At 38.9% G+C, this 72,089-nt stretch overlaps 1 protein-coding gene and 2 long non-coding RNA genes across 3 annotated transcripts; 2 read left to right on the forward strand and 1 right to left on the reverse strand.

Moving 5' to 3' along the window:
* The first annotated feature begins 18,427 nt into the window (after nt 1–18,427).
* Nucleotides 18,428–20,299, forward strand: LOC104093718 (peroxidase 22.3-like). The gene is made up of 3 exons (XM_009599512.4): nt 18,428–18,717; nt 18,850–19,044; nt 19,559–20,299. Exons 1-3 carry the CDS (start codon nt 18,508–18,510, stop codon nt 20,105–20,107), a joined length of 954 nt encoding a protein of 317 aa, XP_009597807.1. The 5' UTR covers nt 18,428–18,507; the 3' UTR covers nt 20,108–20,299.
* An 8,833-nt stretch (nt 20,300–29,132) lies between these two features.
* LOC138900645 (uncharacterized) lies at nt 29,133–32,584 on the forward strand. The gene is made up of 2 exons (XR_011411761.1): nt 29,133–29,650; nt 32,395–32,584. It is a non-coding gene; the product is annotated as an uncharacterized lncRNA (long non-coding RNA).
* Nucleotides 32,585–33,671: 1,087 nt separating this feature from the next.
* Nucleotides 33,672–34,312, reverse strand: LOC117276161 (uncharacterized). The gene is made up of 2 exons (XR_004506385.2): nt 34,237–34,312; nt 33,672–33,885 (listed from the first exon to the last, which is right to left on the reverse strand). It is a non-coding gene; the product is annotated as an uncharacterized lncRNA (long non-coding RNA).
* Nucleotides 34,313–72,089: the final 37,777 nt, after the last annotated feature.

A 72,089-nucleotide genomic window follows, 5' to 3' on the forward strand; every position in this document is an offset into this window, starting at 1 on the left:
AAAAATATTAGAAGGTGACTCTGAGGCCTGTGAACGTGACGATAAGTTTACCTTGAGTCTCCACAACTCGACCACCCAGCTAATAATCAACAACAACCGAGGCACCTGGATCTGCACAAAAAGTGCAGAAGTGTAGTATGAGTAAACCACAACGGTAACTAGTAAGTATCAAGACTAACCTCGGTGGAGTAGTGATGAGGGGAAATCAAGACACCTACCGGACTAAACAACCTGAACAAGTGTGAAGGTGATCTAAAAGAGGAAAAAATATTAATATAGAGCTAGGCAGCATAAGGAACACAGATTAATACTTGCAATGATACACTAATAACAACAATATTTAATAGGAAGCGGTGATGTGATAATGATGTAGAGTGAACTGAACACAGTCTAAGTTAGTGAAACCAAATAAAGTGAAACCAGCAACAACTCAATAAGAACAACCGCTCTCACACCAGATTTGTTCAAGCATTCTACGAGGTACCGAACCTCATAATCACAACTCGCGGGTCCCAATTCTTGAACCCTAATCACTTGGCACCTTGTGCCCACATTTCAATCCATAACCGCACAGACGACTCATGTGCCAAAAGGACAACTCTCACACATAAGGCAAGTAGACAAGAGTACATGTAATGGTCAATAACGTCCGGACTCATCTCCTTAAATTGATATGAGTGATTCATCTATGTGTATGCTTGTGCAAGTGTTCTACCACAATTCAAGTCCGCAATTAAGAATGAAGATAAGGAATGGCACATAAGAAACGATCATCACGAAATATACATTGTAAATAAGACAATAATGAAGCGGACGTAACGACAAACACAACAAGGTTAGCTACATAGAAATGAGAAAATAGAGCAACACGGAGGAAAACCATTAGCATTATGCTAAGGAAAACAACAACCAAAGACAAGTGCACAAAAAAGGGGAAATGACAACAGATCCCTCGCGAGGTACCGCCTCGTAGTCTCAAATCGTAAAATGAACCACAACGGCACGGTAGAAGCCTTGTGCGAACAATAACAACCGCATAAACCTCGTGCAACAATAACGACCGCACGGCAGAAACCACGTGCCATAATAATAACCGCATGACAGAAACCTCGTGCCACAATTATAACCACACGACAGAAACCTCATTCCACAATAACGACTACATGACAGAAACCTCATGCCACAATAACAACTGCACGACAGAAACCTCGTGCAAACACAACACTGAATACAATAGCAACAACGACAATAAAACAAGAATACGACAAGTAAATCAACTCAGGAACTCCAGAACACAAACAGACGGAAGAACGAGCTCACAAGGAAAGACACAACAAGAGATAATGGTACAATATAGCAATAGCTTAACAAGGAAGATATACTATGTAGCAATGATTCCACATAAGTACAATTCAACGATAAGAGGGATGCCATGAATCAATGACTCCAATTAAGGGTAAGTCAACACTGAGAAGGGATAACGAAACTTCAGTTAGGGTTGAGCAATTATGGAAGAGATTCAACAAACTCAATTAAGGATAATCAGATTATGGGGAAAATAATAATAACTTCAATCAAGGATGAGAAGCTACGGAAAGGATAGCATAGCAATAAAAAAATGACTTCAGTTAAGGCATATAGGAATTTAATCCGCAATAAAGGTAAAACATGGAGCAATTAATTACAATTAATACGCGTAAGGGTGAATTTAGTAAATAGGGGATTTAACATAACAAAACAACCTCATATCTAATAAACATAAGAACCTAAGAACCCTAAATGGTCAATTTCCACAATTAGGCCCGAGCACGTGCTCATCACCTCGCGCACACGGGCTTCACATGAAACAATTAGCACCAAAGACTCAAAACCTAAGGGGTAGTTCCCCAACACAAAGTTAGGCAAGATACTTATCTCAAAGAAGCTAGACCGTTATTCTAAAATGACCTTCTCGAGTGAAACAACCTCCGGACGGCTCAAATCTAGCCAAAATAACTTCAATTCATAAATAAAACTCATAGAAAATAATTCCAAATAATAAAGCTTTAATCTTTAGAAAGAACTAAAAGTCAACCCAAAAGTCGAACTCCGGGCCCGCACCTCGGAACCCGATAAAATTTACAAAACCCGAACTCTCATTCTGATACGAGGTCAACCATACCAAAATTATCAATTTCCGATATCAGTTCGTCCTTCAAATCAACATTTTACATTTGAAAGATTTTGCAAATATTTCCCAAATTTCCAACTTAATTCACTAATTAAATGATGAAAATAGCAATGGATTCATAAAATATAACAAGATTCGAGTAGAGGAACTTACCCCAATGAGTTGCTTGAAACACTCACTAAACATCTCCCAAAACCGAGGTCTACAACTCAAAATATATTAAAAATATCAAGCCATCGACATATAAGTGTTCTGCCCAGCGCCCTTCGCATTTGCGAATGGAAAAGCCGCACCTGCGGCCTCACATTTGCGAGCAAACGTTCGTACCTGCGAACTCAACAAACCAGACGTAGGTCCGCATCTGTGAAAAATACAGTCGCACCAGTGACATCGCAGAAGTGCCAAAAGGAGCGCAAAAGCGAACCACTTCGCATATGCGACCGCTGGACCGCAAAAGCGACCTTTGCATCGGCGTGCCAATCTCCACAGAAGCTCCCTCCCTCCCAGGCCACTATGATCTCAGAAGCGACCATGCTCACACAGAAGCGGAGCCGCACCTGCGCTCCAAAATGTCGCAGGTGCGAAGCACCAGAACCAGACCTGATCACAGGCATGAAAATCATTCGAAACTCGTCCAAAACACACCCGAAACCCCCCCAGACCCCGTCCAAGAATACCAAAAAGTTCCATAACGTAGTGAGGACCTAGGCAAGGTCTTAAATCACATCAAACAACGCCGAAACCATGAATCACACTACGAATTGAACTTATGAACTTTTAAATCTTCCAACTTCCAAGACTCGTGCTGAAACATATCAAATCAACCCGGAATAACACCAAATAATGCATGCAAGTCCCAAATGACATAACAGAGCTAATCCAACTCTCGGAACCTCAATCCGAGCCCGATATCACCAAAGTCAAATCTCGGTCAAACCTCTCAACCTTCCAAAACTTCAACTTTCCAATTTTCGCCGAAATGCTTCAAATTATCCTACAGACCTCCAAATCCAAATCCGGACGCACGCCTAAGTCCAAAATAATCATACGAAACTATTGGAACTATCAAAATGCCATTTCGGAGTCGTCTACACAAAAGTCAAATTCCAGTCAACTCTAACCACTTAAGCTTCTAGAACACGAATCCTTCTTCCAAATCAATCCCAAATCATCCGAAATCCGAACTCGACTACGCACGTATGTCATAACACATAATACGGAGCTGCTCGAGACCTTATGCCACTAAAAGGAGTGCTAATTTTCAAAACGACCGATCGTGTCTTTACATTCTCCCCCTCTTAAACAAACGTTCGTTCTCGAACGTGTCAAGAACTATTCCAAAGTCATTAAATCACTTAGTGAACTTACCATAGATACACCCGCGGGTGATCACATGTCACCCCAATCCATATAGGCACAACAATACCATCCCAACTGAAAATAATTCCTTTCACCCATACTAAAAACCTTAGAACCAAATTTTTCACCATCCAATCCTTCCTAAAAGACCTGCTTCCCACATCAACACACAGTACCAACCTCAACCAGCTGCAACAACTTATGCCTACACCCACAAGGTAAAATCACACGACGTAACACATCACACATATGCCCCTTAACAATAACTCTAGCCACAGTAGCTGCCCATAATCAAATCCAGTACCGACAATTAGCCTCATATCCGTTAGAATCCTATTTCAAACCCTCACCACACTGACAACGATACAAGAAACATGAAAAAGCTCATAACTATTCACCCGAATCAACAAGTCACATCTAACACCACTTGGGTACACACCTCGCAAGCTAAAACCCAATAAGCACAGTACGAATATGACTGGATATGCAAGGAAACACATGAAAGAACTATCAAACAAGTCCGACAGGCACCACTCCCTATCAGTACCATACTACGAACCGATTACAAAAGGGAGAATAAAAACTTATGAAAATATTGCAAGGACCTCATCCTGATATAACTCCAATGCGGCACGCAGCCCGGTTCAACACATCGAAACACATGACACCGCGAGGGTCTCATCCTCAATTCTGAATCACAAGTAGAATACACATCATACCAACCGAAACCTTTCACTAATTCATTTCTGCTAGCGAAAATCACAACACATACTGAACTCCCATACTAGTAGAACATCTAAACCACAAATCGTAACCAACCCTCCGGAAATCACATCAAAACTAGCATAATGAGTAACAGAAATTCACTTATAGTCCCATAGCACTCAATAATGAATTAAAACAATACGATAGACACGGTCTACCACTATAGAATCTCCCGACATCGGTAAACACATAAGAAGAGTACAAGATCACGAAACTCACCCATATGTGAAGTACAATAGAAGGACTCACCTTGATAAGAAGAACCGAAACAAAATATGAATGATGCTCCTCTATAACAAATTGAAACCATAAATGTACGACATTATCTAGTGCAGCGGCCTCAGCCCTATTGTAGAAAACACATCAACGGGCCGGGCCTCCCCCTCTTAGGTGCCTTCTACTTGCCTGACTTGCACCCCAAGCTAGCGGTGCAGGGATATCAGCAACTGAAACAGAACTCATAGCTTGATCACCCCGTTGTGACACATCTGTCCGGAGTCTAAGACAATATCACACCATGTGGCTAGTATCTCCACACTCATAGCAACCTCTCTACTAGCGTGGATATGGAAGTTGTCCAATACGGGTACCTTGAGACCTATGGGTACCTAGAATACCTTGCGAAACCTAAAGTGTAAACTGAATTGGCTGACCCACAAAACCTCTACCATGCCATAATCTGCCTCCAAAATAGGAACCAATAGGTCTCTCCGGTCTACGAGGTCTCTTAGCCTCCATGTATTCTATCTTTTGACCCTGCATGACTTCCCCCTCTTGGTCCCGCATGTCCTCTAATCGGTGAGCGATCTCTATCACCTGCTGAGATGAAACATCCGACTCCAACTCTCGAGCCATGTTGAACCAGATATCATGACTGAGTCCCCCAATGAACTTGCGGACTCACTCTCCAACTGTAGAAACCAAAGTAGGTGCATGTCTGGATAATTCATTGAATATAGCGGCATACTCTAACACTGACATAGTTCCCTGGCGTAGTTGCTCAAACTCCACGTGCCATGCATCAAAAGGTCTGGGGGACAAGCTCTCTCAAGAACACCTCTGAAAACTGAACCCAACTCATACGCTCGCCACCACTAATATGTTGCGCCCTTAAGATGGACCGTAGTAAAAGCAATCCCCCTTGTCTCCACAATACCCACAGTGCGGAGAATACGGTAGCACTCCCCTAGGAACCCATGTGCATCATCTAAAGCCAAACCACTGAAAGTAGGAGGGTAATACTTCTTGAACCTCGCAAGTCTAAGCTGCTCTTCCTCATATGTTATTTCCCTAACCACAGGCTGAACTGGGACAACCGGCTGTGTTGGCATGACACCTGGAACCTGACCAACGCGGACTCGCTGTTCTGGAGTACGGGCGGCGGGAGTCTGAGCTCCTCCCCCGATATGTGAAGTAGCTGGTGCAACCAGAATCAACCCCGTCTGAGCCAATATACCAAACATGCTCAAGTACTATGCTAAAGTCTCCTAAAGTCCTGGGGTCACAACATGCGCCTCCGGTTCTTGCCTCCCAACCGGAGCTACTGGCGGCTCCTCAACTGTTATTATGCTCGGTGCTCTAGCTGTAGCACATGCTCCTCATCGGTCTCTGCCTCAGCCCCAGTCCCTAGCAACACCAGCTCTAGGGTAGCATCATCGGTAACTATAGCGTGTGTCCTTACCATTTGTGAGAGAATAGAGTGACACAAGTTCAAACTTCGAGATCAATAAACTCGCACGATATAAATAAAGGAAGTGAAACTATCCTAATAGTTCTGTAGCCACTCGAAGATAAGTACAGACATCTCCGTACAGATCTACAAGACTCTACTAAACTCGCTTATGACTCGTAGAACCTATTAACCTAGAGCTCTGATATCAACTTGTCATGACCCTAATTTTCCTCTATAGGATGTCGTGACGGCACCTAGTCTCTAAGACTTGGTAAGCCTCACACTTACTAAATAATTAGAAGAATTCGACCATCAAATGAAAAAAATGAGATAAAATCTTATACAAATTACAATTCCCAAAACTGGTAGTACAAGTCATAAGCCCTACTGAGTTTTCTAGAAAATCTCTAAATATAATTGTTCGGATAGAATTAAACAGTACAATGAAAATATCAGAAGATGACTCCAAGGCCTGTGAACGCGATGACAGGTTTACCTTGAGTCACCACAACTCGACCAGCCAGCTAATAATCAACAACAACTGAGGCACCTGGATCTGTACAAAAATATGCTGAAGTGTAGTATGAGTACACCACAGCGGTACCCAGTAAGTAGCAAGACTAACCTTGATGGAGTAGTGACGAGGATCAGTCAAAACACATATAGGACTAAACAACCTGAACAAGTGTGAAGGTGAACTAACATAGGAAACAATATTAATATAAGGCTAGGCAGGATAAGGAACGCAGATTAATACTTGCAATGATACACTAATAACAACAATATTTAACAGGAAGCAGTCAGGTGATAATGTTGTAGAGTGAACTGAACATAGTCTAAGTCAGTGAAACCAAATAAAGGGAAACAAGATACAACTCAATAAGAACAACCGCTCTCACACCAGATTTGTTCAAGCATTCTATGAGGTACCGAACCTCATAATCACAACTCGCGGGTCCCGATTCTTGAACCCTAATCACTTGGCACCTTGTGCCCACATTTCAATCCATAACCGCACAAACGACTCACGTGCCAAAGGGACAACTCTCACACATAAGGCAAGTAGACAAGAGTACATGTAATGGTCAATAACGTCAGGACTCATCTCCTTAAACCGATATGGGTGATTCATCTACGTGTATGCTTGTGCAAGTGTTCTACCATAATTCAAGTCCTCAATTAAGAATGGAGATAAGGAATGGCACATAGGAAACGATCACCATGAAATATACAGTGAAATAAGACAACAATGAAGCAGATGTAATGAAAAACACAACAAGGTTAGCTATATAGAACTGATCAAATAGAGCAACACAGAGGAAAACAATTTGCATTATGCTAAGGAAAACAACAATCAAAGACAAGTGAACAGAAAAGCAGAAATGACAACAGAGCCCTTCCGAGGTACCGCCTCGTAGTCTCAAATTGTAAAATGAATCACAACGGCACAGCAGAAACCTTGTGTGAACAATAACAACCGAACGACAGAAATCTCGTGTAACAATAACGACGGCACGGCAGAAATCTCGTGCCACAATAACAACCACACGGTATAAACCTCGTGCCACAATAACAACCGCATGACATAAACCTTGTGCCACAATAACAACCGCACGGCAGAAACCTCGTGAAACAATAACAAATGCACGACAGAAACCTCGTGCAAACACAACAGTGAATACAATAGCAACAACGATTATAACACAAGAATACAATAAGTAAATCAACTCAGGAACTCCAAAACACAAAGAGACGGAAGAACGAGCTCAAACGGAAAGACACAACATGAGATAATGGTACAACATAGCAATACCTTAACAAGGAAGAGATATTGTGTAGCAATGATTCCACATAAGTACAATTCAATGATAAGAGGGATAATGTGAATCAATGACTCCAACTAATGGTAAGTCAACACTGATAAGGGATAACGAAACTTCAATTAGGGTTGGGCAATTACGGAAGAGATTAAACAAACTCAATTAAGGATAAGCAAATTTTGGGAAAGATAATAATAACTTCAATCAAGGATGAGCAGTTACGGAAAGGATAGCATAACAATAAAAAAACAACTACTTCAGTTATGGCACATAAGAGTTTAATCGACAATGAAGGTAAAACATGGAGCAATTAATTCCAATTAAGACGCGTAAGGGTGAATTTAGTAAATAGGATATTTAATATAACAAAATAACTTCATATTTAATGAACATAAGAACCTAAGAACCCTAAACAGTCAATTTTGAAAAATAGGCCTGAGCACGTACTCGTCACCTCGCGTACACGGACTTCACATGAAACAATTAGCACCAAAGACTCAAAACCTAAGGGGTAGTTCCCCCACACAAAGTTAGGGAAAATACTTCCCTCACCTCGCGTACATGGGCTTCACAAGAAGCAAACGTTCGCACCTGTGAACTCAACTTACCAGGCCTAGGTCTGCATCTGCGGAAAATACAGTTGCAACAGCGATATTGCAGAAGTGCCAAAAGGAGGGCATAAGCGAACCACTGCGCATATGCGATCGCTGGACCGCAAAAGCAGCCTTCGCACCTGCGTGCCAATCTCCGCAGAAGCAAGCTCCCTCCCAGGCCACTATGATTGCAGAAGCGACCAGGCTCACGCAGAAGCGGAGCCGCACCTATGCTCCAAAATGTCGCAGGTGTGAAGCACTAGAACAAGACCTAATCACAGGCATGAAAATCATCTGAAACTCGTTCGAAACACACCCGGGGCCCCCCGGACCCCATCCAAGCATACCAAAAAGTTCCATAACGTAGCAAGGACCTAGGCAAGGTCTCAGATCACATCAAATAATGTCAAAACCACGAATCCCACCATGAATCGAACTTATGAACATACAAATCTTCCAACTTCCAATTCTCGTGCCGAAACATATCAAATCAACTCGGAATAACACCAAATTTTGCATGCAAGTCCCAAATGAAATAAGGGAGCTAATATAACTCTCTGAACCGCAATTGAGCCTGATATCACCATAGTCAACCCTCGGTCAACCCTCTTAACCTTCCTAAACTTCAATTTTCCAATTTTTGCCGAAATGCTTCAAATTACCCTACAGACCTCCAAATCCAAATTCGGACGCCTAAGTCTAAAATCACCATATGAAACTATTGGAACAATCAAAATTCTATTTCAGAGTCTTTTACACAAAAGTCAAATTCTGATTAACTCTCACCGCTTAAGCTTCTAAAACACAAATCCTTCTTCCAAATCAATCCTGAATTATCCAAAATCTAAATTCGACTACGCACGCACGTTGTAACACATAATATGGAGCTGATCGAGACCTTAAGATAATGAACGCAGTGCTAATATTCAAAATGACTAGTCGGGTCATTACAGAGAGATTTAGTATATTCCTACTTCATATCATAGTTTTTCTTTAGGCCGTATAGGTTCTCAGATATAGACTGGGCAGGATGTGCCATTACAAGGAGGTCTACTACTGTATATAGTATATACCTTGGTGAAAATTGTGTCTCCTGGTCATCAAGGAAGCAGAACACTGTTGTAAGGTCAAGTGTTGAAGCTCAGTATGGAGCATTGGCAGCAACTGCAGCTGAACTTACCTGGATAAGCTATATTTTACAATACATTGGAATGTATATCAAAACTGCCCCTATCTTATTTTGTGACAACTTGAGTGCTCTATATATGACTACAAATCCAGTAATGTATGCTAGAACTAAGCATGTAGAACTAGATTACCAGTCTATCAGAGAGAAGGTAGCTCAAGGACAATTGATCACTCAGTTTGTTAGGTCCAAGGATCAATTAGTAGATATTCATACAAAGGCTCTTGGCAAGGACCAGTTCCAGTTCTTTCGAGACAAGCTAGGTGTAGTGAAGTAACCTCCCACAAGTTTGAGTGTTGAAGATAATGATCAGGCTAACAAACCTAATAACTATGTGATCACTTAGTCTTAGGCGTCTGGAATTAGGACTCTTTGTATTACCATCCTAGAAGAGTTTACTTTATGTTTTATAGCCAAAATATAGGATCAATATCCTGCACAAATACATAGGACTCGTGTAACTACAAATACATTAATACACTACCTTCTTGACATTATTTCTATACCATAATTTCACATTGGGACAAAACTGTAACTTAACAGAACTTCTTTTTAACTTGTTAACTAACGGCTAAGTAATCCAATAGAAGCTTTGAGTCCAACAATGATTAGCTCTCTTCTCATCTCAAACTTGATTCTACATCAACTTTGATCTCATCACAGAACAAACTAGGCAACCATTCATGCAATAAATGCAAAGCCAAATACCATAAATATATTACTAATATTTAGAAATGGGAGTTCAACTGTATGAACACAATACTAAAGTATGTATAAAAAGCAACATAAAATGTACTTAGTCATTACTGAACAAAACACGCGTAATACACGTGTGCCCCTCGACATACATATACCAGTAACAAATGGTCCTCTTAACTCTACGTAAATTTATTGCTCCTCCAAGTTCACAAACTCCTTTTGTTGTTATAATTCTCTCAATGCTCTCTCCGGAATTACGTTTCTCCTTTACAGCTTCAAAATGTCATCTCTGATCTTGGGGTGAGTTTCCTAACTAATTTCTTCAGCCCTTCCTTTCAGTGCCAGATCTGTATGCTTTACTGATTGTTTCTTGTAGTATCAACATGCAATATATATGGAGGTTCTAGTGGTATGATTGGACGTTTTGGGGGGATCAATCGTGTTGGTAAAAAGGGCAAGTTGCTACTCAAAAATACTTTATATTTTTGGTCAAACATATTAAATCTCTAGAATAAAAAATATCTTCGTTCACCAAAATCATTTGGACAATCATGCTATTCACTATATCCCAATTTATGTGATGCAATTCGAATTTTGAAAGTCTAAACTTTTTTGTTTTGAGTGCAAATACGGATATAGAATATTTAAGTTGTTTACACTTAAAATTGGATAACAAGTAAACTTATAATGTGGTTCTAAGGATACGTGATTTCACTTAATACCAATTGATAAATATAAAGAATAATAACAGAAATAAACTATAAAGTAAAGAAAACCGGTGTTAGAATGGAATTCAGCCCTCGAGTTTAGATACCCTCGAACTGGTTGATGCAAGAACTATTTAAATATAACAAGCTGATGAACAATAGTATAAACGAGAAAGAGAATTATATTGCTTTGATATCTATTAACAATGTATCTTACAAATGATTAGAATCCCCTTTAAATAGTAGAGGAATTTCACTTATGGTATAATTCTAATTACAGAAGAAAATTCCATGATTAGCTAATTAACCGTTTCTGATTTGATCTGTTCCGAGATTTACACCATGATCCTCGACCAGTCATGGATATCTCGCCCTTCTGGTATTGTGCTATCTTCGATCTTGCTCGATGTCTGTCTCATTTGGCTTCGATTAATACTAGACTCGATCTCGACAGGTACCTCGATTCTGAACTCGGTACCTTATTCTTGTGATTTAGTCTGTTCCATTACGAGGCCATCCTTCGATGCAACCTCCCGGTCTTGGTCAAATAGTAAAATCGGGTGAGCCCGATTTTAACCGTATACAGAATTACAGATAGTCTCCTCATTTTTGGAGTGAAATGATAAGAAACGAATTGAGCCTTCAATTTTCTACCTCGACCTGTCATGATGTCACACTTATGACGTAAGCGACGAGAGTGACCGAAACATCCCATCGGTACAGTTCCCCAAGTCATTAATGAGTGTTATTTGGTGGTCGGCCATTAGTGATTTTGAACCGTCGACGTGAATCCAATAAATAAACCCCTTCCTCATTGATTCAAACTTTACTTTCACTTCCTTCTAATCTCCAAAGCTTTTACATCTCTCAAGTTCTTCCCTTTTTACAAATCTTCAGGTTTTGCTATTAATCATTTCTCAAACGTCAAGTCCTATTATCTTCCTCTTCTTCAAACTTATACAAAAATAGCAAAAACATCGAAAATTATACCACAAAAAGAAGCTGCCTTATCTTCTCAACTGGCAGATGGGAAGATGCCGGTGGAACCTCGTCTTGAGGAATGCATTCCTGGGGTTTGCACGCTAAACTTCGATTTCAAAACCGATAAAGCCTCATCGATTCCTGGTCGATTTGAGCCGGTGTCGAGGTATATATGCTCGATAACTGAGGGATACCTTAAGCAGGTAAAGAAAGACTGCAACTGGGAGGGCAAAGAGGTGGTGATCTCGACCCCCGAAGAAGACATCACCACCTATGTGGAAGGGTTTCTAAGTGTTTAAACTTACCCTTTTACGCTGGGCCCCCACGACCCTGTCGTCGTCGATTGTTTCCGTCAATATCAAATAACCCTAGGCTAAATCTATCCTTCCTTTTGGATATTTGTTATTCTGCTCCGATTCTTCATGAGCAAAGTCAACGGGCCCCCTTTCACCCTCAATCACCTTATCAGATTGTATAGCCCCAGCCTCTATCGAGGCGGGTTAATAAAACTCCAATGTCAGGCTACCAAAGTGTTGTTCTCGAGCATAGATAAGGACAAAGATCGAGGCTGGATGGGCCGGTTCGCTTGAGTGAGGACTTCCGAACTAATCCCAACCGAGAAGATTCCATTTCCTGAGAAATGGAACATGAATCGTAAGTGCCGTCTCACTGTTAGCTTCAATGTACTATTTGTTCCTTTGTCTTTTCTCATCGATGTTTTTTTCCATGATGTAGCGGTCACTTGGATACCCCGCGCGATTCCCGACCTCGAAAGTTGGGCTCAGAACCTGGCCTCGACTCTACTTACGTCGAGCGCTCATCGCACGATTTATCAAAAGGCCGGTGGGAGGCCAAGACTCATGGTATGCCCACTTTTTCTATATTTGATGATTTGATTAAGATGCCCTTCTTCTACTTATTCAATTTTCTTGTGTACAGGCCTGGGCAAGGATGCGGTCATGAGGCCCCTGTTTGGTGAGGAGGAGACTTTGACCCCGGTTCCGAAGCCGGCGAAGGATATGAAGAGAAAAGGACCACAATCTACGAGGATCTAAAGCTTAAGAAGAAACCAGCTCATAAGCTGAAGAAAGACACCATTGCCCCGCCTGCGGATGTGCTTCAATGACTAAGGGAGGAAGAAGAAAAAGATGAAAACGATGGCTCGGAATTAGTGGCCCGAGTGAAGAAAACCATCGAGGCCCCAAAGGCCGCTGAGTCGATGGTGGTTGAAGAGATTCCGCCTCGAGCCGAGGGGGTCTTGGAAAAAGACACAGTCAAAGTCCCCGAGTCGTCGAAGATCAATGATGCCTCCCGCCGATATGAGCAAAAGGCGAGTATGTCTAAAGGGGTCGGCTCCGAGGCCCTTCGCAGCGAAGAGAACACCCCGAGTGGCTCACTTGGGGCAATAGATATTGGAGACTCGCCGATTCTCCCTGCGCTTTCCGAGGAGGCAATTCGGGAGGCCCAAGATATGAGGACTCCCGAAGTAGACGGGGCTCATGGAGGGGAGGACCCCTTCCATGGTTACTTTATTGGGTTAGAGGATGCTACCGACCTGAATAAAGCATCGAGTCTTTTCTATGAGGCTCAACAAGCCTTGAATCAGGTGAGTCTCAACTTTCTTTGTCGATATCATACTTAGTTTATTTCTTCTCTTCCTTTCTAATTTCCTTTATTTTTTTCGTATAGGATATGGAGCTCCATCAGGAGGCATTTTCAAAGTCCCGAACAGAGCTGAGCCGATATGAGGCCGACCTCCGAGGGCTCACTGAGGAGAGAAATGTCCTTAAACTTCTCAGTGGGCAAAAAGAAGAGGAGTTCAAGGACATCCGAGTCGAGTTAGCCAAGGCTCACCAAGATCAGACCGACCTGATCGAGCAGGTAATGAAAATCTTAAAAGCTCATGGGCTCAATTCAGGAACGGTGGCTAACATTTCAATATCACAGCTGCAGCAAAAGATCGAGAGGATTGATCAGTTCCGCGAGGAGGTCGACATGATGAAGGCGGAGACCTTGGGGTGGAAAGAAAGTATGGATCGCTTTGCTGCTGAAAAAAAGGCTGCTCAAGCCCAATTATCATCGGTCGAAAGTCAGCTTCGAGGCATGAAGGAGAAAAGCTCAGCTCAGGCAAAGAAAATAGAGGAGCTGGAGGCTCGGTTGGCTTCCGAACTTGCAAAGGCCAAATATGAAGCCGAAAAGGCAAAGGCCAAGGCAGAGGCAATCGTGGCCGTCTACCGGGCCGATGCTGAAGCCTCTCAAGTCCAAGCGAGAAAGACAACCAAGACCGCTCAAACTCAAGCACATTGGATTGTTGAAGTCTCCAAATGCCAATCTCGGAGGGAAACCCTCGAGGAGATCCATGCTCGAGGTTTAGATCTTACCGACGAGATAATAAAGGCTAGAGATCATGAAGCTGATGCTGGAGCATTGGCCTCTTCCGATGATGATGATGATGATGGCAGCAAGAGCGGGTCCGAGAATGGGGAGGACCTCGATGGAGAAGAAGCCGCCCCTGAGGAAAATTAGGAATCTTAGGCTTTTTCTTTTTTGATTTTTTGTGCGGGACCCTGATCGGTCCTTGTAAATATCTTCGTATATATAAAAGATCTTTTTTCCGTTTCATTCATACTTTATGAAAAATTTGCTCATAAGTTCGAGGCTTAGGCAACTTGATCGAGGTCGTACTAGTGTAATCTTAATTGAGTGAGTACTTGCTCAAACTCGGAGTAGGGTGACCCTTAGGCTTTAATTGAGTGAGGATGATTTCTCGAATTCAAAAATAAAATGGCCCTTTAGGCTCTTGAACTAGGCCGATATGGCCATAGTAAAAAGAATGGCTTTCTCCCCCTTTTCAGCTTGAAAAGTTTATTGTTTAATCATATAAACTTTGTCATACCTTAGCATGAAATAAGGGATTTGCTCGAGAGTTCGAACGATCACGTACCTATTAGGGTTTTCAAGGGTCGATATTATCGAGACCCTTTGTTTCGTATTGCCTTAGCATAAAATAAAGAATTTGTTCGAGAGTTCGAACGACTTTGTACCCATTAGGGTTTTCGAGGGTCGATATTATAGAGACCCTTAGTAATTCAGTCGAGGGTAGCCTTTTTAACCGATTTTTGAAAATATTCGAAGGCCTGTTTTATAACGGAAACCAGACGTCTCCGAACCGTGTTAATTTGGTGGAAGCCTTTAGCTTAGGATTCGCCTTTTGGACTTGTTCCCCTGTTATACTTCGAACTTGTTCAAAGTATCAGTCCCCGAGTGGGGTGGCCATGGCCTATAAAATCGAGGGTTGCCTTTTTAAGGTCTTACGATCTCGAGGTTTTAGTAATTCGATCATGTCGATTTTTTGGATGGCAGTCCCCGAGTGCGGGGTCAATTGTTCGAACTTTAGTTGTGACTGGCCCTTAAGCCAATTTTCATAATAGATCACAAGCATGACATTGTAAAGTAAAACTTTCTCTAAGGCATGAAATATATGGCAAGGAAAAATACTTTTTTCAATAGATTAACATGCGTACATGTTTGGCATTAGGGCTCGAGTAATCTACATGGGCATGGTTCGTTCGACCATTTGACCCTTACAAACTTTACCTATCGAGACCCTATTGGAACAGAGCATTTTCCTTGTAACTATCCGAGGGTGATGCCCCCCAGTATTCGAGGTTGATTATAAAGGAGCCTCGGAATACTGGGGGGCATCACCCTCGGATAGTTACAAAAAAAATGCTTCGTGCCGACAGGGTCTCGATAAGTAAATTTTGTAAGGATCAAATGGTCGAATGAACCATGCCCATGTAGATTACTCGAGCCCTAATGGCGAACATGTACGCATGTTAATCTATTGAAAAAAGTATTTTTCCTTGCCAGATATTTCATTCCTTAGAGAAAGTTTTACTTTACAATGTCGTACTTGTGATCTATTGTGGAAACTGGCTTAAGGGCCAGTCACAACTAAATTTCGAGCAATTGACCCCACACTCGGGGACTTCCATCCAAAAAATTGACATGATCAAATTACTAAAATCTCGAGATCGTAAGACCTTAAAAAGGAAACCCTCAATTTTATAGGCCACGGCCACCCCACAAGGGGACTGATACTCCGAACAAGTTCGAAGTATAACAGGGAAACAAGCCCAAAAGGCGAATCCCAAGCTAAAGGCTACGACCAAATTAACACGGTTCGGAGACGTCCGATTTGATCTGTTCCGAGATTTACACCGAGATTTACGCCATGATCCTCGACCAGTCACGGATATCTCGCCCTTCTGTTATTGTGCTATCTTCGATCTTGCTCGATGTCTGTCTCATTTAGCTTCGATCACTACTAGCCTCGATCTCGACAAGTACCTCGATTCTAAACTCGGTACCTTATCCTCGTGATTTAGTCTATTCAGTTACGAGGCCATACTTCGATGCAACCTCCCAGTCTTGGTCAAATAGTAAAATCGGGTGAGCCCGAGTGGAGACTACAGAAAAAATACTATAAGTTAATATAATTAATAATTTAAAATAATTTAAAATGCATAAATATATGAACTAATACTATATACTATTGAGTATTAAACTGTAATTAATACCTTGACAAAATATATAGAAAACGTATTATTCAAACGCATGTTCCTCCTAGGCTTATCAGTAGTACTAAGACTATTTTTGTATTATCTTAGTCATGGTTCTTTATTATTATATGTGTTTGTTGTTGTTGTGATTTTCAAACCCTAATCGTATTATTAAGGGTTGTAGGTTGACAGTTAGTAGTATGTTCCTCCTAGGCTTACCAGTAGTACTAAGACTATTTTTGTATTATCTTAGTCATGGTTCTTTATTATTATATGTGTTTGTTGTTGTTGTGGTTGTACGCTCGTCACCATAATACATTGTTGTCACCATTGTTTACTACTTGGTTGTTTTATCTTATCTCTATTGTTTTTTGAGCTGAGGATCTATCGAAAATAACCTCTCTATCTTTATAAGGTAGAGGTAAGGTCTGCGTACACACTACCCTCCCAGACCCTATTTATGAGATTTCACTGGGTTTGTTGTTGTTGTTGTTGTTGATCTACTGATGCTTACGTATTTTCTTCTGCATATTTTGTTTAAAAGATTTTCGGCGAGTGTGGTATGGCAAGGGGCCATATGATTAATGTTGAATTAACGTGCCCCATAAGTAATTAATAAATGAGCCAATATTAACAGTGACAAATAGTCCGCTCTATTCTTTAAAGAAATAATTAAGACCTTTAGCATCAATGTTAACCAATGGCTATCCCTCATTACAAAATTTATTTGCATGTTGTTAATGTTGACATTTAGTATAGATATTCAGAGGCTGTTTTTCTCGATATAGTCCACGTTGAGTTGTTCTTCTTAATTATTTCTATATTATTCTTGCTAATTCTTTTTGCAGACAAGTTGACTTTTTTTCTTTTCAAATTTGGTGTTGGTAGTTGCTTTTTATATTACTTCCTCCGTTCACTTTTAACATTGTCCGCTGTACTTTAAATACATTTTCACTTTTGCTTGTCAATTTTAGCAAATCAAGAGAAAATCAATTTTTTCTTGTTTTACCCTTATCATTAACTACTCATTCCCCAAATTATTTTTCAAGACTTCTTAAAATACTATCTTTATTATAGGTGTTATAGTAAAATATGTATTTCATTTATCATTTCCCAAGGGAAGTGCTAAAGTCTATTGTGGACAAGTAAAAGTGAACGGAGTATTAATTTGCAAATCTCCTTAATTATTCCTATCGAATTTTGAGACCATCTCATCTAGATGCTTAAAATGTGAGAGAAAGCACATATTTATTTAGTTAGTTATGTCTTCACCATGCCCCCTCACATGCAACCCTATTTTTCCTTCATGAGCAAAACTTGGAAATTCTTTTTCATAATAGGTGATGGTGAGTCTCAGAACTATGTCTGCTTTGATGACACGCCGAAGTATATGATCATCTCATTTGAAAGCTTAAATTGTTAGAGATAAAAATATTTTTATCTATTTTATGTATCAACAACTCCCTCATATAATAGCAGTCTATATAAACCATTCTCGTGAAGTAAATCTTTTGGCCATATATCCTCGTAGAAAAATGGCTACGCCCATGCAAAGAGAAAAATTCAATAAAAAGCAACCGGCACACAAACAGGTAGTTAATTAATTACATCGTACAATTTGTTTGCTAAGTCAAAATTGATATGGTTTTAATCTGGTTGTTTCCTAAGTAGTAGGTTTGATTTTAATTATCATATAATGAAAGACTCCGACCCACTCAAATTTGCAATAATTGACAATTTCCAAGTCTGAACATTTCATGCATGAACAACAATTCATTTAAAAACAACCCTCTTAGAAATTGTCAAAGGCTGGCTCATTTTTCTTGGGAGAGTTGCTAAACCTAAAGCCATTGTCGTGTTATAATAGTAAACATTTTTCAAACCTATAAATATAGCCACATTTTACTCTCATCATCACACAAAATCAGTAACATCACATATATAGAAAGTGTAGAACTTTATAGGCTATAGTAGTAATTAATTATCAATAATGGTTTCACGTAGCTTCCTCTTCCTTCATGTGTTGATCATGTTTTGTTTAGCAGTCATGGCATTTTCAGAATTATCAGATGATTTCTACGAGGATGTTTGTCCTGAAGCTTTACCAACAATTAATCGGGTTGTTAAGGCTGCAATCCAGAAAGAGAGACGAATGGGCGCTTCTCTGCTACGTCTGCATTTTCATGATTGTTTCGTTAATGTGAGCTTACATTATTTTTCTTGCACTTCCTATTTTTTATTTGTGAAAGCATCTGAGTATTTGACCTAAAATATTGAAGTTAGGAATGAATTCATTGAGATGTCGTTACTAATGCATGTTTTGTTAATGAAGGGTTGTGATGCTTCGATTCTTCTTGATCAAACGGCTACTATTGATAGTGAAAAGACTGCTAGAGCTAATAACAATTCTGCTAGAGGATTTGAGGTGATTGATAAAATCAAATCCGAGGTTGATAAAGCTTGTGGACGTCCGGTTGTATCTTGTGCGGACATCTTGGCAGTTGCAGCTCGTGATTCTGTAGTTGCTGTGCGTATTACTCCCCTTCTATCCTAACATAAGCTACAAATATGGTTTTCACTTGTTAATATTTTTCCTAACCATAGTTAATGTTTAAATTAAAGTCCATCATACTCCAGATTAATTAGTAAACTAGTGAACTATTATTCAAAAACTGATCGACTTACAAGCCCAAGTTGAGATAGATTAAGTAGATATTTTTAGCTGAATACGAAATAAAGAATTAGTATCAAGCCTCATAGTGCGTTTGAGAGTCAACGCAAAATTTGTAGATATCCTCCACCTATATATTAACACATGAACCCGATAACTTTTTGAAAACCCTATATACGCGTATTATGAAATTCACTAAATATTTATAAATATTATACCGGCAAACTCAGTTACTAGTATATATTAACTTGAGGTCGATTTAGGAACTCATAAACTTCAAATAATGAATCTGGTTATACCTAATTGTGTATACTGCAAATGTTATGAACCTTCAGTATATAATTAAACTGAAACATTTTTACATGAACAGCTACATGGACCAACATGGGAAGTGAAATTGGGAAGAAGAGACTCCACTACAGCAAGTAGAACCATGGCCAACAACGACATCCCATCTCCATTCATGGACTTACCTGCACTTATCAACAACTTCAAGAATCAAGGCTTGGATGAGGAAGACCTCGTCGCGCTCTCGGGTGGCCACACATTAGGGTTTGCTCAGTGTTTCACCTTTAGAGACCGCATATACAGTGAGACTAACATTGATTCCACCTTTGCAAGCCAACGACAAGCCAATTGTCCACGTAGTGGAGGTGATTCTAACCTTGCTTCCCTTGATCCAACACCTGCTCTTTTCGACTCGAAATATTTTAGTAACTTGGTGTCCAAGAAAGGGATTTTACATTCTGATCAAGCATTGTTTAGTGGAGGCCAGACTGATGATCTTGTTAAGACATATAGTACCAACCTTGGGACTTTCTCTAAAGATTTCACTGAGTCTATGATTAAGATGGGAAATATCAAGCCATTGACCGGGAACCAAGGCCAAATTCGTGTCAACTGCAGGAAGGTGAACTAAATATTGCTATTGATGCTGATAAAATCAAGATTCATGCGTGTGTTAAGAATTTGGTTAATTATTTTCAATTGTAATTGTGATTTTTGTTCATTTAATTTGGAACCTTTGTTGTCACCTAAAATAAGTGAGTAACTGTGAACGGAGAGGTGTATGGTCATTTGTTTTCAAAGAAATTGGACTATGTTGTTTTCAGTTGGCGAGTAAATCCCAATATGGTTATCAAGCGAATGAGAAACCTTTTCGCTTCTGAGTAATTTGATTCCCTCACAGCTTTTTCTTTTTCTTTTAGTTTTTTTTTTTTTTTAATTTATAAATTTACATCCTCAGAGCTGTTTGCCTAATTGATTACAGTAATTGCATAAGTCGTCACTAACGTACACACCAGAAAACAACTTTAACATTCACTACCATAAATTTGGCCAAAGGACACACTTATTTTAGACCACGCTTGATAAGCTTTCCCAAAAATATCTATGGGAACGCTTTTGTAAGGCTTGTAAAATATAGTCTTTAACTATAATGAGCACGTTTTTTAAGTGATGGCACATCATATATGTCACGATCCCAATTTTCCTTTGTAGGATGTCGTGATGACACCTAGTCTCTAAGACTAGGTAAGCCTAACAATTTGCGGAATAACTGAATATAAAACTTAATTCAAATCTCAACACATGATATATAAATAGAAACTGCGATTCAAATAATTACAACTCCCAAAACCCGCTAGAAATAAGTCACAAGCTTTTAAGAGAAAATACTAAGTGTCTCTATACATTAGAGTCTAAAGAGAATAAGGAAAACAACATAATAAGAATAGAGGGGGGACGCTGGCAAATATACCTTGAAGTCTCCACGTACGGTCCAGCTCACTGGTATCTGGCCTGGTGGAAAGAACCTGGATCTGCACAAAAAGATATACAGAAGTGTAGTATGAGTACACCACAACGGTATCTAGTAAGTGCCAAGTCTAACCTCGGTAGAGAAGTGATGAGGTCAGGTCAGGGCCCTACTGGAATAAAAGGAAATGAGGCAGAAAATATAATAATACAATGAAATGACTAAGAAATGAACAACGAGAAATTTCAAAAAGGTTACAGCACAACAAATAGAGGTAAACAACAGGGGCGCTCCCGAGGTATCACCTCGCAGTCCCAAATATAAATACACAACAGGGGGATCTCCCGAGGTAACGTCTCATAGTCCCAATAGTAAATATGCAACGGGGGGATCTTCCGAGGTACCGCCTCGTAGTCCCAATAGTAAATATGCAACGGGGGGATCTCCCGGGGTACTGCCTCATTATCCTAAAAGTAAATACACGACAGGGAGAGCTCCCGAAGTAGCGCCTCGTAGTCCCAAAAATAAATACACAACTCATAACCTATGGAACAACGAATGTACAGCAAGGAATCATATAATTAAAGACTGAATACAAGATCACAGAGGCAAGTAATTCAACTAAGCATGTTTACAAATTTCAAGTAAAAGTTAAGACACGTAGACATGCGATACTAGGCTAAACATGACATCTACACATGCTAAGACAACTCAGTTAGAAAATTTAAAAGAAGACTACTCAGCAAGAACTAGAATTTTCATATTTAGACTGTGTACGCACTCGTCACCTCGCGTACACGGCGCTCACATATCATAAATTATTACAACAATACTAAATCCGAAGGGGAGGTTCCTCCCCTCCCCCCCCCCCCCCACAAGGTTAGAGAAGTCACTTACCTAAAACCAAACTCAATCAGTCAATAAGAATGCCTTTCCCTAAATTTTTCGACTCCGAACAACCATAATCTAGCCAAAAGCAATTACACGCTATAAACACAACTACAAGAAACTAATTTAAATAATGAAACTACGACTTTAGCAAAAAATCGAAAAAATTATCCCAAAAAGTCGACCCGGGCCCACATCTCAAAATCTGGTAAAAGTCACAAAATACGAACACCCATTCGATATCGAGTCCAACCATACCAAATTTACCAAAATCCGATACCAAATCGCCACTCAAATCCCCAAATTAAACTCTCTAAATCCCTAGCTTCAAACTCCCAAATTCTACCTTAAATACACACAAACTAGGTGAAAAATCAATGGGAAAACAAGATTATTAATAACAAATGAGTACAAAAGACTTATCTTAAGAAATTTACCAAGACTTATCGCCAAGAACCGAGCTCAAAATGTTTAAATGATGCAAAATTGCGAACCCTTGTATTTAAGTGTTATGCCAGCACTTCCGCTTCTGCAGAAATATAATCGCTTATGCGGCGTCGCAGAAGCGACCACTCACCCGTATCTGTGGCTTCTTCCGCTCCTGCTCCCCCTTACTTCGCTTCTGCGGACTCGCTTCTGCGATTCAAAGCCCGCTTCTGCAGGTGCGCATCTGTGCAAACACGCCCGCTTCTGCAGGTAGGCCTCCCATGCACTCGTCCGCTTCTGCGATCACTCTTCCGCAGAAGCGACTCTACTTCCGCATCTTTCACACCGCACCTGCGACCACAAGCCATTTCCTCCAGCCCCGCATCTCCAAATGCTCGCTTCTGCGAGCTCGCACCTGCGGTCAATCTTGCGCAGGTGTGATTACACCAGAACTGGTGCACTCCAGCCATTCTCTCAAGTCTAAATTGACCCGTTAACCATCCAGAAACCACGCGAGGCCCCCGGGATCTCAACCAAATGTACCAACCAGTCCTAAAATATCATATGAACTTATTCAATCCTTTAAATCACATCAAACGACGCTAAAAATATCTTTGAGCATCGATTCAAGCCTAAGGAACTTTAAAACTTCAAACTTCTACATCTGATGCCGAAACCTATCAAGTATAGTCCGATTGAAATCACATTTTGTACACAAGTCATAATTTACATTACGGGCCTACTCCAACTTCCAGAATCGGAAACCGACCCCGATAGCAAAAAGTCCACTCCCGATCAAACTTCCCAAAAATCATCCAATTTTCCAGCTTTTGCCAATTGACGCTAAAATGACCTACGGGCCTCTAATTCAACATCTGAATACGCTCCTAAGACCAAAATCACCCTACAGAGTTATTGGAACCGTCAAAACTACATTCCGGAGTTGTCTTCGCACAATTCAAATTACAGTTAATTTTTAGAACTTAAACTCCCAATTTAGGGACTATGTATCCCATTTCACTCCTAAACCAAAAATAAATTCTCCCGGCAAGTTACGTAACCACAAAATAAAACAGAAGGAGCAATAAATAGGGGTTCAGGGCTAATACTCTCAAAACGACTAGCCGGTTCATTACATCCTCCCCCTCTTAAAATAAACGTTTGTCCTTGAACGAGTATAGAGACATACCTGAAGTGGTAAAAAGATGAGGACAACGGTTGCGCATATCATGCTCGGTCTCCCAAGTCGCCTCCTCCACTAGATGACCCCTCCACTACACCTTCACTGAAGCAATGTTCTTTGACCTCAACCTTCAAACCTGCCTGTCCAAAATGGCCATCGGCTCCTCAATATAAGATAGATCATTGTCCAGCTGGACTGAGCTGAAGTCTAACACATGAGACGGATCATAGTGATACTTCCGGATCATGAATACATGGAATACTGGATGAACTCCGGAGAGACTAGGTGGCAGTGTAAGTCTGTAGTCTACCTTTCCAACCCTCTCAAGAATCTCAAAAGGCCCGATATACCTAGGGCTCAACTTGCCCTTCCCCATGAACCTCATAACACCCTTCATGGGCGAAACCCGGAGCAAGACCCGCTCCCCAACCATGAATGCAACGTCGCGAACCTTCCGATCTGCATAACTCTTCTACCTCGACTGGGCTATACGAAGTCGATCATGAATCAATTTAACCTTTTCCAAAGCATCCTGAACCAAATCCGTACCTAATAGTATAGCCTTGCCCAGCTCAAACTAATCCACTGGAGATGGGCTCCGTCTACCATACAAATCCTCATACGGTGCCATCTGAATGTTCGATTGATAACTGTTGCTATAGGCAAACTCAGCAAGTGGCAAGAACTCATCCCAAGCACCCCAAAATCCATCACACGCACGAAGCATATCCTCCAATATCTGAATAGTGCGCTCGGACTGTCCGTCTGTCTGAGGGTGAAATGATGTACTCAACTCCACCCGAGTACCCAACTCATGTTATACGGCTCTCCAGAACCGTAATGTAAACTGCGTACCCCGGCTAGAGATGATAGATACTGATACGCCATGAAGCCTAACAATCTCACGAATGTAAATCTCAGCCAGCTGCTCCTAAGAGTAAGTAGTAACCACAAGAATGAAATGAGCTGACTTGGTCAATCTATCCACAATCACCCAAACTGCATCGAACTTCCTCTGAGTGCATGGGAGTCCAACAACAAAATCCATAGTGATCCGCTCCCATTTCCACTCAGAAATCTCTAACTTCTGAAGCAATCTACCTGGTCGCTGATGCTCATACTTCAACTGCTGACAATTTAAGTACCGAGCTACATATTCCACCATATCCTTCTTCATTCACCTCTGCCAATATTGCTGTTTCAAGTCCTGATACATCTTAGCGATACTTGGATGAATGGAGTACCGCAAACTATGAGCCTCCTGGAGAATCAACTCACGTATACCATCTACATTAGGCACACATAGTCTGCCCTGCATCCATAATACACCGTCATCTCCAATAGTGACTTCCTTAGCATCATTGTGATGAACTGTGTCCTTAAGGACAAGCAGATCGGGGTCAACACACTGATGCTCCCTGATACGATCATAAAGAGAAGACTGAGAAACCACACAAGCCAAAACTATGCTCTACTCGAAAACATCTAATCTGAGAAACTGGTTGGCTAAGGCCTAAACATCCAAGGCTAAAGATCTCTCTGCTACTAGTAGATATGCTAAAATGCCCAAACTCTCCGCCTTGCGACTCAAGGCATCGGCCACCATATTGGCCTTCCCGAGATGATAAAGAATGGTTATGTCATAATCCTTAAGCAGCTCCAACCATCTCTGCTGCCGCAAGTTATGATCCTTCTGTTTAAACAGATGTTGTAGACTCCGATGATCGGTGAAAATCTCACAAGAAACACCATACAAATTGTGTCGCCAGATCTTCAAGGCATGGACAATAGCTTCTAACTCGAGGTCGTGGACATGATAGTTCTTATCATGCATCTTCAGTTGTCTAGACACGTAGGCAACTACCATACCGTCCTGCATTAACACCGCACTGAGACCAATGCACGACGCATCATAATACACCGTATAGGACCCCAATCTTGTAGGCAACACTAATACTGGTGATGTAGTCAAAGCAGTCTTGAGACTTTGAAAGCTCTCCTCACAATCCTCGGTCCACCTGAATGGAGCACCCTTCTGGGTAAATCTGGTCATAGGTGCTGCAATAGACGAGAAACCCTCTACAAATCGACGGTAATACCTCGCCGAGCCAAGAAAACTCCGGATCTCCGTAGCTGAGGACGATCTGGGCCATCTCTGCACTGCTTCATTCTTATTCGGATCTACCTTGATCCCCTCACTCGACACTACATTACCCAAAATTGCCACTGACTCTAGCTAGAATTCACACTTTGAAAATTATGCATACAACCTCTTTTCCCTCAAGGTTTGAAGCACGGTCCTCAGGTGTTGCTCATGATCCTCCCGACTCAGGGAGTACACCAGAATGTCGTCAATAAACACAATGATGAAAGAGTCAAGATAGGGCAGAAATACATTGTTTATCAAGTGCATGAACGTTGTTGGGGCGTTGGTCAGACCAAACGACATCACTAGGAATTTATAATGACCATACCGAGTCCTGAAAGCAGTCTTCGGGATATTTGGCTCCCGAATCTTCAACTGATGATAGCCTAAATGCAAGTTGATCTTAGAGAACACTCTGGCACCCTGAAGATGATCAAATAGGTTATCAATACGTGGCAATGGATAACTGATCTTCAATGTAGCCTAGTTCAAATGGCAATAATCAATACACATTCGCATAGAACCATCCTTATTCTTTACAAATAGGACAGGAGCACCCCAAGGCGACACACTGGGCCGAATGAAGCCCTTATCGAGTAATTCTTGTAACTTTTTCTTTAATTCTTTCAACTCTGATGGGGTCATACGATAAGGTAGAATAGAAATGGGATGAGTGCCCGGTAACAAATCAATGCCAAAGTCGATATCTATGTCGGGTGGCATGCCCGGAAGATCCGCCGGGAATACATCTGAATAGTCTCTCACTACCGGAACTGGCTTGACAGTAGGAGTATCAACACTAACATCCCTCACATATGCCAGATATGCATCACACCCCTTCTCAGCCATTCGTTGAGCCTTAAGAAATGAGACAACCCTGCTAGGAACACGATCTAACGTACCTCTCCACTCTAGCCACGGTAGACCTGGCATAGCCAACGTCACCATCTTGGCGTGACAATCAAGTATAGCATGATAGGGCGACAACTAGTCCATGCCCAAAATAATATCGAAATCCACCATATTGAGCAATAATAAATCGACTCTGGTCTCAAAACCACTAAGAACAATCAAACACGACCGATACACACGGTCAACAAGAATAGAATCACCCACGGGTGTAGACACATATACAAGAGAACTCAGAGAATTATGTGATACACCCAAATACAGGGAAAAATAAGATGACACATAGGAATAAGTGGAGCCTGGATCAAATAAGACTGATGCATCTCTATGACAGACCAGAACAATACCTGTGATGATATAATAGGATGCAACTGCCTCCGTCCTAGTAGGAAGGGCATAATATCTGGCCTGGCCTTCCCCTCTAGGGTGACCTCTACCTATCCGACCTCCACCTCTATCTGGATATGTATGCGGGGTGGTAGTTAGTGCTATTATAATAGCCTGAGGACCTGGTGGAGCACGCGGTGCCTGAGTGGTCTGTGGAGGTGCACCCCTCCTAAGTTTGGGGCAATCCCTCACTACATGACGAGTGTCACTATACTCAAAACAAGCTCTCGGAGGACGTGGCTATTACGACTAGCTTTGGCCTAATTGGATGGACTAACTGCTGAAAGCATCCCATATATGAGGTACAATAGACACTGACAATGCATAATAGGGATCCTGGGGCCTAGAAGTGGCCGGAGCACCGCTGGTGGCTGGAAGTGCTGAATGAACAGGGCGACCCATATAACCCCTGCCCTGACGAGATGCAACTCGGGCACGAGTACTACTATATGTGCCAGACTCTCGAGACCTTTTGGACTCCCCCTTTTCTCTCTCCCGAGTCAACATACCCTCCAATCTTCTAGCGATCCCCACCACCTGCTGGTATGCAATGTCCATCTCCAACTCTCAGGCCATGCTAAATCTGATACTGGGGTTGAGCTCCTCAATAAATTGACGAACCTGCCCTCGAACAGTAGCCACGAAGTTTGGTGCATGCCTAGCCAAATCACTGAATCAGATTGCATACTCTGACACGGTCATAGAACCCTGGTGCAACTGCTCAAACTCTACACGCCATACATCCATGAGTCTCTGAGAAACATACTCCCTCAAGAACATATCTGAGAACTGATTCCAAGTGAGTGAAGCTGCCTCGGCCAAACTACCTAACTCATAAGCTCGCCACCACTAATAAGTAGGAGGATGGTACTTCTTGTACCTCTCGAGTCTGAGCTGCTCCGCCTCAGAAACTGCTGCCCTAACCTTGGGCTGAACTGGAGCTACCGACTGCATCGGTATGATCTATGGAACCTGGTCGACCTGAACCCGCTGCTCTTAGGTACGGGCGATGGAAGTGTGTGCTCCCCCCCGGTCTGAGATGTGGCAGGAGTAAGTGGTATCAATCCTGCCTGAGCCAAAGTGCTGAACATGCTCAGAAACTGGGCTAGAGTCTCCTGGAAGGCTGGTGCAGTAACATGCATCTCAGGTGCCTATCCTCCAACTTGAGCTACTGGTGGCTCCTCTGCAGTAGCTCGTGTGGGTGCTCTGGCTGCACCACGTGGACGCCATCGACCTCTACCCCGGCCCCGACCTCTCGCAACTCTAGCAGAGGCATAATTGTCTGGTCATCTGATCCAGTTGTACGTGTCATCACCATCTGTGAGAGAATAGAAAGACAAAAATTTAGAATCCGAAGTTAAAATCTCGCACTCATCCGCTTTTGCGATCACTAGACCGTAGAAGCGACTCCGCTTCTGCGGCCTTCACACTGCACCTGTTACCACAGTTTATTTCCTCCAGCCCCACATCTACGCCCAAATGCTCTCTTCTGTAAGCTCGCACATGCGGTCAATCTTGCGCAAGTGCGATTACCCCAGAACTGGTGCACTTCAGCCATTCTCACAAGTCCAAATTGATCCATTAACCATCCGAAAACCATCTGAGGCCCCCGGGACCTCGACCAAATATACCAACCAGTCATAAAATATCATACGAACTTAGTCAAGCCTTTAAATTACATCAAACAATGCTAAAAATATGAATTGCGCATCGATTCATGCCTAAGGAACTTTAAAACTTCAAACTTCTACATTCGATGCCGAAACCTATCAAATCAAGTCCGATTGATCTCAAATTTTGTACACAAATCATAATTGATATTACGGATCTAATCCAACTTCCAGAATCAGAAACTGGCCCAAATATCAAAAAGTCCACTCCCGGTCAAACTCCCAAAAAATCATCCAATTTTCCATTTTTCGTCAATTGATGCTAAAATGACCTACGAGCCTCCAATTCAACATCCAAATATGCTACTGTGACCAAAATCACCCTACGAAACTATTGGAATAGTCAAAACTCCATTTCAGAGTCGTCTTCATACAATTCGAACTACGGTCAATTCCTATAAGTTAAACTCCCAATTTAGGGACTATGTGTCCCATTTCATTCCAAATCCAAAAACAAATTCTCCCGGTAAGTTATGTAACCACAAAATAAAATAGAGGGGGCAATGAATAAAAGTTCGGGGCTAATACTCTCAAAACGGCCAGCCGAGTCGTTAGAATATATATTTGGTTACGCTTATTAAGATGTTAGGCAACACTACATATGTGTTCCTTTTAGTATTTTCAAATACAACATTGTTTAAGTGTGCCCTAATATTTTTCTAGAAGTTCCCGCTTGACTTTCCCCCAGAAATATCTCCACCAAAACTTTTAAAAAATACTTTGCCCGGCAAAAGTCTAGTAGGAGTGGGGTTTTTGGGGAAAAGTAGTACTAAGAGGCAATTATCCCTGCTGCTCTTTTTCTTTCTTCTTGTTATTTAGAAAAAAATAAAGTTCTAATTCCATCAGCGAGAAATCGATTCAATTAGAATGTCAATCTGGGTTGTCTCTTCTTGAAACTCTTTCTGATCGTATGAATATTGTTCCATTGTGTCGTTCTGTGCTGTTATGTCTTCGTTGGCTTGTGTTATGTGCTATTTGTTTCATTATCACGTTTTCGAATCGATTCCATCTGCAAGCTTTGAGATCGATTCCATTGGCATGCTAATTTGGGGATTTCGATGTACGTAGGGCTGATCTTGTCTCCCAAAAACTTGTGGGTAAGATTTCTCTAAAACATCCTTTCAGTTTAGTGGCTTTGCGATTTCGGTACTCTAGAATTCCTTTTCTTCTTAAGGGAACGCCCTTTTTGTTCTTGTTTTACTGTCTGTTTCTTTGTCAATTTGTCATTTGTTTGTAATTTTTATTTCAAGAATTGAAAGTTCTATATCTTAAATACTACTCCATCCGTTCCAATTTATGTGAACCTGTTTGACTGGGCACGGAGTTTAAGAAAAAATGAAAACTTTTGAAATTTGTGGTCCTAAACAATTCAAAAAGGGACTGAGAATATTTGTGTGATTATAAAAGCTTCTCATTAAGGGTAGAATTATAAGTTTAAGCAAAATTGTTTCTAAATTTAGAAAGGAGTCATTCTTTTTGGAACGGACTAAAAAGAAAATAGGTTCACATAAACTGGAACGGAGGGAGTATATAATTTTGATGCAATATGATAGCTTTATATGGCCTTGCAAAATAGTTTGGACCTCTAAAGAGAAAACTAAATGTAAGTCTCCATAGGAATATAATGTATTCTGCCTTAAATAAAGGATTTCTTGAAAATTCTTCATTAATCAGAAGCGAGCTTTAGTTCAACAAGCTATTTCGTGCCAAATTTGGTAGAAAATTGGAAGCATATAGCGTTTTGAACTTAACAATATGGAAAAAAAATTGACAACTAAGCTACTTCCGAATTTTCTTTGGAATTGTGGGATGAACCTAAACAGTTCAGACATCTTACTCCTGTGGAGAAAACTTAATGTATATCTAACTCTTATAAGGAACTTGAAATTGTTGTAGGGGGAGTAGTTGATAGTAAATATATAATCCACCGGGGCATTCAAACTTTGGGTGTGCCATCTTTAGAAAAAGCAATGTTCTGCATTATATCTATAGAAGCCATGTTGTTATTGTTATGGTTATAGTTTACATAATGATCTTATTAGAAGTTTATAAACTTCTAATAAAAGAGAGTACACTTGTTTGTTTATAAACCTCCTTTCTAATCATTATTGAAAGTTTATTGTAAAAAAAAGAATACTTTTTTGTTTTAATAAAAAAAAGGCCTGTGCTCGGAGACTCACTCCCAGTAGTGATATCGGGTACGCTTTTCCTACTACTTTCATTTTTATATATAATGATTGTGGTTGATTAATTCTACTCCTTTAGCCTTTAAATTACGTAGGACTCTTACTGCAACATAGATTTTCTGGGAATGTTTGCCTTTGTAAACAATGCCACGACTTCCTTCTCCTAAGTATTCACTAAAATCCTTTATTTGCTTAATATTAGCATAAGAATATCTAGTTGTTCTTATGACCTTGAAGTCTTCCAATAACTTTCAAGTCTAACTTGACCTTCTCCTCTTTATTTTTACTTTTGTCAAATTAAACTGATAAACTGAGAGAATAATAGTGGAAACAAGAAGGTACCTAAAGTTGCACCTACAAAATTGAATAAGAAAATGTCTTTAAGTATGAAGGAAAATCAAGTAGGAAATGGATAGAGTAAGAACTTCGAAAAAGTTGAGATATTGAGAAAACTGACATGCAATCAAGGGCTGTTAGTAATATCTTTTGTGCACAAGTTTATAATTTCTGTGAAGTGTTTTGTTATCCATTACAATGATGGAAAAAGAAAAAAATTTAAGACATATATAATAAGATAATTGCTTGATTCTATCCTTGAAACTATAATCCAATCTTACTATAATCCAATCTTTTAAACTCACATAGAAAGTCTGTCATGGTGATCTCTATTTATATGCATATTAAGATTAACTATACTGTATTTTAGTCTTTACCTCCGTAACACTTTTTTCTTTATACATCTAGATAGATATTATGTATTGCCTTTTTTGTCTTCACTTTCTACGAAACATCTTGACAATAGGATATAACAGGGTGTGTCTAATCTAACCTACCTTCTTCGGTCGATGTGAGTAGTGCACGAGTTATGTGAGGCAAAATTCTTCTACATTCCTCTGGTTCAACTTATGTCTGATTCTTGAAAAGGTATTTTTTTAAAATTATATCAAGTTATTTTCTGGAGTTACAATGACAGATTACATTCCTTTTAGGTCAATTTTAGATAGTACAATGCCAAACTTGATCCTTTTTCTTGTTTGCATAAAAGGTTAGACACCAGTTGTTTAAAATTCTATAGAGAAGTATCTATAGTATATCCTTATAAAAAAAGGAGTCTATAATATAGTTTAAAATGCTGAAAAAATGAGTAGCTAAGGAAAAATATGTTAAAAGAGCATAGAGTAGTATTACTATCAACTAATGTTGAGATGGTAAAGTGGTCAAGTTGAATTGGGAAAAATGAAGAGATAACCCATTATGTAAAGTAAGAACAATATATTTGTCTTCCTGTAATGGACATGACGTACATAAATTGGAAAGCATCTTTCTTTTCTTCCTTCAGTTTTCTAATATATATTTTTCACACAAGCACCAAAGGAAGTGCTGATGACAATACAAAAATATAACTGACTGAAAGTATCTTCTTTTCCTTTCACATCCGGAGCAGCTAACTGATGTTAAAGGGCTAATTATTGATCATTAGTGATACGATCCAAGTGATACAAAACTTGTGTTCTATTTGTTCAATTGTAATAGAACCAATGGACGCCGATGCTAGTTAGTCAAGTTCTTTCAATCCATGGTCTTGCATATTCATGATTCTATATGAATACATACTATATATTATTTCTAATTTTAATTTTGTTTTGAATGTGTAGGAAAATGTGGGTGAAGTAATTTGATATGGTGGCCATAAGTCAATTTGATCTATTAGAGTGACTATTAAAGACTTTTTGAACAATTGCGATCTTTGAATATATTCCACTTTGTACAGCTTATTGCCAGTGCATATTTTGAAATATTTCTTTATTAGTAGGTGTAATACAAGAAATATGCTTGTTTTTCAAAGTTTATTGCAAATACATGCATATGAATTATTATTTTTAGTGATTTATTAGCTAATTTAGTGCTTGAGATAATCAAAATGAGATAATATTGTCTATGCTTGAAATAAATGTGATTATAGGATGTAAAAAATGTAACTAATAAATCACAAATTGTACCTTTTATAAATAATAAAAAAAATTATTACAGCCAAACAAAATTGCCACACTTAAAAAGTGTAGCCTATAACATAACAAAGGCTACGCCTCAAACACGCAGCATTAGAAAAAGAAAATCGTTGCCAATGAGGTAACAAAAGCGTGGCCTTTATATCACATAGGCCACGCTTTTGAAATGCGGTTTTCAAAGCAACACTTGCAAAGCGTGGCCTTAAGGAAAAGGTTACGCTAGTTTAGGTCATCTCAAAAAAGTTGTTTAAAGTCGAAAAGTATGACCTTTAATCAAATGCCACACTTTTTGATAGTCTACACTACACTTTTCGAAGGTAGTAAAAGGCCTACAATGTTGTAGTGATTATTATTTAGCTTTCTTAAACTTCCCTCGTATATTCGTACTAGGGTAGCAAATGGACGGTCTAGACTAAACGGGTCGAAATGAGTCAAATTAATAGATGGCGAGTAAATTGCCCGGCTTATTTGGGTTAACGTGGATCTAGTTAAGATATGCAAAATAATGAATCATAACCCAACCCGCTTAATATTTGATCTAGAGACATCCACAAACATTCTCAACGAATCTTATTAATTAAATCGATAACACAAGTCTAATGTTGTCATTCTCAAACTATTCATTTGTAATAAATTCTATTTTCAAACTGAATTATCATTTGTTAGCTCAAGAATCTCTTTCAGGTCATGTGTGTTCTCTGGTTTTATGGATTGATCTTTTCTTTACATTTGTTATATATATAGCATGTATTTTAGTATGATTTTTTACTCGTCGTTAGATTCTGTTCTACTTTACATATCGTGATTTTCTGTCTAAGAATATCTCAAAAGAAAATTAAGGTAGGTCATCTATTTCTTATCCGTACGTAAATGAAAAGGAAAAGAAAAACAGAGAAAAGGAAATAGTGGAAGAGACACTGAACTAAATAAGATACTAGTAGAATATGTATTATATATCAAGATGGGATCGTATCATAATACAACCAACCGCCAAAGTTTTATTACAAGACTCGAAAATAGAAAGAAAGAGATAACAGACACGACCCATAATTAAGTACACGATCAAACTTGATCCATGCATCTTATTCTTCTCCACATGATTGCGCTACCACCATCAACCAAGAAACTTACTGGACCCTGCATCGCCACATTAGATTAAACCAACATTTACTTTTTGAGAAGGGAGCTTTCGTGTAACTGATAAAGTTGTTGCCATGTAACCAGATCACGAGTTTGAGTCGTGAAAACAACCTCTTGCAGAAATGCAGGTAAGGCTGCGTACAATAAACCACTGTGGTCCAGCCATTCCCCGGACCCCGCGCATAGCAAGACTTAGTGCACCGAGCTACCTTTTTATTTTTGTTACATATCTAGAAAACAAAATTTAAAAATTCAAAATATTTAAAAAAATATTACTTATTTGTCATATTTCTGCAACCCAAAATTTATTATATTATGGTAGAATTAGGGTGAATTATAATAACATACTTGGAACAGTCAGTGGAGAGGCTCATCTTGAAGGGAATGTTGACGCCACAAGCAGCACCGATACCAGCAGTTTTTAAACAACTGCATGCAGTCCTACGATCCTATGTGGTTTTCGCTGCACTCACTAAACCTTTAATGACATTACAGCAGTTTCCGAGAGGGCCACGATTTTGCATATAAGGCAGGCAATTAAGTGTGGCACCTTGAATCGTGCCACAGGTAAATGCCGCCTCTGCATATGGTGCAGTCATCACCATGCACAAAACCACAAAGCATGCAATCTTGCTAACCATTTCCATTCTTAAAAATAATAATAGAGAAGATAAAAACTATAGCGAGTAGCTTAGCTTGAGGAAAGTAGTGGATCGGATATGATGGTATATATAAATGTTTTGCTTGTGTGTTGGGTGCAAAAGCTAGTGAGACTTTAGGGGTTTTTAAAGAGAGGAAATTGGAACTAAATTAATGGCCGCACGATATATGTACGTAGTAGCTAGAGAATTATTTGTTGGTATAGTTGGGTGAAACTATATGCCTTTTGACAAGGCCATAGCTTTTGTTCAAATACTAGTTTATCATCGCACGTGTATTTTATATCATATTTTTACAAAAAATTTACTAAAATTAATTAATACTTACATAATTGAAAAATATTTGATTTTCTCATAGATTACATATTTAAATATGCTAAAAGCTAGTATTACTTTGTAACTTTAAGACCTTTTTATAAATAAAGTAAAAAAGCACACTCTCCTACCAACTCTATCTCGGTTTTTCTAGCGACAATGTTACCAATTAAGTTTTGGTATATTTTCTTTATGTGTTTGATTGCTTCAATAGACGACATAAAAAGCAGTATTCCTTGATCGACTTTTTTTTCCTATATTTTTCATCCATAACATAATCAATTGCACTTTGGCATAATTGTCTTCTCAAGGTTGATTGTTCTTTTTTACGGGAATATTCAAGCCTCGCATTTTCATGTGAATGTACATGTCAAGCACAAAATTAAGTTTCATAATAAAACCTATAAATAATTATTATATTTATTCATCAATAAGTATTAAGAGCTCAAATCTACAAAATGGATCATTTTTTATCCACTGAATGAAAATTAGATAATCAAGTATGATAAAAATAAAGAAAAAGGGTCATATATCTTCTGTACTTTTCATATAGTTCTGATTTCTTAATATTATTTTTAAAAAGAATTTAGAGCTTGATATCTTCCTTGAGTCGCCACCTTTCGTCACATTAGTATATCAGAACAAGGAGCTCTCCTTCTCTCCCTATTTAACCAAATACGACTTAGATAAAGGCAACATAACTTTGACAAAAAAAATATTTATAAGATGTGAAAATAAATTTAAATTGGAATCAGATAGAGGAAAGCTTAGGAGGAATTGACACATTAATCAAAATGATGGCTGCTTTGTCCCTCTACTTTCCTAAAATGATTCGGTTATAGTAAAAATATATTATTACTATTCCTAAGAAGCGTATAGTGTGTATGTAACTTGAAGAATGCAACAAGCTAATTAAAAGCAGTATAATGGGGACTAACAGAATTGTTGGTAAATACATATGCAATTTCATCTTTCTCAGATATATATAGAATTTTGTCCGCAAGAGCAAGAAGCAAATAATAGTAGAGTTATAAGTCATATGGGAATATCTTTCATCTTAGATCCATATTCTAAAGATATTTATGTTACAAAAGAATTTACTATGAATCTTTTCTAGACTTCATTAGCGTTATCTTATAGTCTTATTTCACACGAAAAAAACTTGTAGAAATATAGCTAAATAAGAAATATCAAATGTCAACGATCCGTCGCCCATGTACTCACACTAAACCATAAATATTCTACCTAATTGTAATTTTTCCAATATTTTTTGTCCATCCAATGTCACATGGCTTTATTTTTTAACCACATAGATATTACTTTGAAACATAATTTGGTAAATTGCTGTAATATGCTAATATTATATGGAGAATCTGCACATAAATTCAAATTCATAATATAGGATAATCAATACTAATTAGGAGGAATTATGCCTCTTACTATGACCGATTTTATAGTTTAAGTATTCAACAATAAATACCCGGACCTTGAGGGAAAACCACCTTCTTCTTCTTCTCTACTTTTAATTCAGTTTGCAACAGCATATGTATTTAACTATAGACAGCACATTTCACAACCAAGTTTGGGAAATCAATGTAACCCTATCTTTTCATATACAAGTTCAAGAGAGAGAAAGTATTACCAAAATGTCTTGCAAAGTGAAAATAAAAAGTCAGAAAATATAAAAAGAATTACTACTACTTATACTTAATTAGGTGAAAACCAAACAATGAAAAAGAAGAGGCGGAAAATCAAAAAACGACAAATCAAGTGAATTGGCATTTTAAAAGCATGAACTTTACGATAAAGGACATAAAAATTCCGAGAGTACAACTCAAACAAACGCTAAATAAGAAAAATCACTAATTGTCTTACGATCCTCCAAGTTTTAAATGTATCGTTATCACTTTACAAGTGAAAAACATTTCTACCAAAATGGGACATGCAATATAAAATACGGAAAAAGTCCAAATATGCTTTTGTACTATACGAAATTGAGCACATTTGCCCTTCGTTAATACTTTAGCTCAAATATACCCTTACCGTCACATAGTTGGTCCATATATGCCCTTAGAGTTACACAGTTGGCCCATATATTCCCTTTTCGAAACGGAATGCACCTAAACTAATTAGCTCTTTCGTTAATTGTATTAAAGTGTATTACAAACACTATTTTCTTTTTATTAGTACTTTTTTTCTGTACCTTTCTCTGTTCTTTCTTCTTTTTTCTTTTCTTCTCTTTTTTTCCTTTTTCTTTCTCCCTTATCCGATTTCCTCCATTACTTATATCTTCTCCATTTTCTTCACCAATTTCACTTGACAAAACTTATGAATTCCAATTACTAAGAAAATTCTCCCATAATAATATTTTTATAGATCATATGTTTGTCAATTTTTTATTTTTTACTGAACATATATTTAATTCTAAAAAATTTAACAAAGTAAGATTGAAATAATATTTATGTAATAAAATATCCGAAAAATTCAACAAAACCGAACAATCCAAACCGATATAATTGGTTTGGTTTGATTTTGATAAAAACTTAACCAACCCGTTCCATGTACACCCCTAATTTACATAGTTAATAAAAAAAATAGAAAATGTCCAGCTGAAAAAAGACTAACAACTCAAATTTATAACACTACAACTTGTACTCTAGGCTTTTAATCATTAAATTATCTTTGTGGAAATAATTTAAATATTTTGGTCTTTTGAGTATTGTTAAAGGTTGAGATGTTTTTATTAATTTAAAGTTTAAACCATAATTTTTGGATAATTTAATTTCGTTTATTTAGAGGGCCAGTGAAATTGGAACTTGATTATCTTATGAGAGAATTTTCTTAGTAATTGGAATTCATGAGTTTTGTCAAGTGAAATTGGTGACGAAAATGGAGAAGACATCAGTAATGGAGGAAGCGGATAAGGGAGAAAGAAAAAGGAAAAAAAAGAGAAGAAAAGAAAAAAGAAGAAAGAACAGAGAAAGGTAAAGAAAAAAAGTACTAATAAAAAGGAAATAGTGTTTGTAATACACTTTAATACAATTAACGAAAGAGCTAATTAGTTTAGGTGGATTCCGTTTCGAAAAGGGCATATATGAGCCAACTGCGTAACTCTAAGGGCATATATGGACCAACTATGTGACGGTAAGGGCATATTTGAGCTAAAGTATTAACGAAGGGCAAATGTGCTCAATTTCGTATACTATAAGGGCATATTTGGACCTAATATTTTTAAGTCATACCACATAACCAAGCATCTAATATTATTAAGCTAATAAACATGACTACCAACTATATTTCTTATATACTGGAATAACGAAAAAGGCAAATAATGGACCAGAATTAAGCGCGCGACTGCAGTGGTTCGCTGAGTATAATTCCATAACGCTCTCTTTTGCGAAACCTTTTTCAAAAGCACATCCCTCGAAATATTTATCGCACTTGCACCTTGCAATAAAACTTGGTAAAAACGGCAAACAAAGTCAACTAAATTCTTAAACTTGCATCCGAAATCATGCGTAAAAACGATTAGTTTGACAAATATTGCCCAATCGACAATCAGATATAACTCTAATTTAACTTAGGAAAGAAAATAACAGATAATAAAAAAATGATGATGATTATGCGGAATGTGGAAGTATATTGACAAAAATGATAATGATTTCGCTGTTCGCTCATGGTTGATCAAGCCATTAAGGTTATACAAGAGATGTGGTTTGAGGGTAATGTGGTTGACAATTGGGTAATTAGGAGTTGTTTGGTGTTAGGTTTTGTTTGAAGAGTGTTTAGCAAAAAAATAAAAAGTTTTTCTTTTAAGAGTTGTGACTATTGATGTGAAGAATTTAAAGTGTTAAAACTTAGAAACATGTTTCTTCTAAATAGGCGCCTGATGGAAGGTTGCGTTTCCTTGTAGGCTTTAGTTTTTATTTATATTAAAATAAGTATTTATAGGTTAATTAAAGGATACTTTGGTAATTTAACTTTGGCTTAAATGCTTCCCACTTTTAATATAGTATAGATTATACTCCCTCTATTTCAATTTAGATGACACATTTTCCTTATTAGTCTGTTCCAAAAAGAATGACACATTTCTACAATTGAAAATAATTCAACTTTAAACTCTTCATTTTACTCATTTAGCCTTAAGCTTTTATAATCACACAAATGTCATGACTCCACAAAGTTTTTACCCCCTTAGAAGCATAAGTTTCAAAAGTCTTTTTTTTTTCTTAAACTCCGTGGTCAGTCAAACTAACTCATCTAAATTAAAAAAGGATGAAGTATTTGTATTAAAAAAATTATTAAATATATTTATGCATATTAATGTTACAATCAAATTATTAAGCATTTGAGGAAATCGTTCATCTAAAATAGAATCCATGAAATTAAAATTTTATCTCCGCTTCTACAGTTTTTTTTACGTGCATGTAGGACATTTTATGAACCACGTCAGGATTTGTAGCGGTATCCTTAAAGACCATGCTCCTAATCAGGCATAGTTTTTTTTTCTTTCTTTTTCTTCTTAACAATAATACGTGATGAATAGTGGTCAATTGTTAGATAATCCTTTTTTATTTTAGGTATATTTATTATATGTTGACTCCCTTTAATTATTCGGTATAACTAATTTTTTATATTTTGACAACTTTTAGTGAAAATTCTGGCCCCAACACGCTACTAGCTACTTCCACCCTCAACCTTCACTCTATGATCAAGTTCATTCTTCAATATTCTACAAATGTTGAATAAAAAGGTCTTGAATCCAGATATAAGCCCTAAAATAAAATTATATGTGCAAGAAGGTATTAGAGAATACATTTATCCCTAGTTAATTGTGTAAGATTTTCCAAACGGTTTACTATGTTCTAGGCACTCCACAAGCTATTGGGTTGAATTTGAATATTCACGTTCTTTCACAAAACTAATACCTGACATTTTACATCTTTTATTTTCCTTATATGTTGCACGAACAAGCAAGTGACTAATTTTCTCTCTCTTGCTAAAAACGCTCTCCGTACAATCAAGACGTTAAACAGCCAACGGTAACTAATTGTGCCCTTTCTGGGCAGTTGGTGGCCACGGGCCTATCAATGGGGACGCCGGCCGGCACAACACCGGCGCGTCTGGATGAAAATATAGATCCTCCGTTTGGGAGAATGACTACTGAAGAAGAAAACCCATCCAAATCAAGCTATGCTACTGCTCTAAATGCTCCGGCAACTTTGAACCCTAAACATTAACCGGCACGGCAACCCAGATGTAAAAGCACGATATACTACTCATAACGGAATGCCAGCAGTCATCTTCAAGGCTTCTGATTACTATGGAGTCATGGCTGAAGAGTGTTGATTAACGATCGCAGGCAAATTCGTAAGAACCAGACCACAAATTGAAAAGATCAGATCAGCCTTTGCGGAGAAGATTCCAGTGAAAGGTAATGTCAAGATTAGAGTCTATGATTTTCGCATTATATTAATAAATTTCTCCAACGAAGAAGATTGTAAAAATGTTGGGTGCAAGCGGTCCATCGAAATTGAGGGACAACAAATGTGGCTTTAAAAATGAACACCGATTTCAAATCGGAGGAGGACTCCCCTATTGTTCCGGTATGGGTGTTACTCCATGAGTTACCATTTCATTGTCATACTTGGAACTATGTGAAACAAATTCTGGCTCCGGTTGGAACCCCTCTCTCTATGGATATAGCTACTGATTACAAAACTCGCCCAAGTATGGCTAAGGTCAGAGTTGAAGTTGATCTCTCTAAACCAAAATTGAATTCAATGTGGGTGGGACAAGAGAAGGAATCGAATCCTCTAAAGTGTTTCACTCAAAAATTAGAATATGAAAATGTCCCTAAGTATTGTCGGCATTGTAAATTATTGGGACATTCATTAGCAACATATCGAAATGTCCATAAAAAGAATAATGCAGAAGTGAAAGAGGGGGCAGAACATATGAATCTTCCAGCTGATCACACAACATATAACAATAGCAATGCAAAACTTGAAGTTGAGAAAAAAGATGAAATAAAAGAGAAGTCAGGGGTAAATGAAAGGCAAGGAAAGAATGCACAGGTGCCATATGAGATGCACAATGTTTGGGAAGAATGAGGAACTAGCAAGAGAGACAAGAAGGTTAATTCTATGAAACATGTAAGACAAGAGTCTGCCACAGCCAATGTTGAAATTCAACACAAAAATTCTGGAAAAAAGAAGAACAAAAACAAGGAACCTTTGAAGGGGAGATGATGGATATTGTAGAGATTAGAAATGATCTCATTAGCAACAAGGCCAAGAATGAGGAATTGGAAAAACATAGCAAAGAGGCACAATGTTGTAATGAAGAGGACGCCAACATAAAAAAAAGGACAAGCTTTAAGATGAAAAAGATGAAAAAGATCAAAAAGACTCCAAAGAAGAGGACTAAGGTTACTTTTAAGGTCACTAGAAAGCAACAGGAAGGGAATACAAAAATGGGAAGCAACGTCATAATCCAGGAGGATCATGTGGGCCTATATGAAGAGATTTAAGGTATACAAAATCTGGTAAAGGAAAGAAAAAGGTGAATGAAGATATGAATAACGATGAGAGTCACATATTCACTCCTTTATCTACATAAGTACCTCACGAGAAGGTTGGAAGCAAGGAGAAATCAAACACTAAAAAATACCAAAAGAGGGACATGACTAGATCTCAGGAAACTCAAGGTAGTAGAAATGAAAGAGTGGAAGAATCTATAATGGAATCCTCTAGCTTGACTTCAGATTTCAAGAATCAACAAGGAATCCAGCTTTTTGTGGAATTAAATGGAAGCCAAATAAGAAAACAAGTATGGATGGCAATGGGGCGGTGCGAGTGCGGGGCGGTGCAGGTTTAGACATATGTGGGGCGGTGCAGGTTTATACATATGCGGGTGCGAGGCGGGGCGGGTTAAACTAAAAAAAAAATAATTTTTTGCGGGTGCGGTACGGGTGCAGGTGCGGGTGTGAGTTTAAATACTCATTTTTCGCAAAATTATAAGAATATCATTCATCAACTAACGCAAAATTATTCGAACATTTATAAAGAAAATTTCACAATTAGCTTATGACACATATTTCTTTTATTATTTCAAATATTTGTAACTCACATTTTAATATTCTGAACAAAACGGCTTTTTAGAAAAAAGATAATTGGGTTCATATATTTATAAAGTCGTCTGATGGCATTCAACTTCTTTCCATAATATCCATGGAAATAACAAATATCATTGAAGAATAATACAAAAATTTAAAATTACAAATTAAAATAAAGATACAAAAAGAAATGAAGCGGTAAGCTTCATGATCGGATCCATCTCTTTGTCAACTACCTAGTTTGAATCTGTCAGCTACAAGAAAAAAAGAAAAAAGAAAGTTGCCCAAAAAAGGAATTGTGTGAATGCAACTTGATGAGGTGAATGTCGCTGTAAGATTGCTTAAGAATTTTTTTTTAAGCAAGTGAGAAAATTTTGCATGAGTTTAAATACTCATTTTTTACATAACTAAAAAGGTTGCGGGGCGGTGCGGTACGGGTGGACGCGGGTGTGGTGCGGGGCGGGTGAATGCGGGTTAAAAGAGCTATGCGAGGCAGGTTAAAATTTTACGGGTTAAGAGAGAACCCGCCCTGCACCCCCACCGCCCCCCACCGCTTGCCATCCCTAAAAACGAGGAATCCAAAACTCTGAAGAAATGATGAGAAAATTGGCAACAGTCTTATAGAGGCTTGCACTCCTGACGTCACTATGGAGAATGAGCCAGTAGATCCAGCAAAAATCCATCTACAAGAGGTGATTGGCAAAGATGATTGTCTCCGGTTAAAAGAGGTAGAAGCCATAATAGAAAAGGTGGAAAGAAAGTCAGAAGCAATACCACTCCCTCCCCCAAAGGAAGGAGATCCAAATGAACTCACCTTTTACTGTTTCCATGATCAAAGCTATTTTTTGGAATATTAGAGGTGTTAGATAAAAAAAATACTATCCATAGGTTGAAAAGTCTGATTAATATCAATAAAGTTGACTTTGTTACAGTGTTTGAATCTTTTGTGAATAAGAACAAGATAGAAGGGTATGGTAGATTCCTTGGCTTCCAACACAGACTTTCCAATGATATTAGTAAGATTTGGTGCTTCTGGTCTATTAATCTCACGGCAACTGCAATTATCAATAACGATCAATAAATTACTTTGAAATTTGAGGATGGTATGGGTGGAGACAAGGTTTTTGTCTCTGCTATATATGTTAAGTTTAATTTTACTGAAAGGAAAGACCTTTGGATAGTCTGGAGAACCTTAGCACTACTATTGCTAATCCATGGTGCGCTGGAGGAGATTTTAATGTCATAATGGAATCAGAAGAAAAAATGGGGGAAAACCTCATAGAGCCTATAAATGTTTTGACTTCATCTCCTGTATGAATGCTTGTGGTCTTATGGATGAAGGATATATGGTTTCTAACTACACTTGGTATAATAATAGAAGGCCAAGAAAGAGAATTTGAAAAAGATTGGATATGATTTTGTATAATGACCAGTGGGATCAGAGATTTCAGAGAAACATTGTAAGATATCTAGGGAGAACTAGTTTAGACCATAGAGTTTTGCTCATGAAATCCCAGTCAGATCAAGATTCTAAGCAGAGTTACTTTAAGTTTTTAAATTTTTGGGTTGATCAACCTGGTTTCTTTGATTTGGTTCAAGAAACCTGAAACACTCAACTTAGAGAGAACATTATATGGAGGCTTCATCAGAAGTTAAAACTTCTGAGTAACAATTTGAGCCATTGGTACATGAATGTCATTGGTAATGTATATTAGAATGTTACAAAATGGGAGGAAAAGATTCAGGTCTTGGAGAAAATTGAGTTGATCTCCAATACTGAGAAAAACAGGGAGGATCTCAATAAGGCTCAAGCAGAATATGTTAGTTTGATGGTCAAGCAGGACTCTCTCCTTAGGCAAAAATCTCAAGTCAAGTGGTATGAAGAAGGAGATAGTAACAGAAAGTACTTCATAGTGTTATTAAGGATAAAAGAAGAAGACTTCATCTAGTAAGAATCAAAAATCATAGAGGCAAATGGATTCAGGGGGAAGAGAAGATCTCTCAGGCTGCATGTAGGCATTGTACTAAGCTTTTTAACCTCCCAGAACCCAACCTGGACACCACTATATTGGATTGTATCCCTAGATATATAGATGATGAAGATAATTGGGAGTTAATGTCTAGACATTTTGTGGAGGAAATTAAAGAGGCAGTCTTTGACATGTGTGCTTCTAGTTCAGCTGGTCCTGATGGGTATAATGGTACTTTTTACCAAAAATGTTGGCATATTATCCAAGAATATATTGTAGCTTTTGTGCAAGCCTTTTTTGATGGAGGTAACTTAACCAAGTATTATTCTCACACCTGCTTGGCCCTTATCCCGAAGGTGGAGGCTCCTAGCAACTTCTCTAATTTGAGACCTATTAGCCTAAGCAACTACTCCCATAAAATTATTTTTAAAGTTATGTCAAAAAGACTCAATCCCATCTTGCCAAGAATAATATCTGAAAACCAATCTAACTTTGTCAAGGGAAGATCAATCATTGATAATATTTTTCTGGCTAAAGAAATTGTGCATGGCATTTTTCAGAAAAAACAAAGGTGGTAACATAGTTATTAGGTTGGACATGGCTAAGGCCTATGATAGGATGTCGTAGAAATTCTTAACCTCTGTCCTTAGCAAATTTGGTTTTTCTAATGGGTACATTGATATCATCAAAAGGCTTATCTCTAATGTTTGGTATTCAATTGTTATTAATGGAGATAAAAAATATTTCTTTACCTCTTCCTAAGGGCTCAAGAAGGGAGATTCTCTATCACCTTCTCTCTTTATAATTGGTGCAGAGGTTTTATCAAGGTTGTTGAATAAATTAGATAACACCACTGATTTTATTCCTTTATCTATGAGTAAGAGAGGTCCCTAGATAAATCATCTGGCCTATGCATATGATATTGTTATTTTTACTGGAGATAAGAGTAAGTATGTGAAGTTGGTTTTAAAATAGATTAAATCGTATGAGAGGTCCTATGGACAACAGGTGAATAGAGATAAAAGTTTCTTCTTAACATCTCCTAAAACTTCCCCTTCAAGAATTAACAAGATGAGAAATGTAACGATCCGACTGGTCATTTTGAGCTATAGCACATCGTTCAGTGGCTTGAGGCCTTGAGTACCTTTACTTCAGACACTATGACTTGTACGTGTGGTCGGAATTAAATTTCGAGAAGTTCGGGATTAATTTGGAAAGAAAATTCTAATTTTGGAAGCTTTAAGTTGAAAAAATTGACTAAGGTTTGACTTTTGAGTAAACGGCCTCGAAGTCGGGATTTGAAGGTTTCAATAAGTTCATATGATGATTTCGGACTGGGTTATATGTTCGGGTCGAGTATCGGGTGGTCCGAGAGCATTTCGGCGCTTATTATGGAAGGTTGGCATATTAAAGGCTTAAGAATTTCCTAAGTTTGGTTTGAAGTGGGATTTGGCGTTATCGATGTCCGTTTGGGGTTCTGAGCCTTGGAATGGCTTCGTTATGACATTTATAACTCGTGTGTGAAATTTAAAGTAATTCCGGATTGATTTAGTACGTTCCGGCACAAGATATAGAATTTGGAAATTTGAAAATTTATAAGTTTGATTCGAGGTGCGATTCATGATTTTGATGTTGTTTGACGTAGTTTAAGGCTTCGACTAAGTTCGTATTATATTTTGGGACATGCTGGTATATTTGGTCAGGGTCCCGGGGGCCTCGGATGGATTCCGGATGGTTAACGGATCGAGTTTGGGCTTGGGGGAAATGCTGAAGCAGCTGGCATATGGTGTAACCGCACCTGTGAGGTTTTGACCGCAGGTGCGGAGCTACAAAATCGGCCAAGAGGGTAGCAAGAGCAGTTCTGGGCGAGCTGGGTAGTGGCGCATATGTGAGACCATTTCCACATCTGCGATGGCGCAGATGCGGCGTCCTTGGGCGCAAAAGCGGAATGGATGGGGAAGGTTGGGACCGCAGTTGCGTAACCGTACCTACGCATGAGGAGCTGCAGAAGCGAAGGCGCAAAAATGTTGGAGGGGCCACTGATGCGGAGGTTGAGGGCCTGAAGGGAGCCGCATAAGCGGACTCTGTGCCGCAGAAGCGGCTCATGTTCCGCATATGCGAAAAATGTCGCTGGGCAGTGAGGTTTTTCTAAAAATGGAATTTGGCCCATTTTCTTACATTTTCACTTGGTTGGGGAGATTTTGGAGAGCGTCAAGGGGAGATTTTCTTCAAGCAACACAAGTAAGTAACTCCCACCTATTACAAGTTAAATATATAGTTTGTATATGGATTTAAACATGAAAATTAGTGAAAATTTGGGATTTTCGGTAGAAAACCTAGAATTTGGTACTTTTGAAATTTGACCACGAAATTGGACATGGAAATAGGAATAAATTATATATTTGAGTTCGTGGTGTTATGGGTAGAGTTTATCTTCGAAAATTTCTAAAATTCGGGCGCGTGGGCTCGAGGGTTGACTTTGTTGGATTTTGAGAGAAGCCGGGAATCATTATAAATTGTTAAATTATACGTGTTGGGGTATATTTTGATTGGTTTGCACGTTCTTTGACTAGTTTTGAAGAGACGACCATCAGTTTGAGGTGTTAGAGAGGCTTTGGAGCCGGTTATGGAACTTCGGAACGAGGTAAGTCTCCTGTCTAACCTTGTGAGAGGGAAACTACCCCTAGGTGATATTTATTGTTATGTGTAACTAGTTGTGGGTGCTACGTACACGCGAGGTGAAGAGAGTCCGTACGTAGCTACAACATATTTATGTCCGGGTAGACTTAGGATCTTATCATGTAATATTTGAATTATTTGAACTCATTTTGCTGGCTTAATTAATTGAAGTTATAAATGAAATCGATTTAGAAATGAATATATGTATACTAGTCGAAGCCTTAACACTTTGAGCTGTGGGTGAGTTATTTGAGAAACGGTAAAGATTATATCCATTTTGTATTCATGTACGGTATTGTAAATACGTGTCTCATAATTCGGTAATTTTTTTTTCTTGTGGAGCGGATCGAATGCCTCGGAAGTATATAGATGCATCTATGGTTTGTGTCGCTCGACCCTCGGCAGTGTACACATTATTCTAGATTGTGTCAAACGACCTCGGTAGAATCGTGCGTTATATCGCTAGTAGTTCGAATATTCACGAGCTATTCTCTCTACTGATGCCCAACATTTATACGGCATTCCTTATTTATTTGATAATGCCACTTGACATTTTCTGAGTTGTTAAAGTAGAATACAAGATTTAGAAATTCTTGCTTTAAAAGAAGTAATTGGAAGATTATGTAACTTACAGATTTACCCCATCATTGACGTATGTTTCATATCTGCTCATATTTTATTATATTGTTTTATTGGACCTTTAGTAAGTATCGATGTCGATCCCTTATCACTACTTCTCCGGGGTTAGGCTAGATACTTACTGGGTACGGGTTGATTTACGTACTCATATTGTACTTCTGCACTAAATGTGCAGGATGTGACAGGTTCATTTGATTATCACCTTGGCGCGTAGGCGCACCCGCTGGGGAGGCTTTATGTGAGTTGTATTTCAGACTACGCATCGCAGTCCACCGAATCTCCATTGTACTATTTATTTTATTTTGTCTTACTATATTCGGGACATATATTGTATTATTATTGTACTCCTTAGAAAAATACTCATGTACTTGTGACACCGGGTTTAGGGGGTTCTTACTGGTTGTTCGTTATTGTAGTTCACGTATTATCTTTTACCCTATAAATTCCATTTTATACTATTTAAGTAATGGAGATTATGATTTCGAAAGTAATAAAATGAGTAAATAAATGGATACTACAACGTTGGCTTGCCTGACGGCGGCGTTAGGCGCCATCACGACCTATAGTGGATTTTGGGTCGTGACAGCTTAGTATCAGAGCGTTAGGTTCACTTGGGTCTCACGAGTCATGAGAAAGTCTAGTAGAGTCTTGCGGATCGGTACGAAGACGTCTGTACTTATCTTCGAGAGGCTACAATGCTGTTAGGCGCACTTTCCTTCTTGATTTCCTCATCGTGCGGTTTGATTCCATTGAGGCTTGTTCCTTTATTTCCTTCCTACTCAATCTTATGCGACGCAGAGCGTTTGTTACCAATTGGGCATCGAGTAGTTGAATTGGTATTGTAGACGTGGTGCAGGATGTTGTTCCGTGCGTATTCGGGCATGCTATTATCGTTGCCTTGCGGAAGAATGTTCTGTCATTTCAGTTCAATACTGTACTTCCTATGGTTTTGAGGCTATGCACGGATTGCTATAATGTTCATGAGTTGTTATCGCACAGTGTTGGTATAATAGTAGAGTGCTTATTTATGGATCGCGACAGTGAATGACTCGAAATGAGGATTCTTCAGTGCATGATTTAGAGGTTCAACATTTAATCCCAGCAAAGGAAAGGCAATCAGACTATGTATGTTCAGGTTTTGGTTGATGGTGTAACGAGACTTGGTATTCTCGAGAGTGGTGGAGTTTTTATTGTGATGTGGTGTCATCGTCTTTGTTTGAATGCATTACGGTTCGCCGGTGTTATGGTCTCCTTTGATTTTGCCTTGGGAGCAGGCTGAGGGGCGGTTGTCAGAGATAACGGTGTGCAGCGGTTCAGAATCGAATTGGTATTTCTAATGTTGATGGCTCGAGAAAGATGATCTTCTAGAAGATTTAGAGTTGGTAGCAATTCATTAGTTCCGGTGCTATAAGTATGGATTTGATTTGAGGCAACATTTGGGCAACTAAGTATGAGGAAAGACATGGCGGGAGGTGTCTCGTGGCGGATGAATTACTAGCGGGTCAAGTATGAGAAGCAGAAGCCGAGAAGTTTCTTAAAGGAGATGGTTTGACCGAAGTGGGATTGGCAGAGTAGCATATGGATTCTGTGGTAGGATAGCCACGTACCTTGAAAAAGTGAATAACGGTTTGGGAATCGTGATGGAAGGTGATTTTGTCTACGGATTTTATTTGGAATGATGGTTACTGTACAGAGAAAGATTGAATATCACAGAAAGGAGCTTGCTTGAAATGAAGAGGGGTGTGAAGATTTGATTATCGTTTCAGATGCAATATGACTTGAGTTCGGAAGATATTGTTGAACTTTTAGTTGATGTCAATAGGGAAGGAGCAAACTTATACAGCTGGTGGGCGATCATAGGCTCAGGAGAATTTACTGATTACGTGGTAGTTGTACCCAGTGCAGCGTCATTGGAAGATGTAGGTAAGGAATTCCACAGGTGGGTTATCTCCTGTGAGCAGGTTAGCGGTTGCATGGTGTTGTTGAAGCTTCTATGAAGAATACTACTTGCTACCCGGCAAGAGGTCGAATATGTGATTGTGGCTGATGATTCAAAATGTTCATGAAAAGCTTAACAAAAGACTTCGAGAAATTTGGCGGGTTAACAGTGCGAGATCATGGCAATTAAGAAGGAGGAATTGTTGTGGGCTCTACATTATGTGGTGGTAGCTTAAGGCTAAGTGAGGGAGCCCACCGTCTACAATTGGATCGTGTGGGTGTCTGCTTGTGCTGTTTTTGGTTATCAGTGTATTGGTGGATTATTTATGACTAAAACAAAAGGAAATTTCAGGAGTAAGTCAAAAAAGGAACTCGATGAATGTGTGCTATACTTCGCCTTATCGATTGAGGTACCGGATTTGGGAAGACTCCGAGTTTATGCTTCTTGTGGATGTAATGTACAAGGAAACATATTCAGCTGGTTTCTTCTTTGAGAGTGTGTTCCGGTGCTAGCAGAGCGTTGAAGTTTGGTGATATTCGGGATCAGGTGAGAGTGGGTGACTCTCAACAACGGTTCTAGTGGGGTCAAGAATTAAAGAGTAGTGCATAAGGATTTCAGGTCTGTTATGTGGTTAAGGATCGAACCTTCACAGTGGATTGTGAACGGGACTTGGAATGTTCTATGTTATCATCTGGTATGCGGTGAAGTATTGGAGGAAAGGAAGAAATAGCTTCGGATTAGCGGAAGGGCTTGTAGAATGGGTGTACCAGTCAGAGATGCTATTGAGCGCATAAGGAGGATATGAGATGGTTCATGAGTATTGAGATGATGTGGTCTTGTGATGTGGGTCACTCGAGATGAGTGCAGATTTAGTTCGTTATGTTTTCGAATGGAGCTAATATTATTTCTAAGGCAAGTCGAGAGTAAATTGGAAGAAGTTGGATCGGTTAGAAATGGTTGAACCAGCCTATTTGCGGCAATGATCAGATCCTTCAGCGTGTGAAGTTATACATGTGGTTTGTGGTTGTACGGGTAGGCTTGATAGCCACCATACCTTTATTGATTTGGGAGGTATTTGATTCGAATGGCCTTGTTATGTAAATGGATTTCGGAAGAGTCATGGCAGATTAGATCACGACTTGAGTTTTGGATTTTCTGTGGTTTGGGAATTCAATTGCGTGTTGCATTGGTTCATCTGTGATGAGCTAAGCGAAAGGTTTCTAGCCAATGAAGAGTTTATTCTACTAGTAGTTCAAGGGTTAAGGTGAATGCTTGTATTATCGCGTAGCGGCATGATAGGTGCAGTGAGCGGCATGTGTCACACCCCAAACTCAGGGAGCGCGACCGACGCTCAACCGAGTGAACCTGGTCAAGCAAACATGTTAGATACTTTCTACCCACATCACTTATAAATACAAAGTGTACATATTTTCGTTAATTATACGATAAGGAGACCATGTATACAATACCAATTTAGTAAAATTAGTTACTTTATTTTAAAGTCTCAAATTACACACACATATTTCATAGTCTGAAGTGGAACAAGTAATTCAAACACAACATAACTAGTTTGGCTTCCCCAACACCAATATACAACCCACACTATGTCTACGGAGCCTCTAATAAATACAGAAGAGTATTATGATAATGTCGACAACAAGGCCCCGGGTATACCTCAAACACAATACACAAGGAACAAAAGATACATCACCCCGAAATGAAGTGGGGCTCACCAAGTCTACTGGGAAGAGGGTGTACCGCTATCACTGATCAATGTCTTTTGTTGTGGAACCACCTGCATCCATTGATGATGCATCACCCCCGACAAAAAGGACGTTAGTATATATGGAATAGTACTAGTACGAATGACAAAACACCCTCTCAATAGAATAAATAATACGAGCAAGAATAATTATAATACCAGTGGAAGCCTCAAACAACATCAAACCTCAAATTAGGATCAAGACAGTGTTCAAATTAATTTCCATATCATAAGTTGGGAGATATTTAGTACCAATAATGCCACCTTTCACAATATCAATACCACCGTACTTTTATTATGGAGTCTGATCACGACCCGATCGGCTAGGTCATCTCATTCGAGACATTAACCATAATCATAATTTCCAGCACAATCACCACCATGTGTGCGGCATGGCGTCCGATCACGACCCGATCGGCTAGGCCGTCTCATTCAAGACATCATCCTTTTTATACCAATCGTCTCATTTCATACTTCTTTCACATCTTTTCATTTTATTGGCACTAGTGGCCACAATTATAAAATCATTCTTGGCACGTCGTCGTATTTAGTATTTCATGCTCACCTTTTTCACTTTCAAACATCATCATCATCAACAACAACAAAGCATTACAATCAAGGTTTCTAGTACACATGTGAGCAATTAAGAATCTTAGGCACATTGAAATCTTTTACAAAAATTGGCATAATAGCCTTCGTTTGAACTTGACTTGAAGTCGAAACATATTAAATGCACAACCCATACTTTGAACACGTTCTCAAATGATGACATAACACGATAAAAGCATTTAGTATACATATTGAACACATATCTTTCAACACAAGCTTATTCGGAATAGCCCACTTTACAATGAACAACTCGAGACTTACAGAAATTACATGAATACCGTGGGATTCAATTCTAAGAGAGGATTTTAGCCAACATACCTTGCTTCGAGCCTTTTAATCTACTACAACGTTTCAAAAATCTTAGCTACTTCGATCTATTTAAAGATATAGCAAAATTGAACACAAATTAGGAAGGAGTTCATAGTTCCAGCTCACTTGAGTATTTTATCAAACACTAGGTGTGCAAATTATGCTACAAGGTTCATCCACAAGATTTCCTTCACTCCACAACTAATTCAACACCAAAACCACCCAAGATTGTTTAACAACTTCCCCACAATCCCTACTAGCCCATGCATGTGATAAATAACAATTCCCATATCCAAACATCATACTCCCAAATTACCCATCTCATACCCAAACTCGAAATTGAAGACTAGGGTTTGAATCTTACCTCTTAGATGAAGATCTTGTGGTTGGCTTCCTTGATTATTGAAGATTGGGACAAGAATAAATGATTAGAATGTTAGGTTTCCTCTTTCTCTCTCTAAAATACTCTTACCTCTCTCTAAAATCATCATATGGATGCCCCAAAATAAGCCCCAAAGGCTATTTATCAAAATGGGGTCGGGTAAAATTTCCAAAACTTAAACTTGCCGAAACCGAGTCTGCGATCGCAAACCGTACCGTAGAACTATTATGCGGCCCACATATCGGTCGCATAATTGATGCTCCAAAACTGGGGTCGTCTGGTTGGGTCTACAGTGATTATGCGGCCCACAGACCTGTTCTGCGGTCGCATAATGCACCGCATAACTGGTCTGCAGTCACATAGTTTACCACAGACCTTCCTCCATTCTTGCCCCGCCTCTGATTCACTCTGCGACCATTTTGTAGTCCGCAAAGTGATTTTGCGGCCGCATAGTGGGCTGCGAAAATGTCTTTTTTTGTTGAAAGTGTTCCATTACTCCCCAGTGCATGGTTCAACCTAAAAAGTCCAAGCCACTCAAGCACGTAAACCTAGTTCGACACCACGAAACCTTAATTTCCTTTGTGAAAATTTTACGGGGCCTTATAGCATGAGAATTTGAAAGTTGAGGAATCAAGGTTAGGGTTCGGGGTTGACAAGAATGTCACGGGCTCGGATGAGCAGGGGAAAATTCAAATGTTCAGAGTAAGCTAACATTTTCTTTAGTGACACCTGAGAATTGTATTCTGTGTAAGAGGCTTTGTGTATTGATTTGCGGATTTTTTATTTGCTTTACAAAATTAGAACGGTTGGTGGTATGGATGTGCGGACTTTGCTACCTGAGCGGAAGGTCGTGGGAGCGTACCCCACGGGGATATTTGTATAAGTATGGCATGTGAGTCACTTTATTGTTAAAGATTAAAACCAAGTATGGAGGTTATGGAAATATTGCAAATGCGAGAGTTTATGCCTGAGAGGCGTTCTACTCCTTGGGCTGTAGACCGTGTGAGTTTATTTCATCGGGCATGGGATTTTATTCCATCATCAGCTATTCTATGTAATCTTTATTGTGCCATGTGGGTTGCGAGACAGCTTAGTTATTCACACATATGTCGAGGTCCCGTGTAGCTTGTGGTGTTATATGATCAGAATGGCTCTCGAGACGCAAGTCATTTATTGCACTTTAGTTGTGCAAGGGTTTCATAGCATATGGCGCGGTCCGTCTCCCCAGGATTTGTATTATGCACTTGGCATGCTTGTGGTCGATATTCGGGCATTTCGTAAGTGTAAGCGTTGCAACTTGATGTGTGTGTTTTCTTCTTGATTGTTATGTGCGGATCGGGTGACACGCCGCAACGGGTATATTGTCGGATCGGGTGGCATGCCTCCACTGGCATGTTATGTGGATCGGGTTGCACGCCGCAACATTGTCATGTTTGGATCAGGTTGCATGCTGCAACAGTGTCATGTCAGATCGGGTTGCACGTCGCAACAGTGAGATATTAAGCATAGTTCATTGCACTTATTTTGTGTGTCTTGTTTTTAATCCCCGAGGTAGGTTCACAGCATCTATTTTGCTGTTTTATTCATTACACGGGCTGGGTAGTCCTTCTCAAGAGTTCGTTCTTCCTTATGTATCGCATGTAAGTTGTAGCTTATTGGCGCGTTGTGGGCGTCATATAAGAATTTTGGTAGTGTCCGAGATGGCTTATTACCTGAGCAGCTTGTACTGGTTGAGATGAGATTATTGGACCTGAAATTAGTACAATCAGATTTATATAAGGTACATTAAAGAGAAAATATCGTTATTCAATTTAGAATTAGGTAATGGTTCTTGTTAGGAGGAGAGACTCCATGAATTATTGAGTCGGTAGGTGGTTACGAGTTTCTATACGTCTCTTTCATCGTGGCAGTATTGCGAGAGTTGGAATAGGATTTATATGCGTCATCAGATGTATTATGGGAATCAGATTTGTGAAATTATAGCTATTATGGTCGGAGGATATTATTATGGGCAACCGACTTATGTGGTGCATGGTATGATTTCAGCATAGGTTCATGATCATGGTTTGGTACAGTGCGTGGTGATTGGTACGGTGTTCATATGTTATAATCAGGACCTGTAGAGAAATTCGGAGGTCGGAATTTGGTCCTAAGGTTTATTAACGAAATAAAAGCAAGGATCTTCAGTCTGACTCAAGCTAATGTGTTCAACTGGATTGCGGTGGCACGGGTAGGTGCACGAGGTGTTAAACAGTGATTTTGGACAAGTCAGGAGCAGTCCTTAGCACGTTTGAGGACGAACGTATGTTTAAGTAGGGGAGAATGTAATGACCTGACCGGTCGTTTTGAGCTCTAGAGCATCGTTCTGCGGCTTGAGGCCTTGAGTAGCTTCACTTCAGATACTATGACTTGTACGTGTGGTCGGAAATGAATTTCAATAAGTTCGGGATTGATTTGGAAAGAAAATTCTAATTTCGGAAGCTTTAAGTTGGAACAATTGACTAAGGTTTGACTTTTGAGTAAACGACCTCGGAGTCGGGATTTGAAGGTTTCAATAAGTTCGTATGATGATTTCGGACTTGGGCTTATGTTCGAGTCGAGTATCGGGTGCCCGGGAGTATTTCGGTGCTTATTATGGAAGGTTAGCATTTTAAAGGTTAAAGAATTTCCTAAGTTTGGTTTGAAGTGGGATTTGGTGTTATCGATGTCAGTTTGGGGTTCCGATCCTTGGAATAGCTTCGTTATGTAATTTATGACTTGTGTGTGAAATTTGAAGTAATTCCGAATTGATTTGATATGTTTTGACACAAGATATAGAATTTGGAAATTTGAAAATTTATAAGTTTGATTCGAGTCGCGATTCATGATTTTGATGTTGTTTGATGTGGTTTAAGGCTTTGACTAAGTTCGTATTGTATTTTGAGACGTGTTAGGAAATTTGGTAAAGGTCCCGGGGGCCTCGGGTGGATTTCGGACGGTTAACGGATCGAGTTTGGGATTGGGGGAAATGCTGAAGTAGCTGGTATCTAGTGTAACCGCAGCTGCGAGGTTTTGGCCGCAGGTGTGGAGCCGCAGAAACGGCCAAGAGGGTCGCAGGAGCGATTCTGGGCGAGCTGGGCAGTGGCACATGTGCGAGACCATTTCCGCATCTGTGATTGCGCAGATGCAGTGTAACGATCCGACTTGTCGGTTTGAACATTTACGCTCCTTTCAACTATTTGAAGTCTTGAATAGCTTCATATGATGTATTATGACGTGTGTGAATCGTCGGTTTTGATTTTCAGGTATTTTGATATTAGTTCGGAAGAATAAATTTTGATGTTGGAAGCTTAAATGAAAAGGGTTGATCGGAGTTTGACTTTTGTGCAAACGACTCGGGAATGGGGTTTTGATGGTTTCAATTGCTCCGTATGGTAATTTCGGACTTAGGAGTATGTCTGGATATTTATTTTGAAGTCTATAGTTGAATTTGACTTGAAATAGCGAAAATAAGAAATTGAAGGTTTGGAAGTTTGACCAGAAGTTGACTTTATTGATATTGGGGACGGAATTCAGTTCTGGAAATTGGAGCATATCCATTATGTCATTTTTGACTCGTGTGCAAAATTTGAAGTCATTTCGGATTGATTTGACACATTTCGGCACAAGATATAGAATTTGGAAAATTTATAAGTTCGATTCGAGGTGCAATTTGTAATTTTGACGTTGTTTGATGTAATTTGAGACCTCGAGTAAGTTCGTGTTATGTTACGGGACTTATTGGTATATTTGAGACCTCGAGTAAGTTGACTTAATTATATTTCAAAAGAAATCGGAGGAATTTTCTACAATTTCATAAAATGAGTTTTCGAGCTTTGAACACCGACTCAGAGACGGATTTGAATGAAATTAGTATGGTCGGACTCGTAATTGAGTGGGTTATCAGATTTTATGTGTTTCATCGAATTCCAAGACGTGGGCCCCGCCATCGAATTTTCGAGCGGAGTTGGGAATTTTAATAAATTATTAAATTGTAAGCATTGGAGTGTATTGTGATTAATTTGCACGTGGTTTGAATATATACAGATCGTTTGACTTGAATTGAGGAGATAGGAAGGCGTTTGGAGGTTGAATCGCGCGGACTGGAATTTTTGGAGCATTGTTTAGCTTGCTCGGTATTGGATTCGGCTTGTTCGAGGTAACTAATATTTCTAAACTTGGAGCTGAGGGTATGAACTCTGAATATACGTGTTTTGTGATTTGTTTGGAGGTGACGCACATGCTAGGTGACTGGAGCGTGGGCGTGCACCGTAGAAATTGTGACTCAATCGATTCTGTAGAGCTGTGTAATCAATTAACTTTTATTTTTCCATGTATTTTTCATGTGTTAGAGAAACTGAGTTGTGACTCATGTTAGAAATCATGCTTAGGCAAATGCTAATATTATTGGAACCCACTGAGGTTATTTCCACTGTCGAATTATATTTTTAAACTGTAGTTTCATACTCAGTCATATTCATTCATTGCATATCATATCCCAGTCTCTATTGTTATTTATTGATACATCATATCATCATTTTGGGCTAGTTTCATGACAATATTAGCCCGAGAGACTAGAGAGATTGGTGACTGAGTGAAGCCGAGGGCCTGATTGTGAGGATATTTATGGGAATGAGCTGCACGCCGCAGCAGGCCATATCGGCTATATATATATATATATATATATGTATATATATGTATATATATGGATCAGGGATGCACGCCACAACATGCCTTATAGGCTTTATTATTATGAGATCGGGTCACACGCTGTAGCAGGCTGGATTGGCTTATTATAGCGCTTGGGCTGAAGGAGCCCCTCCGGAGTTTGCACCCCCCACAGTGAGCGCATATGACATTATATTTGGGATGGATTTTCCAAGGCATGGAGTTGCCTTATTTATTTATGTTTGGGATGGACTTCCCAGGACATGGAGTTGCCTTATTTATTTATTTATTTATTTATATTTGGGATGGACTTTCTAGGGCATGGAGTTTTATTATTTATTTATTTATTTATTTATTTATATTTTGGATGGAGTTTCCTGGGTTGGATTGGCCCTGTACAGTACTGAGTGACTGAATATAAGTTATTATGTGTATATATTTGGGATTGATCTTCCCTGGGCTAGATTGGTCATATACAGTACTAAGTGACTGAGTGTGCTGAATATTGAGCGTGATGAGTGGAAATGTGAGACAGTGAGATTGAGTACTCTAAGAGTGTGAGTATATGAGTTTATCACTGTGCTGCATTGTATTAGACATGCATACTTGATACGTAGGCATAGAGAAATATATTTCCTCATGCCATATGATAATGAAATTTCTTATTCGTCGTTAAATTTTTTGAGAAAAATCACAGATTTCAGACTTACTCATGTTTTCGGTGATTTTCTGCAAAAGATTTGAGTTTACTGTTATACTTGAAAAAAATATTTATTTTCCGGAATTGTATACGAGGTGAGAATTTTTTTATCGAGTTATTACTTGTGGTCCTCTAAATTGTATTGTTATGAGATGTTATTGGTTATTGGTGTGGACTCTGACATTGGTACAAGCTTGTCACTACTTTCAACCTAAGGTTAGATTTGTTACTTATTGAGTACATGGAGTTAGTTCTACTCATACTACACTTCTGCACCTTGCGTGCAGATTTCTAATGCTGATGTTGCTGTGTATGGCGGGAGCTGGCATGGAAGATGTACCTGCGATCCGGCCATAACTGCCTCTTATTCATGGTAGCTTTAGAATTAGTAATTTGTTCATGTATATTTCAAATGAATGTAATATTTTATTTCATACCAGCTTTGTAAATTCTAATCTTAGAAGCTCATGATTTATACTACCAGTCCTTGGGGAGTGTATTAAAGTCAATTAAATATTAATTGAATCGAATTATTGTTATTTGGCTTACCTAGCGGGTGAGGTTAGTTTCCATCACGGCTAGTTAGAGTTTGGGGCATGACAAGTTGGTATCAGAGCCCTAAGTTCATAGGTTCTACAAGTCACGAGCAAGTGTCTAGTAGAGTCTTGCCGATCGGTATGATGACGTCCATACTTATCTTCGAGAGGCTACGAGGAACTTTAGGATAAACTTCCCATCTTTCTTTCCTTATAGTGCGACATTGATTTGGCTTGAATCGTACCTCTTTGAATTAATTCCACTCACTCGTACGCGTATGTGAATGCACGGTATCAGTTGTGCATCGACAACTTATGATTCTATGAACGAGGTATGAGATGTGTTTTCTGTGTTTTGGTGAAGGGACAGTCTGGAGGACTTGATGCCAGGTTTAGACCGCATCTTAGACTCGGTAGTTTCAGTTATGAGAACTTGTACTTTTGGACTCATATATCAGGTAGTATTCCCATGAGTGGAATTTATGGCTCGGTGAGCGGTGGAATGACAAAATGATGAGTATGATGCGACTGTAGGATGCGTTCATATGGTTTGAATGTGATGAGAAGAGTTTCGCGTGATGTAAAAAAGGGCCATTGGGTGCTTGATTTTCATCTTGATTTGATGTATAAGTCTCGAGTTATGAGTGTGTTGAAGGATCTTTCACGTTGTTAAATTGTGGGACAAATTAAATTCTCATGTCTTGTTAATGAGTTTGGACTCAGGAAGATTAAGTGATTGCGTAGTAATTATGGCTGCGAAAGGGTATAGCAAGATGCCAATTTGAGGCTAAGTAGATGGGTTATCTTCTGTGGAGTAATCTACGTACGTGTGTTCCTTATAATGTTGTGTGGGGTTTTTTTATTCTCCCAACAGGGTATATGTGTTGAGATTTGAGTTTGAATTAGTTGAGAAAGTTGACTTGACCATCACGAGGATGAAGGCGAGCTTAGTAGATGATTTGAGGTATTTTATGGTTTGTGTTACCTGAGCTTGTGAAGAATTTGTGTTGAATTGACTACAAGATTATGACAGTAGTAGAGTATGGGTATAGTGAGTTATCAGATGTTTTGTTTTATGGATTTGAGCGAAGTGGGGCAGTCTGCTATCTACGATTTGATTGCACGATTATGTGTGGTATTGGTTTTGGTTCGAGGCATACTTGTGGATTAGTTATGACTTGCAAAGTTTGAGATCAAGGATGACTCGAGTAAGGAAATTCTTGAATACGGGTTATATTGCGCTTTATGAGCATATGAAACTCATGGGATGAGTGAGTTGTTATTTGCAAAGTTTGTTGTATGCGCAGAGTATGGATTTGATTGGTGGTGTTAAAGCAGGGTTACTTCTTTAAATGTTGTTGTGCTAATGGGGCACGTGTCTTTTGGCCCGTTTGGGCGGTACAATTTAAATTTAGGCAGAGTGGATGACTTTCGAAAGGGTTCTAATGGATTCAAAATGTATATGTGTCAATTGAATGTTTTTTTTTGGAATTTGTATATTGCTAGAATCGGTTATTTATACTGGATGGTGCCAGGACTTTCGGTAATTCTGTATGATTATGGATTCTACATTTCAGTATAACAAAGGTTAAAAGAACAACTTTAAGTTCACATAAGGTCATTTCAGAGTGGGTGTCTCAGTTGTGGTATTTATGAGAGGTGATTATGTTGTGGTGGGGCTTTACAAATGTTTTGGTGGCAATATTCTTGGGTTTGGTGACCAACGTGGCTTGGTCGAGTTAGAGGAATTCAGTTCTGATAGATTGGTTATGTGCAAATGGATTTCAAGTGTTCTTGATGGTTTGAGCCGGATATTTTCTATCGATGTGAGGAGTATGTTGTGTATTGTGATTTCATCCTCGATGGGAACAAAATGAAGGTTTCTAACTAACCGGGTATGTAAATTGCTGGTGACTTAGAGTTGATAATGAGATTCTGGTGTTTGTCACATGATGGCATGATAAATGTGGTATGTTGTGCGGGATTAAAATTTACATGTACAAGGTGGCAGTTCAGTCTTCAAGGGAAGGTCACGTATTTTGGACAAAATGGTCAGTTTCAGATATTTAGATGAAGGTTATAACTGCTCGGTAATCCCTGAGAAGGGTGCGCATTTCAGAAGGCGCATTGTGTTTTGACTTACGGATGTTCATCAGTATTGCGGTACTCACCTGGTTGATAGACTGATCATATTCCAATTATTGCTATGTGACACGGAAGAATTATGGAAGTATTCCTCGTGGGATGATCGTGCATGAAAGATGTGTTAGTCATTCGACTACTGGGGTTGGGACCAGTTACGGTGATTCATGTGTTCTATGAATTTAGAGACTGAGAGTTCTCAGAAGCATATTGTTTCAGGGTTGCGGCCTGTTTGAGGTGGGTATTTTATTTAAACTCAGTGGAGGCACTAGTTGTGTTAATTGAATGTGATAGCTACGCGCTACGAGTGAGTATATATGTGAGGTTTGAGCCCATGTGCGGGCATCGGGGCAAATTTTCATACTCAGAAGAGTGCTTAGGCTATGATATGCCTAGTGTTGACTGTTAAGCATAAAGTTATAACGTTCTCGTATTTGTACCTTTATTGAGAACTATCTGAGCTATACTTGAGGTTACAAAAAGGGTTAGTTCCCTGAATAAATTTGGAAGTTACTAACTCTGTGATAACTTGCCGATTTGAGCTGTGATAGCACACTTTGCACATGCCTACACTATGGCGTGTTATTTATACCAGTCCAGGAGTGTGAGAATCTTACTTCATTATCATACACATGTGTACTTGTTTAATTCCTCATGTATTATATGCTTGGACTGGAGTCCTGTGACCATGCCAAATGATTTATATTATTAGCACGTGAGTTATCTGTGCAACACGTGAGTTATCTGTGCAGCACGTGAGTTGTCCTTGTAGATCCAGACATTTATATTATTAGCACGTGAGTTGTCCGTGCGGATCCATATATTGATATCATTGACACGTGAGTTGTCCGGGTCGCACGTGATTTGTCCGTGCGTTGTGTGGAAACGATATTTCCTTGATCATTTATTTGATTTAATTGTCTATCCTTTCCTCCACATGTTATGATATTATCTGAGCGGGGTATTTGAGGAATTGAGCACATGCACCAAAGGTTATTCTTTTCATGAAATTTGAGGGTTGATTGTAAATATGGGTTGTGTTAGGGTTGTATGTCAATAAAGTGGTTGTGTTTGATGAGATAAGGTCACTGGACCTAGAATGGATACTATCAGGTTTGATTATGGTATATTTGGGAATAATATCGACAGTCGGCTTAAATAATTGGCTATGGTACTTGTTGAATGAGGTAAAACTCCCTGACTTGTTGATGTGATAAGTGGTTATGAGATTCCGCGTGTTTCCTTCAATATCAATAGTGTATGAAGGTTTTGGAACGAGGTTTTGTTTGATATGGGGTTGAATACTAGTACCGGGTTGAGTTTGAGTAGTTATTGTGATCGGGAATGGTGCTATGAGTATGCGAGTTGTGTAGTATGTTATGTGATTATATCTGGGGTTATGGTTATGGCTTGATACAGCTTGTTCAGACTTATACAGTGTGTAGATGTGAGATTCGGATCTCGTAAGAAATTCTGGACGTTGGAAATTGGGTTCTAAGTTTTACGGACTAAGGTTAAAGTAATGATCTTCAATTATGTTGTGTTGTTAGGCCTATATGGAATAGGGTGGCGTGGGATCACCCCCGGGTATGTGTGTGGTAAGGTGGAATAGTGATTTGAAGGTTTAGGAACAACTCTTGGCACGTTTGAGGACGAACGTATGTTTAAGTGGGGGAGAATGTAACGACCAGACTTGTCGTTTTGAACATTTACGCACCTTTCAACTATTTAAAGTCTTGAATAGCTTCATATGATGTATTATGATGTGAGTGAATTGTTGGTTTTGATTTTCAGGTGTCTCAGAATTAGTTCGGAAGAATGAATTTCATGTTGGAAGCTTAAATGAAAAGGATTCATCGGAGTTTGACTTTTGTGCAAACGACTTCGGAATGGAGTTTTGATGGTTCCAATAGCTCCGTATGGTGATTTCGGACTTAGGAGTATGTCTGGATATTTATTTTGAAGTCCGTAGTTCAATTTGACTTGAAATGGTGAAAATAAGAAATTGAAGGTTTGAAAGTTTGACCGGGATTTGACTTTATTGATATCAGGGTCGGAATCCAGTTCTGAAAATTTGAGAGGCTCCATTATGTCATTTATGACTCATACGCAAAATTTGAAGTTATTCTGGATTGATTTAACATGTTTCGGCACAAGATATAGAATTTGGAAATTTGAAAAATTTATAAGTTCGATTCGAGGTGCAATTTGTAATTTTGACGTTGTTTGATGTAATTTGAGACCTCGAGTAAGTCCGTGTTATGTTACGAGACTTATTGGTATATTCAGACGAGGTCCTGAGTGGCTCGGGTGAGTTTCAGACCGGGTTCGGATCTATTGGAGTCTTGTTGAAGCTGCTGGAATTTTTGGGTTACTGGTGCAACCGCTTCTGCGGAAGCTTGGTCGTAGAAGCGACTCCGCAGAAGAAAGCAGCCCATCGCATAAGCAAAATCATCATTGTTAGGAAGGAGCCGCAGATGAGGAGGAAAACTGCGCAGAAGCACGACCGCAAATGCGGTGATGCTGATCGCAGAAGCGGAAGGAGCGCAGATGCGGACCCTTGGCTCGCACCTGCGATTGCGCAGAAGCAGAAGAATTTCCATAGGTGCGAGCAGCCCTTGACAGAACCTATAATTCGAGGTCTTTGGTTTCTTTTTTCATTTTCGGATTTTGGGGCTCGTATTGGGCGATTTTGGAGTGGAATCTTTCCACACAACTTGGGGTAAGTGTTCTTGAATCCCTTGTGATCATATTTCATGAATTAATCTTCGTTTTCGGCATTAGATTATTGATTTTTCAAGAGAATCGGAGAAAGTTTCTACAATTCCATAAAATGAATTTTCGATCTTTGAACACCGATTCAGAGTCTAATTTGAATGAAATTAGTATGGTTGGACTCGTAATTGAGTGGGTTGTTCGATTTTATGAGTTTTGTTGGATTCCGAGATGTGGGCCCCACTATCAACTTTTTGAGCGGAGTTTGGAATTTTTATAAATTGTAAATTGTAAGCATTAGAGTATATTGTGATTAATTTCCACGTGGTTTAAATAGATACAGATCGTTTGGCTTGAATTGAGGAGATATGAAGGCGTTTGGAGGTTGATACGCACGGACTGGAATTTCTGGAGTATTGTTTAGTTTGCTAGGTATTGGTATATGCTTGTTCGAGGTAAGTAATATTTCTAAACTTGGAGCTGAAGGTATGAATCCTGAATATACTTGTTATGTGATTTGTTTGGAGGTGCCACGACCCAAAATCTCTCCTGTCGTGATGGCGCCTATCTTAATATTAGGCAAGCCGACAAACTCAATACACCATCATATCTTTTAAATTTGAAACATAATATTTAAATCCAGTGGAAGAAATTTCACAAATACAAATATAACACTCCCAAAATCCGGTGTCACTGAGTACATGAGCATCTAATATGAATACAATGTCTCACTGATAAAAATCACTGTCTGAAAGTACAGAACAATACAATAACTGAAGGAAAGAGAGACAAGGTCAGCGGACTCCATGCAGCTACCTTGATAGTCTCCAACTAATAGCACTCTGATATCTAACAGTCGTTGTGTCCGAAAGCACCTGGATCTGCACACGAGGTGCAGTGTGTAGTATGAGTACAACCAACTCAATAAGTAACAGGAATAACCTCTAGGCTGAAAGTAGTGATGATCTTCGCAGGTATTTTCCAATACATAAATAATGGTCAAAAAATATAAGCATGCTTTCAAATTCAACATTTAAAAATCGGTACAAGTAAAATAGATCATTATTGCATGATATGAGGAATATGACATCTCAGTGGAAATACCTCATGTAATACTGGTCACAAATCATTCGATCACTTGGTACTATTTAATGCCAATCTGACCTGGGGATATTTCATCCCGTATATATATACACATCGACTGACAGTCAGTCATTCAGTACCGTATAAGGCCAATCCAGCTCTGGGGTAATTTATCCCCAAATTTAAATGATATGGACAAGATCCATGTCCAGGTAAATTTATTACAATACAAATAAGTAAGGCAAGTCCATGCCCTGGGAAAATCCATCCCGAATATATATAATCATCGTAAGTAAGGCAAGTCCATGCCATGGGAAGTCCATCCCGAATATATATAATCATCTACGCTCATTGGGGGTGTACAGACTCTGGAGGGGCTCCTTTAGCCCAAGCGCTATATAAAGCTGATATGGTCTATTGCAAGCGGGCAGTCCCGATCCATATAATAATAATAAAGCCAATAAGGCATGTTGTAGGCGGGAAGCCCCGATCCATTTAATAATAAAGCTAATAAGGCCTGCTGCAGGCGGGCAGCCCCAATCCATAAAATAGTAAAGCCTATAAAGCCTGCTGCAGGCGGGCACCCTCGATCCATATAATAGTAAAGCCTATAAGGCCTGCTGCAGGCGGGCAGTCCCGATCCATATAATAATAATAATAATAATAATGTATAAAGCCATTATGGCATGCTGCGTCGCGCAGCTCGATCCCAAAAATATCCTAACAATGGACAAATATTACTGAGTGTGAAATGTATATTTTTTGAACAATTAATTCAACCGCACCACGACCCCATGGGTCCAAACATATTGGCACGTAGCCTAAACATGATCTTTAATAGGAGCCTCAACTCTCAATTTCTCTAACACGTGGAGAATGTTCAGATAATAACATGATCCATTAATTTTACAACTGCACATGATTTATTCAAGACACAATTTATATGGTGCATGTCCACATGCTCGTCACTTATCGTGTGTGTCACCTCCAAACAATTTATATCTTACCAAATTCGGGGATTCATACCCTCAGAACCAAGTTTACAAATGTTACTTACTTCAAATCATGTAATTCTTTATTCTGCTATGCCTTTACCTCATGAATTGGCCTCCTAGCCACAATTAATTCGATTCAGTCAATAAAATTCATTGGAATTAATTCCATAAGAAAATGCTAATTTTCCATAAAAATATGAAATTTAACTCAAAAATCGCCTGTGGGGACCACATCTCGGAACCCAACAAAAGTTACAAAATCTCAAAGCCCATTCAACCACGAGTCTAACCATACAAATTTTACCAAAATCTGACCTCAACTCGACTTCCAAATCTTCAAATCTCTAAGTTCAAATCCCCGATTTACACCTCAAAAACATGTAATCTAGTCGGATTATTCGATGATAATTCAATATTATGGACTAGAAATGATCACAAGGGACTTACCTCAATATTTCTCATGATTTCTCTCTCAAAAATCACCTCACCCGCTTCTGTCCAGGATTTTTCGCACTCGCGATGATTTTCTTTGCACCTGCGGTCTTCGCACCCGCGGCAAAACTCTCGCACCTGCGATGTCCGCGCCCGCGATGGATTTCTTCGCACCTGCGGTCTTCGCACCTTGGGCAAAGTTTTTCACACCCGCTTTGCCTGGCCAGCCCATGCATTTTCGCTTTTGTGACTCATTCCTAGCTTCCGCGAGCTCGCACATGCGCCCCTTTTTCGCGCAGGTGTGATCATACCAAATGCCCAGATGCTTCAGCTTCTCCTCCAAATCCAAATTAAATCCGTTAAACATCCGAACTCACCCAAGGCCCCTCGGGACCCCATCCAAACATACCGACGAGTTTTAGAATATCATGCGAACTTAGTCGAGCCTTCAAATCACATCAAACAATACCAAAAATACGAATCACACATAGATTCAAGCCTAATGGACTTTGAACTTTCAAATTCTATATCTTGTGCCAAAATATATCAAATCAATCCGGAATGACTTAAAATTTTGCACACAAGTCATAAATGACATACTAGACATATTAAAATTTTTAGAATCGGATTTTGACCCCAATATCATAAAGTCAACCCCCTGTCAAACTTTCCAAAATTCAACTTTCAGCATTTCAAGACTAATTCTACTATGGACCTCCAAATAATTTTTCGGACACGCTCCTAAGTCCAAAACTACTATACGGAGCTATTGGAATCATCAGAATTAAATTCAGAGGCCGTTTACATATAAGTCAATATCCGGTCAACTTTTCCAACTTAAGTTTTCAATTATAAGACTAAGTGTCTCATTTCACTCTGAAATCCTTCCGGACCCGAACCAACTAACCCGATAAGTCATAAATTAATTGTAGGGCATAAATTGAGCAGTAAATTAGGGAACGGGGTTATAACACTTAAAACGACCGACCGGGTCGTTACATGACGCACATGCTAGGTGACAGGCGCGTGGGCGTGCACCGTAGAAATTGTGACTCAATCGATTCTGTAGAGCTGTATAATCAATTAACTTGTATTTTTTCATGTATTTTTCATGTGTTAGAGAAACTGAGTTGTGGCTCATGTTAGAAATCATGCTTAGGCAAATGCTGGTATTATTGGGACCCACTGAGGTCATTTCTACTATCAAATTATATTCTTAAACTGTAGTTTCATACCCAGTCATATTCATTCATTGCATATCATATTCCAGTCTTTGTTGTTATTTATTGATACATCATATCATCATTTTGGGCTAGTTTCATGACAATGTGAGCCCGAGAGACTAGAGAGATTGGTGACTGAGTGAGGCCGATGGCCTGATTGTGAGGATATTTATGGGAATGAGTTGCACACCGCAGCAGGCCATATCAGCTTTATATATATATATATATATATATATATATATATTTGGGAGTTGCCTTATTTATTTATGTGAGCGAATATGACATTATATTTGGGATGGATTTTCCAGGGCATAGAGTTGCCTTATTTATTTGTTTATATTTGGGATGGAGTTCCTTGGGCTGGATTGGCCGTGTACAGTACTGAGTGACTGAATGTCAGTTATTATGTGTATATATTGGGGATGGATCTTCCCTGGGTTGGATTAGCCATATACAGTACTGAGTGATTGAGTGTGCTGAATATTAAGCGTGATGAGTAGAAATGTGAGATAGTGAGATTGAGTACTCTGAGAGTGTGAGTACATGAGTTCATCATTATGCTGCATTGCATTAGACATGCATACTTGATATGTAGGCATAGAGATGTATTTTTCCTCATGCCATCTGTTAATGAAATTTTTTATCTTTTGTTAAAGTTTTTGAGAAAAATCATAGATTTCAGACTTACTCATATTTTCGGTGATTTTAGTCAAAAGATTAGAGTTTTACTGTTATACTGGAAAAAGAAAATGTTTATTTTCCAGAATTGTATACGAGCTGAGCATTTTATTATCGAGTTATTACTTGTGTTGCTCTAAATTTTATTGTTATGAGATGTTATTGGTTATTGGTGTGGACTTTGACCTTGGTACAAGCTCGTCACTACTTTCAACCTAAGGTTAGGTTTGTTACTTATTGAGTACATGGGGTCGGTTGTAATTATACTACACTTCTGCACCTTCACTGCAGATTTCTGATGTTGATGTTGCCGTGTATGGCAGGAGCTGGCATGGAAGATGTACTTGCGATCCGATAATAGTTGTCTCTTGTTCATGGTAGTTTTAGAATTATTAATCTGTTCATGTATATTTCAAACAGATGTTATATTTTATTTCATACCAGCCTTGTAAATTCTAATCTTAGAAGCTCATGATTAGTACTACCAATCCTTGGGGAGTGTATTAAAGTCAGTTAAATATTAATTGAATTGGATTGTTGTTATTTGGCTTACCTAGCGGGTGAGGATAGTTGCTATCACGGTTAGTTGGATTTTGGGTCGTAACATGCGGCGTCCTTGGGCGTAGAAGCGGAATGGCTGGGGAAGGCTGGGACCGCAGATGCGGTCGAGTTTTGCTGAAGCGGAACCACACATGCGCATGAGGAGCCGCAGAAGTGAAGGCGTAGAAGCACTGGAGGGGCAGCAAATGCGGAGGTTGAGGGGCCTGATGGGATCCGCAAAAGCAGACTCTGTGCCGCAGAAGCAGCTCATGTTCCGCAGATGCGAAAAATGTTGTTGGGTAGTGAGGTTTTTATAAAAACGGGATTTGGCCCATTTTCTTTCATTTTCACTTGGTTGGGGCAATTTTAGAGAGCTTCAAGGGGCGATTTTCTTCAAGCAACACAAGGTAAGTGACTCCCACCAATTTCAAGTTAAATACATGGTTTGTAGATGGATTTAGATATGGAAATTAGTGAAAATTTTGGACTTTTTGTAAAAAACTTAGAATTTGGTATTTTTAAAATTTGACCACGAAATTGGATATGGAATTAGGAATAAATTATATATTTGAGTTCGTGGTGCGATGGGTAGAGTTTATCTTCAAAAATTTCTGAAATTCGGGCGTGGGCCTGAGGGTTGACTTTGTTGGCTTTTGAGCGAAGCAGGGAATGATTATAAATTGTTAAATTATATGTGTTGGGGTATATTTTGATTAGTTTGCACGTTGTTTGACTAGTTTTGAGAGATGACCATCGGTTTGAGGTGTTAAAGAGGCTTTGGAGCCGGTTATGGAACTTCGGAGCGAGGTAAGTCTCCCGTCTAACCTTGTGAGGGGAAAACTACCCCATAGGTGATATTTATTGTTATGTGCAACTAGTTATGGGTGCTACGTACGCACGAGGTAACGAGAGTCCGTACGTAGCTACAACATGTTTATGTCCGAATAGACTTAGGATCTTATCATGTAATATTTGAATGATTTGAATTCATTTTGCCGGCTTAATTAATTGAAGTTATAAATGAAATCGATTTAGAAATGAATATATGTATACTAGTCCAAGCCTTAATACTTTGAGTTGTGGGTGAGTTATTTGAGAAACGGTAAATATTATATCCATTTTGTACTCATGTACGGTATTGTAGACATGTGTCTCATAATTTGGTAACTTCCTTTCTTTTCTTGTGGAGAGGGCCGAATGCCTCGGCAGTATATAGATGCATCTATGGTTCGTGTCGCTCGACCCTCGACAGTGTACACATTATTCTAGATCAGGCCGAACGACCTCAGCAGAATTGTGTGTTATATCTCTAGTAGTCCAAATATTCACGAGCTATTCTCTCTACCGATACCCGACATTTATATGGTATTCTTATTTATTTGATAATGACACTTGACATTTTCTGAATTGTTAAGGTAGAATACAAGATTTAGAAATTCTTGCTTTAAAAGAAGTAATTGGAAGATTATGTAACTTAAATATTTAACCCATCATTGCCGTATGCTTCATATCGCTCATGTTTTATTACATTATTTTATTGGACCTTTAGTAATTATTGATGTCGACCCCTCGTTACTACTTCTCCAGGGTTAGGCTAGTTACTTACTGGGTACGAGTTGATTTACATACTCATTCTACACTTCTGCACTAAATGTGCAGGATCTGACAGGTTCATTTGATTATCACCTTGGCGCGTAGGCGCACCTGTTGGGGAGACTTTATGTGAGCTGCATTCCAGGCTAAGCATCGCAGTCCATCGAGTCTCCATTGTACTATTTATTTTACTCTGTCTTACTATATTCGGGACAGATATTGTATTATTATTGTACTCCTTAGAAAAATACTCATGCACTTGTGACACCGGATTTTGGGGGTTCTTACTTGTTGTTCGTTATTGTAGTAAACGTAGTTATTATCTTTTACCCTGTAAATTCTATTTTATACTATTTAAATAATGGAGATTATGATTTCGAAAGTAATAAAATGAGTAAATAAATATATACAACAACGTTGGCTTGCCTGACAGCAGCGTTAGGTACCATCACGACCTATAGTGGATTTTGGGTCGTGACAAGAGAGGTCACATGTTTCATGGATCATGCTTTTCCATTCAACTACTTAGGGTGTCCAATCTACATTGGGAGAAAGAAGATTGCTTATTTTAATGGACTTGTATCCAAAATAGTTAAAAGATTAAGTGGCTTGCAAGGAAAGATATTGTTCTATGAGGTAGAATGACCTTAATTAACCATGTTCTCCAGGCTATACCTACATATACCCTTGCAGCCATGTGCCCTCCTAAAGGAACTTTCAATCTCTTTGAAAAACACTTTGCAAGGTTCTTTTGTGGATTGGATAGTAAAAAGAGCAAGTATCACTGAAGTTCATGAAACAATTTATGCAAGAGGAAAGAAGAGGGAGGCATTGGGATGAGAAGACTGGTAGATGTGAGTAACACTTTTGCTATTAAATGGTGGTGGAATCTAAGAACTAATCACAACCTCTGTAGCTCTTTCATCATTAGCAAGTACTACATTATATTTACAAACATCTAGTGGCTAAAACATGGAGAAGTGGGCAATATCATGCCTGGAAATATCTTTTAGAAGTTAAAAATCAAGCTGAGAAAAATATTCATTGGAATATCAACAACGGCGATACTAATTTCTGGTGGGATAATTGGACAGGAAAGGGTGCACTTGCAAAAATACACCCCTATCCAGCTAGGTCCCATAGGAAAAAGGTATCAGAATACATAACTCAAAGAACTTGGAATATGGACAAGCCCTCAGAAGTCCTTCGAGTAACCATGGTGAATTTATTCTCATTGTTCCAATAGGGAAACATGAGCATGATGATTATCCTATTTGGGCTAAATCTAAAGATGCAAAATTCTCCACCAAATCAGTTTATCAGAAGGAAAGTAACTAGAGCTCTCATAATATTTTGTTCCAAAACGTTTGGCATAACAAAATCCTTTTTAAGATCTCCTTTCTAGCATGGAGGGTATTACATAGAAAATTTCCTATTGATGAATTAATGTACAAGTTTTGAAACTATGTTGTTTCCAGATGCCATTGTTGTAATGCTCCAAAATATGAAACTCTTCAACATGTTTATATTGATAGTGATCTGGCTATTAAGTTGTGGAATAGTTTTGGTGGTCCTCTAGCTATTTTACACCGTAAAAGACCTATTAGAGCGGTCGTACAAGGGTGGTTTGGTAATACACCAGTTAACATGGTACATAAAATGATCTTAAATATTACTCCTTTGGCTATATTTTAGGAGGTATGGAATGGACAAAAAGAAGATTGTGTATAGTAGAGTATACCAAAAGACCTTTTGGATCCTTAGAACAGTTCTAAAATTGGCATTTCCCAGCTGTGATTGGGATCAGCCTTGGCATAAAATCTGTGATTTAGTCGAAAGATTCAGACCTAATCCTAAAACCTTGATTGTTCTCTAGGAGTTAGCCCCTAAAGGTAAAGTGAAATTTAACACTGATGGGAGCTTCCTTCACTCTTCTGGTTTAACAGGTATGAGAGGTATTGTCAGAGACAGCAAGGGGAATATGATAATGGCCTTTGCAGTCCCTAAAAGTTGCAGCAGTAACAATATGGCTGAAGCTCATGCAGCCAAATATGGTTTGGAATGGTGTATTCAACAAGGCTTGGTGATATCATTTTAGAGATTGACTCTCTAATAATTGTCAATATGCTTATCAAAGACACTGTGGAGAACTGCAAACTTAAAGCTATCATTCAACAAACTAAGCAGATGTTATGTCAAGCAAATGTAGAAGTTAGACACTTCTTTAGAGAAGCCAATCAAGTGGCAGATATGGCCTAGCAAATCATGCAAATACTATACTGGAGGCTAGGATTCTTTTTGCATTTCAAGATCTTCCGAGAGATGCTAAAGGAGCATATCACTTAGATAAATGGAAACTACCTAGTATGAGAATAAGATATTATAAGGCAAACTTTTATGTTAGTTAAGTGTGATTTATTTCCTTATTTGCAACTGTGTTAGTAACTTCATGTAATACTGCACATAATTTATTTTGTTACTGAGTCAAGGCCACATCC

This window comes from Nicotiana tomentosiformis, chromosome 10 (genome assembly GCF_000390325.3).
Source record: "Nicotiana tomentosiformis chromosome 10, ASM39032v3, whole genome shotgun sequence".
NCBI lineage: Eukaryota > Viridiplantae > Streptophyta > Magnoliopsida > Solanales > Solanaceae > Nicotiana > Nicotiana tomentosiformis.

Bases quoted from the DNA above. Each gene is read 5' to 3' on its own strand.
- LOC104093718 (XM_009599512.4), top strand. From the start codon at position 18,508: ATGGTTTCACGTAGCTTCCTCTTCCTTCATGTGTTGATCATGTTTTGT. The intron at 18,718-18,849 runs GTGAGCTTACAT...TTGTTAATGAAG, and splicing joins TTCATGATTGTTTCGTTAAT to GGTTGTGATGCTTCGATTCT. The intron at 19,045-19,558 runs GTGCGTATTACT...TTACATGAACAG, and splicing joins CTCGTGATTCTGTAGTTGCT to CTACATGGACCAACATGGGA.